Below are 72,089 nucleotides of genomic sequence, written 5' to 3'. Positions count from 1 at the left end.
TTTAAAATTTTATAGCTTACCGGCAAGAAGATCTCAATATGCTTTTATCGCAAACCCAGACGCCTTCTTTCTTGCTCATTGGCCACGGTTTCACACACCTCAGATAATGTTTGTACAAAAAAATCTACAAAGTATAAATGTGAACATTAGAAATGTAATTGAGACTAATGACTCAAATTGTCATGTTATTATTGAGTATGATGATATATTCCCCCAAAACGCCAAATCCCTCAAATTTTTAAATAACATATTATTAGATTACTTGGAGCATGCAAAAACTAAAAATATAATAGCCACAGATGCTTCCGTAAATAATCAAAAGGCAGGTGTAGGCATTGCCTCTGATTTGCTTGACTGGTTCTTTTCAGTGAGACTGCCTGATTTTACTCCAGTTTTTGAAGCGGAGCTTTTGGCGATTATTTTAGCTCTTCGAAAACTTCCATCAAATCAAAACAATGCAATAATAATGACGGATTCTCTTTCAGTTTGTGCAGCTCTGACAGCTTCAGAGAACTCTCGAATTCTAAGCACATTCAAAACATTAGTACCGCCGCAGTTGAGACTCCTGAGATTACTATGGGTTCCGGGTCACTGTGGATTAAGATTAAATGAATTGGCCGATTCCTTAGCACGAGCCGCACTTGATGGGCCAGTTTTGTCCATACTGCCAGATGTAGAATATATCACGGCTATAAGATATCGAAAATCAGCAATCTCCACTGATACGATAGAAAAAGTAATTACATGAACAGACTATAACCACCTCATGTTTCCATGGCAACCCCACTGGAGTCAGTCCGGAAAGCTCGAAGTCTTAATTACTAAATTTTGATGTCGTGTACCCCCCCTAAACCTGTATCTACACAGAGCTGGTCAGACAACATCACCCCTCTGCGCATTCTGCGGAGAAATGGAATCACTAGATCATTATTTTTTGTATTGTCGCCGCTACGAGATACTTAGAAAAAGGTTACTAATTATGCCATTTCGGAAAATAGGCCTTAGATTGACGGCGGAAACGGCACTAAGCTTTGGCGCCTCAGCTTTGGGACATTGCCACAGGGATGCTTTCAATGCCGTTTGCGATTATATTCAGGCAACCAAGCGTATACCTTTGTGATCTTCAATCAAAAAAAATATTTATTACTCTCAAGGGCAGAGTGAAGTTAACGCAGCTGAGTGGTAAACATAACACCTCAAATCTCAAAATTGCTCAACTTGATTTTTTTTCGTTTGCTCTTTTTATGTTGTTTTTATTTTTACATTAGTCTTATTATAATACCAATTCATTGCACATAGTTAAAATGATCACAGAAAAACTGCACTACACTTTCTTGGCCAATCCCCCTGAGTGGGTATGAGCCAACCTCCCAGGGAAACAAAACAAATAATGCTCGGAGTAATAGAAGAAATTTTTGCAGGCCTGGTGCGTAATCCACCGCGAACTGTGGCAGAGTTCCGGTCCGAGGCAACGCCCATGAAAAGGACACTTCAACAACGTGCGCTACTGTACAACAGAGACTTAGGCGTCTCTTCAGTCAGGGTGGAGTCAACAACCCTCGCCACCAACGCCGACGTCCTCAGGAAAATGGTGAGGGCTATCGTTAAGGAGGAGCGCCAGAAACTGCAACTCACCCAAAGTCCTCCAGCGAGGCCCCCACTCGCGGACGTTGTACGTCAAAAAGTGCGAAAAGCAAATATTCATTCAACCACACACTCAGGTGCCCGACCACACGCAACTGGAACCTCAGCCACAGCTGTCATACGCGCACGTCGTACGGCAAGACATCAGTCGCCCGAACTTTGGACAAGCTCCCGTTATGCCACCGACGTTTCCTTGCAGTACGTCACCACCGATGCCAGAAGCAAGACCCCGCAAAAGTGATATATGGCGCCGTGCAGACCGGCGGCCCCTGTACTACACCTGTAAGGATGCAGGTCATATTTGTTGAACATGCCACTACCGTCGGGTCGGGCTACGTAGCTTACCAGTGAATGCACCCTGCCCATGTAACGGTGAGCGCCCTTACGGAATCGAAGAATTTTTATCTTCTCGCTATGCCTCCACAAACACTCAGCGACATGAATCGCGGTCGATTGCACCAATACGCAATAAGTCGCCGAATCCACACCCATTATCTGCTTTCCCGCGGCGTCGTTCGCCAAGCCCGCGACGGGAAAACTAGCAGCAGCAACCTGTGGAGGCAGGGCCGCTGATTTTCGGAAAGCTGAAAACCCTACATCGGTAACCGAATCAGACGGCAACACTGACACAATGACGAACAATTGCAGTAATGGTGACGTGACATCCGCGCTACAAGTCAGAATCGACGACGCCGAGACCATAGCGTTAATAGACGCTGGTGCAGACTACTCAGTATTAAGTAGCGTGCTCTCAAAGAAACTGAAGAAAGTGCTCACTCATTAGACCGGACCACAGATACGCACCGCCGGAGGGCACTTAGTCAACCCCGTAGGATTGTGCACAGCGAGAGTGGCAATAAGAGGCCATGTGTACGTCTGGAGTTTTATTGTTCTCCCCGAATGTTTTCGTGAGGCAATTCTGGGCATGGACTTCCTGCAAGCAAACAGTGCCATCATCGACTTGCAGAAATCCCAAGTTTTTTTCTCTACAGAGAACGCTGCTGCCGTGTGTCATGCGGAGCAACCAATCGTTTCGTCTCTTCATATTGTGAATGAAGGTGTAAGAGTGCCGCCACATAGCAGCGTGACAGTTGCTGTGAAAAGCGACGTTTTTCGTGAATATGCCGGATTAGCTGATGGAAATAATGAACTGCCACTCACAAAGGGGTCCGCGTGGCGAGAGGTCTAGTGAACCTGTGGAACATATATACTGATGCGCTATTGACTAACTTTACCAACGACGTACAGCATGTGTTGAAGGGAGCAGCCATAGCATCACTTCATGACTACGTACAAGTCTCAGATATTTGCACCATAGAAAAAGTACCAACAGCGTCCTCAACAGTGGACAGTGTCCTCGAGAAAATCGATATTGACTGAGAGCTTTCATCTCTACAGAAAGACCAGATTGTGGAGTTGATCAACTAATTCGCAGAGTGTTTTTCCTGTCCATCGAAAGTCAGGCGTACACCTGTAGCGAAGCACTGCATTGTAATTGTAGTACATGTTAGACAAGTGTGTCAGCATCCATACCAAGTAGCTCCGAAAGAAAGGGAGCATCCATACCAAGTAGCTCCGAAAGCTGTTGTTTTCTCGGTGGCGTGTGCCTTCCTTCCAAAATCGCCTGTGTTGTTTATGCCATCGGTCCCATCTGCGTGCCGTCGAAATATCATGCTTCCGTTTGCCGTCGTCATTTTTCGCAACGGTCACGCTGCCATTTATGTGTGCAATCCCCCGGACAGCCCGTCATCCCTACTACGTGGAGAATGCCTGGGAAGCTACGAACCTTGCAAGTGCATTCTTCCGGCTACTATACCCTATTCAACGGTTTCGCTCCCAATTTGTGCTTTCACTCCTACCAACGCGCCTAATGATGCTCTGGACGTATTCTCGGATGCCATCGACTCTGAGCTCGCACCAACGCAGCGCCAAGAGGTTATAAATCTTCTTCTCCGCTTTCGTTCTTCATTCGATCGTGACCAGTCAGGCATAAGCCAAACTTCTGCGGTCGTTCACCGTATTGACACCGGTCAACAAGCCCCGCTAAGACAGCGTCCGTACCGTGTGTCATCTGCTGAACGCCGTGTCATCGACGAACAAGTGGACGACATGTTGAAACGCGGCATCATCGAGCCCTCCAACAGTCCCTGGGCTTCACCGGTTGTTCTCGTCAAGAAAAAAGACGGATCCATCCGGTTCTGCGTTGACTACCGCCGACTCAACAAGATAACGCGCAAAGACGTATACCCTCTGCCGCGCATCGATGATGCTTTGGACTGCCTACAAGGAGCAGAGTTCTTTTCTTTGTTAGATTTACGCTCCGGCTAATGGCAGGTGCCCATGGTAGAGGGTGACCATCGAAGACAGCCTTTGTAACACCGGATGGACTATATGAATTCACCGTTAGGCCCTTTGGCCTCTGCAATGCGCCTGCCACTTTCGAAAGGATGATGGATACCGTCTTGTGGGGTCTGAAATGGAAAACGTGCCTCTGTTATTTGGATGACATTGTGGTAATATCAAGCGACTTTGCGACCCACCTCAGCCGCCTCGAGCAAGTTCTTACGTGCCTTTCCACGGCGGCACTTCAACTTAACTTGAAGAAATGCCACTTCGGCGCTCGCAAGCTTGTAATTCTCGGCCATGTAGTTTCTAAGGACGGCATTCTCCCGGACCCTACGAAACTTAATGCAGTCACAGCGTTCCCAAAGCCAACCACCATCAAAGAGCTTCGAAGCTTCATCGGCCTATGTTCTTACTTCCGGCGCTACGTCCGCAATTTCGCCTCCATTATCGCCCCCTTGACCAATCTCCTTGCCGGAAGTTCCGATTTGTCAGCGTGGTCGCAGGCATGTGATTATGCATTTCAGGAACTCCAACGGCTCCTCACCACGCCTCCCATACTCCGACATTTCGATCTGTCTGCTCCAACGGAGCGTCATACGGACGCTAGTGGTGTAGGGCTAGGGGCCATACTGGCCCAACGCAAGGAGGGCTTTGACGAGTACGTCTTTGCTTATGCCAGCCGCACCCTCAGTAAAGCCGAGAAGAATTACAGTGCAACTGAAAAGGAGTGCCTCGCCATTATTTGGGCAATCGAAAAATTTCGGCCTTATTTATATGGACGTCCGTTTGATATTGTAACAGACCACCATGCGCTTTGCTGGTTATTTTCACTAAAAGATTCTAATGGTCGGCTCCCTCGTTGGGCATTGCGGTTACAGGAGTAGGATATCCGTGTTATCTACCGTTCTGGCCGAAAGCATTCTGACGCCGATGCCCTGTCACGTTCGCCATTGGCTTCAGAGCCTGTCGGCTCGCCTATTTCCACTAGTGCTGCCTTGGCCATCCGAATTTCGGACATGCCTTCCGAGCAACGCAAAGATGCTTGGATTTCTTCTCTTTTGGACTTTCTCTCAAACCGGACGCCCGCTCCAGTATCCAGGACGCTTCGCCATCAAGCAGGACACTTCGCTATTCGGTATAACCTGCTTTACCGCCGAAACTACAGCTCGATCGGCCGTAAGTGGTTGCTCGTCATCCCCCGACATCTGCGCTCTGACATCTGTGCCACGTTCCACGATGATCCGCAATGTGGCCACACTGGTGTGTTAAAAACATACACTCGCTTGCAGCTGCGGTACTACTGGCGCGGTATGTACCGTTTCGTTCGCCGTTACGTAAGGTCTTACCTTACGTGCCAGCGACGCAAAATGCCCACTCAACATGCCACAGGTCCCTCGCAGCCGTTGCCATGTCCAGCACAAGCTTTTGATCGTGTCAGAATCCACCTTTACGGTCCGCTTCCCTATACTTCGAGCAGCAACCGCTGGGTCATTGTCGCTATCGACCACCTAACGCGGTACGCTGAAATAGCTGCGTTACCTTCTGCTACCGCAAAAGACGTTGCGTGTTTTATACTACAAAACCTGGTTTTAAGGCACGGAGCACCTCGGGAGTTACTAAGCGACCACGGCCGCGTTTTTCTCTCCGATGCCATCGAAGCGTTGTTGAGCGAGTGTCGCATCATACACCACACTACCACAGCCTATCACCCGCAAACTAATGGGATGACAGAGCGTTTTAATTGTACACTTTGGGATATGCTGGCCAAGTACGCTTCATCCGACCAGTCAAATTGGGATAGCATACTCCCTTTTGCGACATATGCTTACAACACTGCAATGCAAAGCACCACTGCATTTTCGCCTTTCTTCCTTCTTTATGGACGCGAGCCATCATAAACAATGGATACCATTTTTCCTTATTGACCGGACTCTTCAGAGATGACTACCGTTTCTCGAGCAGCAGCACACGCTGAAGAATGTCGGAAGCTTGCTCGTGCGTTCACGTCACATGACCAGACGCGCCAAAAACATCGCCACGACGCGTCAACCACGCATATGAGCTTTGCTCCAAACTCACTGGTGTGGTTATGGATTCCTTCTACTCCTCCAGGACACTCCCACAAGCTTTCGTCCAGGTACCATGGCCCTTATCGAGTTGTACGCCAAACATCCCCTGTCAACTACCTTGTCGAGCCGCTGGATGCATCTCCGGACAAGCGCCGTCGGGGACAAGAAATCGTACACATCTCTCGGCTCAAGCCATACCATAACCCTTCTGTGTACACCTGTCCTTAGGTCGCCAAGATGGCTCGCTCATGGCCGGGGTTGATTGTAACGAGGGCAGTGGGCATGGAGCTCGAGTATAGAAAAGGAAGAATACTTGCTGTGATCGCAGGCTTGCGTTCAGTTAGCCCTTGCGCTAAATAAAGCTCTCGTTCGCCAAGTCAACCCCTGCTTGTTCAACAACCCGTTTCAATATATATATATATATATATATATATATATATATAGTCCAGTAGATCCTCCGTGAGCTGTCACAACGTGGTTTATGTCGACGTTTCGGCCTAGAGTCTGGTCTTCATCAGGCCAGACTCTAGGCCGAAACGTCGAAATAAACCACGTTGTGACCGCTCACGGAGGATCTACTGGACTATATACAACGCTACGGCCACTCAACCACCATGCCTGCCCATATATATATATATATATATATATATATATATATATATATATATATATATATATATATATATATATATAGAAGGGAAGGCACGACAGGTCCGGGTATTTTCTATATTGAAATAACTTGAAGATAGCAGATAAGAAAAGGATCGTATTTACTAACGTTTCGGCCGTGGCACGGCCTTCGTCAGAGTAAGTAGGTATGATACAATGAAGCCGCTTTTATAGGCTCACGTGATGAACTCTCGGTATTGCAGCTAGGACAATCAAAGTAAAAAATGGTAATCTGTCAGGACCTTGTGTTGACATGACTGACATGTGACGGGTGCATGAATATATTCATGCACCCGTCACATGTCAGTCATGTCAACACAAGGTCCTGACAGATTACCATTTTTTACTTTGATTGTCCTAGCTGTAATACCGAGAGTTCATCACGTGAGCCTATAAAAGCGGCTTCATTGTATCATACCTACTTACTCTGACGAAGGCCGTGCCACGGCCGAAACGTTAGTAAATACGATCCTTTTCTTATGTGCTATCTTCAAGTTATTTCAATATATATATATATATATATATATATATATATATATATATATATATATATATATATATATATATATATATATATATATATATATATATATATATATATATATATATATATATATATATAGATAAACTGCAACGACATCTTGCCTGCATTCAACGCACCCATCAACACGCGCACAGGGGGGCACATGCGTGCCATCTTGTGTTGCGCAGAGACAATGATGGCACGAGGAGCACCCAGCTGGACCCGGCTGATGTGCGCCATGCGCTCAGGACTTCTCTTGAAAAGGAAGAAGAAGGTGGACATCTTTGGTGTTCGACTGACCCGTTCTACGACCATAGTCACTTTGAGTTTTGGGCTTAGGTTCACCCTTTATTATATACATTTTATACACCCCTCCTGAGTCCTTCAACATCGCTACATTTCTGGTGGACGTGCTGAGTAATGAATCAAAGCCCTACGAACGCAAGACAGCGCAGCCCCGACCACTAGCGAGTTGATCCTGTGGAGCTGACACCTGTGCATCAGATGAACTTTCGCCGTCTTCGAGGTGATTCACCAGGATTCAGTCAGCTCCACTTCACTCTGAAGGGAACTCAGTCAATGCACGCCACCACCATGACAATCCAAGTAACACCGGCACACGTGGTTATCAATCAGCCTCACCAGCCACAGGTATTTCATGGCGACTCGTATGAAGACGTACATTGGCTGAACCTCTTTGAGAGAGTGCTGAATTCGAACGGTTGGGACGAGAGAAACAAACTCCACCGCGTATATTTTGCTTTGGAGGACTTTGCAAAAGCATCGTATGAGAACCATGAAACCTCGTATACAACCTGGGATTAATTTTGGCGACAAGCTCTGGCTACTTATGCCAAAACGGATCTCAAAAAAGGTGAGAGTTGTGCTTGAAACTACAAACCAACTCACCTATGAAAGTGTCGCAATGTACATAGAGGACATGATCCGCCTGTTCAAGTGCGCAGATTCACATATGACTGAAGATAAGAAGCTGCGCCACCTCGCGAGTGGGGTGAAGCAAGAGCTATTCGCTGTTGTCGTCCGCAACCCACCACTAACAGTTGCGGAGTTACATACGGAAGCGACAGCCATCGAGAAAACGCTAGAACAGCGGGCTCGAGGGTACGATCGGGACATAAACAACGCACCTGCCAACGTCTTCTCTGGAGGCCAGCGAAGTGACATGGACGCCCTGAGAGAACTCATCAGGTCGGTGATAAGAGTAGAGCTCAGCGAGTTGCAAGCACCTCACACTGCAGCAACACTGTCTGTTGTCGACGTAGTACGAGATGAACTGAGTCAGATAATACGCGAGCTGGAGCTCGAGCCAAAGGCAATCCAACGCATCCCAACGTATTCTGAACTACTCAGACAACCCGCGGCGCACAGCAATGCAGCAGTTGCGATGGCCGCTGCTTACCCACAGACGGTACGCAGCGCACCTCGTCTACTGGAACGGACGGCAATCTACTTGCCACGAGCCCGTAGTGTAGCTCGTTGCGTGGATCAAATGGCCCGGAAAAAGTGACATTTGGCGTGACCATAAGGGAAGGCCTTTGTGTTTCTATTGCGGGAAGCAGGTCGCCTGTATGGGTTCTGCCCTTACCGACAAGCAGGATTATGGGCTTTCCGTCGTACGCACCATGTCCTCGAAACGATGAACGGCCAGCGCAGATCGAAGAGTACCTGTCCACGCGTCAGAGCCCACTCACTTCACGCCAATATCAGCCAAGATCACCGTCCCCCAGGCGTTACCGATCACCCAGCCCACGCGCCTATTCTGCGTGGCCTGGGCACCGTCCTGCAAGCCCACACCCGGAAAACTGAAGCGAGCGACCTATGGAGGTGGGGCTGCTGATAGCTACAGTTGCGAAGATCCTCTATCATGGTTTGAAGGTGATGATGTTATGTTTACAGAGGATAAGCACACTAGTGTGAAGATTACTTCAGATTTGCGGTTAAATATAGACGGATACGAGCTGAATGCTTTAGTTGACACCGGAGCTGATTATTCGGTAATGAGTCACAAATTGGCAAAGAAACTGAAAAAGGTTGTGAAGAAATGAAGTGGGACACAGATACACACGGCAGGTGGCCGCACTATTACGCCGCTTGGCAGATGCACCGTAAGGCCCTAAATGAGGGGCTTTACTTACGTTGCTGACTTCATCTTACTGCCGGAGTGTTCAAGGGAGCTTATGCTAGAAATGAATTTTCAGCAAGCCAATGGAGCTGTAAGTATTCTCCGCAGATTCAGTGTAACGTTTTTGACCGAACAAGCAATGTCGGTGGAGGAATCGGAAAGGCGACGTCTATTGCCAAGCGCGTCGTATATGATGACGTAACAGAGCCGCCACGCTGTAGTGTATTAGTGCTTGTCGAAAATTAGGCATTTTGTGACCACGAAGGAATAGCGGATGGAAATGTAGGGCTCTTTTTGAACAAAGGAATTTGCGTGCCGAGGGGCCTTGTTCACTGAAGGAACGGCCGCTCAGTTGTCCTTCTTACGAATTTCGGGAATGAATGTCAGCACATCGTGCAAGGTATGGTTATCGCCTATTTCAACGAGTTCTGCGTGGCGACCGAACTATTCAGTTTAGCAACAGCGTCAACCACTCCACAAGAGACCTGCAACGTCGACGCATCAGTTAACATCAATCTTAAGCTCCCAGAATGTAAAAAAAAACAATTGTTTGCCACTATACAAAATTTTTGGACTGCTTTTGAACGTCCTCTAAGATGCGACACACGGTTATTGCAAAACACAGGATTATAACAGAAGAAGACACGAGAACGATTTGCCAGCACCCATATCGAGTATCGGAAAAGGAAAGAGTCGTCATCAAGAAACGAGTGGAGGAGATGCTTTCAGATTACGTGATCCAGCTTTCCAGCTGTTCATGATTCTTGTAGTGCTTGTTAAAAAGAAAGATAACAGCCTTCGATTGTGCGTTGACTATCGGAAACTGAATAGCGTAACGAAACGGGATATATACCCTCTGCCACGTATCGATGATACACTCGATCGACTACGGAGTGCAAAATACTTCTCGTCCCTAGATGTCAAGAGCGGATTTTGTTGAAGTGAGGTGGATGAGCGCGACCGTGAAAAGACGGAATTCATAACCTCAGGCGGCCTCTACAAATTTAAAACGCTTCCATTCGGCCCGTGCACAGCACCAGCGACGTTTCAGAGAATAATTGACGCTTTCCTCGCGGGACTGAAATGGCAGCCCTGCTTGGTGTACTTGGATGACATTGTCGTATTTTTCGCTACATTTGACCAACATCTAGAGCGACTCCACACAGCGTCAGAAGCCATTCATTCAGCATATTTGACCATCAAGCCAGAAAAATCTCACTGCGGTTTTGAAGCGCTTTAATTCCTCGGACACGTCGTCAGCTCCGAAAGCGTTCGTCCAGATTCCTGAAAGACAGCTGCTATCGTGAAGTTCCCGACACCCAAAGACAAGAATTGAGTACGTCGCTTCCTGGGTTTATGCGCGTACTATTGGCGATTTGTGGAAATTTTTCGAACATTCCTGAACCACTTACTAATCTAACAAAAAACGACGTACCCTTTATGTGGGAAAGTGAACATCAGGAAGAATTTGATGAGTTAAGAACACCTCTGCAAGCATCTGCGATCCTCGCCCACTTCGATGAAACTGCTGAAACTGAAGTTCACACCGATACGAGTAACCTCAGCCTCAGAGCCATTCTAGTCCAAAGGCAAAACGGCCATGAAAACGTTCTAGCGTATGCCAGCCGCAAGCTTTCGAAAGCTGAGACAAAATACTCTGCAACCGAAAGAGAGTGTCTCGCGGTCATGTGGGGCATAATTAAATTTTGACCATACCTCTGCGGTAGACCATTTCAAGCAGTCAGTGACCACCTTTGCCTGTGTTGGCTGGCGAATCTTAAGGATCCCTCGGGCCGATAAGCAAGAAGGAGCCTTAGGCTACAATAGTACGATATTACTGTGGCATGCAAATCTGGGAAAAAGCACAGCGATGCCGACTGTCTGTCACGCGCCCCAGTGGAGACAAATGAGTCAGAGGAACAAGACTTCCCGTTTCTAGGTGTCGTCCAGGCACACAGAAATTGCTCAACAGCAACAAAATGACCCCCATTACCTGCCGCTTATACAGCGTCCTCAAGGAGTCAATGTTAAAGTCCCGTGCACTTTATTGAGAGAACTCCCTTCGTTTTGTTTTCGAGAAAGGGTGCTTTACAAGAGGAACTTCGAGTCCCTTGGCATCAAGTTTTACTCGTTGTACCTGCACCTTTAGGAAACGAGATTCTACACGCATTTCATGATCAGGCAACACCTCGACATATGGGTGTGAGCCGTCCATTCGCCAGAATTGACCTAATATACTACTGGCCAAAACACTTACGATCAGTTCAGCACTATGTGAAAACTTGCCGAGAGTGTCAAAGACGCAAACTCCATCCGTGAAACCTGCAGGCCTCCTCCAGCCAATAGAATCGCCGGATGCCCCATTCCAACAAGTGGGCATGGATCTCCTAGGCCCGTTTCCGAAATCGACTGCACGGAAGAAGTGGATAGTCATAGCCACGGGCTATTTCACTCGTTACGCTGAGATTGACTCGCTGTACAGTGCAACAGCTCTTGAAGTTGTCAAGTTATTCATCAAAAACCTGGTCCTCAGACATGGTGCACCCAGTGTCGTATTTACAGATTGTGGCATAGTTTTACTGCACACCTAAAGAAATGTCTGATGCGAATGACCGATATAGACCAGAGAAGAACTACGGCACACCATCCTCAAATGACCTAACGGAGCGCCTTAACAGAACTCTGACTGATATGCTTTCAATGTATGTCGATGTCGAACAAAAACTGTGGGAGGAAACATTGCCCTACATCCTGTTCGCTTATAATACAGCCGTTCAAAAAACAATGCGAGTGACACCATTTGAACTTGAATTCGGCCGAACAGTCACCATTCCACTGGATGCCATGTTACCCCTGAATGATGAAAGCAGCTATCCACCCTACCTAGACGACTTCTTGCAAAGAGCCGAGGAAGCACTTCAGATGGCGAGATACAGAATACGCCGCCAACAGCGTATTGACTCCTACCGGTACAATCAGTGTCGTACCGAAGCGCATTATCAGCCGGGTGACAAAGTATGAATATGGACCCCAGCGCATCGCCATGGGCTCTTTGATAAACTTCTCAGCCGACACTTCGGGCCTTACGAAGTACTCCATTGTGTAAGCGATGTTATGTACCGAGTCAGATCCGCTATACGCTGGAGCTCAAAACGCCGCAACCCTACACAGGTTGTACATGTAGTCCAGATGAAGCCTTACTATGGAAGATCATCGGAAAACCAGTGACGCCTACCAGGAATTTATTCATTGCCTGACGCATCGTGACGATGCGTATGAGGAGGGGGAATATGCCGCGACATCTTGCCTGCATTCAAAACACGCCCAATACCACGCGCACAGGCACACATGCGCGTCACCTTGTGTTGCGCAGAGACGACGATGATGGCACGAGCACCCTGCTGGACCCGGCTTATGTGCGCCACACGCTCGGGACTTCTCTTGAAAATGAAGAAGGCGGACATGTTTGGTGTTCGACTGACACGTTCTACGACAATAGTCACTTTGAGTTGTGGGCACAGGTTGGCCCTTCAATAAATAATTTTGTTTCACCACCGAGTCCTTCAACATCGCAAATATACATACACACACACACACACACACATATATATATATATATATATATATATATATATATATATATACGTGTACTTCAGCTTTTCATCTGCAAATACCCGTCACATTCGCTTAGGCCTTAGGAGCGGGGCTCTTGCTTCGGTAAGAATCAAGAAGTCTGGCGGTGTCAACGTTCTATCACGAATGGTAGATTGTGCTGATCGGTCGCACAGTCCTGTGGCTATCCTCGTTCCTTCACGTCTTCTACTCCAATACACCCCTGGAGCTTTCTAGCGGTCACCGTTCAGCTTAAATGCACTAAGAAATGCCTCAAGGTGAGCCCTCTACTGCTAACGTTGGCCCATCTTCGACATCTGTCCTTACAGAAGCCCCTAGCTGTTTGGTCACCCCAAAGAAGATGTCCTCGCCCTGTCTCGCTGTGTGAACAGCTCGAGGACGAAGGCTGACTGGGTGTGCCTTTGGTCGAAGGCATGGGCGTGATTACATTAAATGATCTTGCGGTGCAGGTCGCCACTACACAATCCGGATTCATGTCTGTGTGTCAGCGTCTTGATGAGCTATGACGCTCTGTTTGAATCTTAACACATTCCATCTAGCGCAGCCGCAGACCGTGATCTGCGCGCGTTCATTTTTCATTATAGGAGAGGAACTACAAGTGAAAGCTGTGTCTTGCTCACTTGAGCTCCGGACGACGTCTCCTGCCAGTAGTCTCCACGATATAATCAGAGAACTTCCTGCATTAAGGTGTTCTCCTGGGCTTGTTCCAGACAATATTTTCACCTAACTTCAGCGTGTCGGCCACTTTGAACACCTTGCAAGGCTGCTCCTTGCTCTGATTGGGCTTCCTTGTAACAAACTCTGCCTCGCTGAGCGCGAGATGGTTGTCGATGTAAGTGGCCGATGATAGCGCTTGAAGTCGCTTATGTTACTTCGACGACTCTGGGAAGAACTTGCTGATAGTGAAGGACTTGTTCATTTTTTTGAACTGATAACACGCCAAATGCGCGAGATGTGATGGGCTATGTATGCCTTTACGAGAAGATGATACTGCAGTCGGCGTAACCAAGTGCCGTTGACGGAATGTTGGCTCGGTTTTTAGGAGTGACTATCTCGCGCGCTCACCCAATGGTTGTCGTATAGTCTGTAGTAAAGAAGTTCGGGAGCGAGGCCTGATACAGAATTCAAGATATAAGCCACAAATCCCACCTTATAGCCTGTTCTGTGCTTCCCACGTCGCGTTTCACCAAGACGTCATTAGGGGCGTTGCAAAACACAGATGTGCTATCGTAATAATTCGCTGTGGATGCCTTATCTAAGTGGCACTCTTCACGAGATGCGTCATCGCTAGGCGTCAATGGTGCTGATGTAGATTAGTCGGGTACCAACAAACAGTATGAAAGCTGAAGCGGGGAGCTGCAGTGCCCAAACGCTGCCTCTGGCTCGTAGTCTTTCCAACTTTGTCATCGGTGGCGGCAGATTGGTGTGTGTGGCGGCAGAGAAGTGGGAGGGAGTCTGACGAAATAAACTACGGACAATCTTCCGCAAAGGAACCCTGAAGCGATGCTTAGCAGCAGTGGTGCGCAAGGCATTGACCCGGTTAAAACGGACGTCCACGCGAGGGCTGCAAAAACGATTTGAAAAGAAAGTCGGTGTAGTGTTTACTCAAGTAAACGCTTTTTTAAAATTCAGAAACACCGCCGGTGGGACGCGTAGAAGACGCTTGCGCTTGCCTTCTTTGGCTCGCGTCCTGTCGGTGTTACCCACGCGCCGCCTATATTTCGAACTAGATTGGTATTATTGGCTCGCACCTTGACGGTGTCGCTGGTGTCCCACTGCCGACGCTTGCGTTCGGCTTCTCGTGCTCGTTCCTTCCCAGTGTTGACGTCACCATTCTGCGGGGGGAAGGGGGTTAATGATGCAAGTGGCATCATCAAACCCCTCCGCCCTCAACGTCGGCAACAGCCGAGAAAGGTGCGCAAACCCAAGCGGGAAGCATGCCGAGACGGCATCCCACCGTCGGCGCGATCACGCAAGAAGCAGAGCCACGCTGTCCACGTGGAGAGTTTTAGATCGGCGGGTTTACGAGTAAGCGGGCGAGCGGAGAGGGCAGCGGAGGGCAACCCGGTAAGAGATTATTGGGTCGCGCTCTACTGCCCTCTCCACTCGCCCGCTCGCCCGTAAACCCACCCAGCTAAAACTCATTCTCTTATCGGGTCACGCCCTCTATCCTCTCCACTCACCCGCTTGCTCGTAAACCGCTCAGCTAAAACTCTATTATCGGCGCCGATAGATTCTCGAGGCGCACGTAGTGCACGCACCTGCCGTCTTGTGGCTGTTTCTCGCTGACAGACGGAGAGAGGTGACCCTGTTGAGACGATGCCTACGGGAGGAGTGGGCTCGAGGGCTGCGAATGGTGGAGAGGGTGAAGAGCGGCAAAGCTGACTGGCGGTGAGCGTGAGGCAGGCGCGCGAAAGAGATGTCCCCGCACACTGCTACGAGGGCGTGAGCTACTTGGCACCGCACCAACATCTGCGGCAAAGAGAGTGGTGCGGATGGCGGGACTGCATTGCACAGGCTAGTAAAAGAGCTGCTTCGCATCTATAACAGCAATAAGCTTTCAGCTTCAGTCTCCCTGTGCTCCTGCCGGAGGTCTCATACTGATATCATGCCAGGGCACCATATCGAAGGCGTCTGTGGTGAGTGACTAATTCTTCCAGGCCGTCCGGGCCTCGTCAGCTTCATGAGCGTTCACGGTCGCCATCAAGTCGTCAGCGTCGACGTCGAAACCGCAGAACTCCCGGGAGTTCACAGACAACATGCAAAGATGGGGTGGCTGACAAACACGAAGTCAGATAAAGATTAGCCGGCCTAGAGTATGACCGTAGTCCCTTGTCTCGCTCATGAAAATGGGGCTACGAACGTCAACTGAACAATGAAGCGAAATCGTCTTGTCTCCGTGGGTCGTGAACGATTGGCATTTTTTCACCGACAGAATGCCGCTTATTCAGCTTCCTTCGGGATGGGGTCATCAACTCGACAACAATATTGTGTTTCCATTGTTTCCATCAAACCATCAATAGACGACGTTCATGCCTCCCTTGTAATTCTAGGGCATGACCATCGGCCACCATCGATTACCATGCAACCACTTCCCAGTAAGGCTCACCAGCTCCTGATCTTTAGGAAATTCGTTCACGCCTCACTTGGTCTTCATTCTGTTTTCAACACCCTGCCAACACATGCGTCGCCAAGAAACGCCATCCTAGCTTCCTTCCTCGCGGGTCTCCACTAAATGAGTGATGCTCTGAGGCTGTGATTCCTGGTTTTCAGGCTTCACACCCGACAGCGCCGAGGACCTGCAGGCTAGGAACACACAACTCTCCGGTGAGATTAGCGAACTGACAATGATGATAATGGAGCAAGTTCCTACCATATCCAGCATTGCACGCCATCAAGGCCAAGTCAGATCCAGCTGCCTCACACACCCTCGAGTCCAGCTCACTAGACAAACTGAAGCAGTTCTGGTATACCCTCATGCAACTTTCACACCAGCTCTATAGGTCCGTGTTGGCGATCTCTGCATTTTCACCTCTCGTTTTTGTCCCCATACTAAGTCGAGCTATGCCCACTGCAGGCCACATTCCTTTTCTTTGAGTACTCGCTCGCTGGATTTGGGGTGAACTGTGGGGCTCTTCAATTTTTGGATTCCTGGGTTCGTTCTGGAAGCCCGCGGGCTGCCCACGGGCTCGCCGAAAGCTACCGCTGCATCCGGTTCTGATAGGAAATGACGTAAGCTGGCTACGCGCACACCCGGCGACAGCCCGAAGGTCACGAAATTGAACGCAGGACAGCCAGCGTAAACGTAAACTCTACCGTCATGGCAGCAAACGAAACAATACGCCTCGTGTATGTTGTTTTTTCTGCATTGTCCGCTTGGAAATACGTAGCTAAGCTCGCCAAAAAGCTGAAATAATATCCTCGAGCGTACGCATTTGGGGTACAACTTCCTACGCTCCCACGATCACTCGCCGTGTCCGCGAATGAAACAGCCAGCTGGCGCACGCTGCCTTGATAACGATGCGAGGTGAGCTGCCGCGACGGTGACAGCTTGAGAAGCTCACGTCTCTTTTAGTACATGTATCAGTCACAGCACAACACCATGCGAAGTCACACGAAAGTGATCGTGTCCCCAACGAGTTTGAAGATATATACCTGCTCAGCTATCGCGTATCATACCTCGCAAACACACGTTGACCAACTTACATTTTTGTCTAAAGTTTATGATATGCGCGATATTGGTACCGCGAGTGCGCGTCGTATATAAATTAAACATTTGCATAACACGTTCTCGACCCATTTTGAGAACTTGCCTTGGCCTGTTTTTCAGTCTTAAGTGGCACCTAACGAATGTCATGTATAGCAGCTTTAATTTGACCTACTAGGTCATAGTTCGTACTGTGCGGCAAAATTACGAAGAAGTGAAAAAAGACAAAGCCAACGATGAAATGGGCCACGAAAGGATGTATACATTTCTGATTCCATTCTCCGTTTTTTTTCTCGTGCCGTATGGTATAATATCATACCACATATGCTTGCTCATAGATGGAAATGGGTTCGCACGCCGTTCGTGACCAGCGAGCATCACCTAACAGTCCCGATCTAGGGCCTTCTATCACCATCGAAAATCAATCGTGTAGTCAGGACAGAGGTTCTAAGAGGTTCATGTACGCAAACATACGATGGAGCGAGCTAGTTCGATCACAATCGTCTTCGCTAAGTGCACAGAAAGCAGGCACAGCTTCACAAATGACTACTACGAAAAAAAAACTCCGAAGTTGTCTCCATGCGTGCGTACAAATGTGTACTACCTACATAACATTTAGGGCATGTGCACGACGCAGTCAACAGTCAACAGTTCACCGCATTGTTCATAGGAGGAAGCTTCACGGGAAACATAACAAATGCGAAGAACAGTAGCTTCGAACACTCGCCGCCACTCGAAATTGCCTCATCTCGCAACGCGGAACAAGCTTAAGAAGATAACGCCACGCGTAATAACAAGCGAAGGCGCAGTCCTCAAGCGCCCACATTACAATCCATCGAGTCCTCACAAAGATGACACCGAGCTCGCATCGTACCTTATCGGCGTCTGCTAGTCCGAAACCTGCCCAAAACCTTCTAGAAAGCTTCCATGACTAAATTGTCCTGTAAGCTTCTGGTGACCTTCGGGCTCCCCGAGGGTCGCCAGAATGTCCAACACGAGAAAAACGAACACCAACCAGAAGTGCGCCGCGGGGAGACGGAGCAGCCCGAGAAAAACGAGCGCGCTCCGGCTGGCTCTGGCAGCCCGCGGGTAGCCAGAAGTCGAAAATTGAAGAGCCCCAGTTTTGCTTCCCCCGCGATCTCCGATGCCAGTTCACACTCATCAATCGGCGTGCGGTCCGCAATCTTCTGATGCCGTGTAGCCCTCGCCGATTGCAGCCCCGTCCTCGGACTTTTTCGACCGTGTCCCATATCTCTCTTATCTCTTTTTTTCTTTTTTCTTCACTCGTTTGCGACTAATTCTCCGTCTTTAATATCATTTTTTCTAATAATAAATGCAAAGAATTTCTTAACAAGTGTTGCGACTTTGAGCGTATCTATCTATCTATCTATCTATCTATCTATCTATCTATCTATTTATCTATCTATCTATCTATCTATCTATCTGTCTATCTATCTATCTATCTATCTATCTATCTATTTATCTATCCAGGCGCCAACGTCTTTTAGCTCTCCTGGCCGTTTAGATAATTGTATTATTACCAAACTTGGTATTGCATACCATTATTGTATGAAAAACATACTTGACTAGTCATGACAAGAAAATCATGACATGCATGCCATGAATGTCACGATTTTCTTATCACGAATGTCACAATTTTCATTTCATGGCCCCGCAGCTGTTGCGGTGGCTTTGTTCGCGTGGCATGTTGCAAAACTGATATGGTATAGCATGATTTTATGGCGAACAGAAGCAACAGACCCTAACATAAGAATCGTGACATGCGTGTCATGTAACAACACGACTACGTTCCACGCTCATGATGCGCTCGCGATCATTTTGCTAGCGTCACATATGCCAAATTTGGAATTACGGTACGTGAATGAAGAAGGAAGGTATGCGACTGGTGCAAACGTGATAGTCAAGACATGCGTGTCATGTAATAACATGTCTACATTTTACGCTCATGAAGCGCTGACGGCCATTTCGCTAGCTTCACTTATACCAAATTTGGTATTACGGGAAGTGAATGAATGACGAAGGTATGATACCGGTGTAAGCATGGTAAACATGAGATGCTGTCACGTAACAACATGACTACAAGCTACGCTCATGATGCGCTCGCGGCCGTTTCACTAGCTTCACATGTACCAAACTCTGTATTACGCGACCCTTAATGAATGACGAAGGTATGTGACTGGCGCAAGCATGATAATCATGAGATGAGTGTCATGTGAGAACATGACTACATGCCAGAGTCAAGACGCCAATACATTTCGACGTGACGCGGTGCACGTACTCACCGGCGTTCATTTCTTCGCGGCACGCCGGTGTGGCCACGCCAGGCGCCAGTCCTGCCATATACTCGCAGGCGCGCACTGCTCTGCGTTGCTTTGACGCATGCGCGTTTCAACGCGTCCGGCATCCCATCATCACGAAAATAGCGAGACGCAGGGTTGTCTAATTGATTGATTGATATGTGGGGTTTAACGTCCCAAAACCACTATATGATTATGAGAGACACCGTAGTGGAGGGCTCCGGAAATTTAGACCACCTGGGGTTCTTTAACGTGCACACAAATCTGAGCACACGGACCTACAACATTTCCGCCTCCATCGGAAATATCAGGGTTGTCTAAGTAACGCATCGGCGTGAAATGCAAAATGTCGCATTTTGCGCCAATTGGCTTCGGGCAGCGCTGAAAGACGCTGGTCACGCCTGGCGTCAGGCTATAAATGCTCGCGTTTTGCTAACGTAGCGTCGCTGTGCCCAGCGTGCGCGCACGTCAACGCTGCATTGGAGTATAGTGGGCCTTCACGATGCGCTCGCGGCCGTTTTGCCAGCTCTACATATAAGAAATTTGGTATCCCGTCACGTGAATAGATGACAAGGGTAAACGACACATCCAAACATGATAATCGTGAAAACAAGTCACGTACGGCATCATTTACCTCAACCTCGTAACGGTGTGCCTATTTTTAAGTGACATATCAAGATTTATCATTCGTGCTTCGCATATCACCCATTCTCACTGTACGTGGGATCTGATTTTTTTTCTTTTTATCTCCTTATTCCGTCTCTTACAAGGGACTGCAATGTGTCGCCCACGAGGCAGACAGAATGAGGTGCAATTTTTCCTTGGTTCAAGAATCACTCCCTCTCACTCCTCTCTTTCATCGCACCAATCATCTGGTCCTGTTCAATTTTGTGCCTTGGACTGATCTCTATATTTCCTTAACTGTGACGATTCACGAAGCTTCATTGCTGAAGCGACCCAGATGACGTCATTCTTCGGTGTGGGGGTCTATCACGCAACGTGACAGCGGCGCTCAGCCATGTGTCTATTGATGAACCAAAAATGGGTGTCTGTGGCGCAGCATCTGTCCTTTGAGACAGTGACAGGTCATCCACACAAAAAAACAGAAATCGGAAGCTGACTTCATGACGCTCACATGCCGGCGGTTGAAGCGAAAACTTCCAAGGAGGTCCTCCTCTAGAAAGTCGCAACCTGTGTTGGATTACGACAAACATTGCTTCACAACCTCATATATGCGTACCTTGTCAAAATACTCAACAGACAGTAAATAACTAAATATTGCAAGGGAGTTGCATCTGCGCAAGTGAATGAAATTCGCATCGAGGGGAGGAAGTACATAATTTCTGTAGACGTCATCTACAAGATTATTCTCGAGATAATAAAGGCCATCACGCGAGTGCGAAGCATCTCAGTGCGCTCATTTCTTGCCTACAGGAAAGGCATAGTGACGCCTCATAAATGACGTGGACATCGAAACCGCTGACGCTGATCTTTTTCGACTCCCAACATCGACCGTGAGAGTCGTGCATATCATCGCTTTGGCCTGTCTCCCTGCATCGACCTACTGTTTAAATCTGGCTTTCTGCTCAACCACGTCAAGGTGAGATGTGTCAGACATTATGTACGCCCTTGTATGCCATAGCCTTTGTGAAGTCACACATTCTGCAAGCCGCAACGCGTAAGCGCGGTGTGCAGAAGTAAGCTTACTTGCCAGTGGTGCGGCGAGCCTCTTAAAACAGTGAACTTCGATACTTCTGATTATTGAAATGCCCAACATACTCTGCTGCACATGAAGAGACATCAAAGAACTGCCCAAAGCTGAAAGAGGAAATACGTGTGCAGCGAAAGTTGGTAAGGGACAGCTCGACACACAGGCAAGCTGTTTTATCCATCCACCGTCATAGACGCTGATCCAAACGCACGCGGAAACGAAACCTCTGTATTCATATAGCAGGCAGATCTTCTACAGCACAAGATGGACACAAGCTCCCGTGACTAAAGGTGACAATGCCCAACTCGAGTACACCACGCCAAAGTGATGCACAGCATGAACCAGAAATAGGGGTGCAAGACATTGCGTGTGATGTTGAGTACGCTTCGCAACCGTCTGGAGTTCATAGCAAACACCACATCTTGGGCTTCAAGTGCAAAGTTGGCTCATTTAAATAAGCAAGACATCGAAAAGACCCAGGCTACTCTGAAGAACTTGCTGAAGTCTATTCGTGAAATTCCATGCTAACTACAGACGCCGGGTGCGATTTCACCACTACAGATCATCAACGTGGTGGAACCGCTCTTGTTAGAGCTTCCGTAGCAGAACATGCCTAACTTATTCGAATAGCTAACACGTTCATCTCCTACAATGCCGTGGAATTCAACAGACTTGTGAAACCGGCTGTTTGACTTTAACCAATGATTGTTTAAATACCAATTCCCTGTGGTTCTTATATGCGACCCAAGTAAGCAGTCTTCTTTTCGAATATCCGAATATGTGACACTGTAGTATCAAGACGACAAAAGTGTGAGTAAAGTGTCAATCTGTATACGTCGTGACATCTTACGTGAGACAAGTCGTTGCTCCTCACGCTTCAAATAAATATATATGTCTCACTGTGAAACAGGAGGGGCATTCCCTATCGGGAGTCAGTGGATATAAACCCCAAGCAGCCACGTGAACAGCTCTCACTTTTTATCTTATTTAGGCATAGCCTGGGCCGCACCTAATTGTTGGGGATTTTAGCGCACCCAATTCTATGTGGGGCCCTGCTTCAATGAACGGCCATGCCGGGAACATTGCTGATTGGCACTAAATCAGGGCCTGATGTCCGTAAATCTTGCCTCACAGACCTTCTTTCGCGGCACATCGTGCAGCAGCTGCCAGGGCGTTTGCTTGTGTCTAGGTCTCTTTAGTGGACTGCCTCTTAGCGTGTAGACATAGAAACACACAGAAGCGATCACGTTCAGACATACATACAACTGAAAGAATACTACGGTTTCCCTTCTTTTTTTGCGCTAAATCTGGACTGGCTAAAATTCCGAGTCTCACTGGACACTGCTATTTTGGCGACATCGAATTCATTTCTGGGATAGAGAAAGTCAATGCATTAGCTAAAGAACAAATACTAGCATGTCAATCTACCAAGACTGAGATCGCAGATTGGTGTATAATACGAACACATCCGTGCAATCTATGGCTGTGCAGAAAAAGAGTACTAGAGGAAGAGATCACTGTCACAATTGACTACACCTCACCGAGCCTGGCGGCATATACTGCAACACTTCGACGAAAAAACCAGGCAATGGTAGAGAACATTTTATAATTTTTGAGGCTTCAAAAAGCCGCTGTCGTGTATACGACAGGTGGTACGGAGCCATCAGACACCAACGCAAAATTAGTTTCTTCTCCGAGCTGCAGCACTAAAGCAACGTTGCTGGTATTGGTATGCGAAAAATTATTGCAAATCGCTCACCGGCATCACTTTCCAACTGGGCATCAACTGTTCACCGGCATCACTTCCAACACCGCACATAGCTCTCCTGCAGATTTAGAAACTGTCGCTGCAGTGAAATTGTGAGTGCGGAAATCAAAAAACTACATTACAAAGAACAGAAATAAACTAGAAAGTGCTACGTAACTGTCGCACTGCCTGCACCACACTTTTTGTGTGGTTATGCTTACGCTATACATTCGCGCCACAACAGTTTCTGAAGGCTTCCTGACAAAGCGCGAATTTTCAACCCACCCGAAAAGTATGGTAGTAACAAATTTAAACTCCGCACACCAAAGTAGGGGGTACTACAGCAGTAATGTAATCCACATGCCATTCAGAACAATTGGAGCTGAGTTTGGAGCTCGCACCATCCCCTAATCTCTTCAGAAGCGATACTTTTAGAAAGTTTCAAGCATTTAAAGCCCCCCTAAAACGTGGTATAACACCTTTACCTCGCGAAGCTCTCCACTGACCTACATTTTGCTGGGAGCTTGCTGACGGACGCACCAGTGCCTCCGAGATCTGGGTGAACGAGTAATACACAAGAAAAAGCAGGACAAACGTACTAAATTGGCCTTCTACATGAGGGTCTAAAACTACGAAAAATAAGAACAAGTATTGTCATCCATCTTTTTTAAGACACTAAGTATACAATGCATAGCTCGGCCGAGACCTAAGCCGAAATTCGCCAAACATTTGCCATGTTGCCCTTAATAACTTAAGGTCGCCACAGGCCTCACGAATTGGCCAGTTTAGTGAAAAGTAGCCACCAGTGGCAACCCTTATCACCCAATCGGATGTGCATTATCACTTTAGTCAGAAGGCGCGTAACACTCTTTTGTGTTACTACAACTCTACGTAGGACACAGCAATCGACAGTCCCAGTGCATCTACATAGTGGCAATACTGAAGCCCGGCAAGTGCTCTTACGAGCTTTCTTTAAGTAGGCTGGTTGCCTTAGCCAGTTGGCTGAGAAAAGTAACAAAAAGCATTCTGCTGACAATACCAGGAAGCTTATATAAAGACTAATTCCATCTTACCGAACCTTATCAATAGTTTCTGCAAAAATCGATCCTCAATAGACGGTGTCTTAGACCTAGTTTCATCTGTGGAAAAAAGACAACGTCGAATAATAGTGGGAACTGTCATCTTAGACCTCAAATGGACCTAGAATAACCTCTGTGGGCTACTGTGGGCGCAGGTTAGCCAGATGAGGACAGGGGACGTTCGAGGACAACGAGAGACTTTTATATACACGAAGACGGACAAAGGGATACACACAACATAAACTCACACATATATACACGCGTTCACGGTCCTACGCAAAAGGGAGTTAATGTTCTTGTTCGTCCACTCACATTATACTCTTGGGGCGTGAACGTTGCGCTTGACCTTGAGCTCTCTGGTAGTCAGGAGGCGGTGTGCCTTGTGCTTGCGGAGTTCGTACCGAGGCGGGGCCCGGTCTAGAAGATAACCGCCAGGGGCATCCCAGTACGGTGGTGAACGCCTGGGCTTGCCTGTACACCACCGAGAACAGCGTACCACTTGTCTGCCGCGAACACACCTGGGGCAGCATCTCGCTCCGAGACCAGAACAGCAGCTGGCCGTGACGAACGCCGCTTCAGACCAACGTGGGGGCGAGGTGGGGCGATGCCCAGTCCAGGACGCACCCGAGGACTTCAACGCCGGGACGAGGCCCGGACACGGAGGGTCAGAACGAGCAGCCGGGGCGTGGCCCGAACTTGTCCTTGCTCTCTGCTCTCTGTGGTTAGCCGAGCTGACCCCGTGGCTTGGGAGCTTTTCCATGTGGTACGCGCACGAGCACGCGCATAGGCACGCTCATAGTTTTACCGCTATCACCATGATGATGATTCCCGCGCACCTTGAAATACTAAATCGGCCCCGCTCACCAATTTTCTACGTCAAAGCATGACCCACTCTCTCCAGGGCAGCGTTTTTTTACCACAACCTCCTTCATGAAGCCATCCTTTATGTGATTGAAGACAGTGGCGTACGAGATCATCTTCTTACGTAAATAGTGAATTATCTTAGCGGACGTACCATATACCTCTCGGCGCATGACGCTGATACGGGCCGGGACAGCGTTTTTGAATAAGCTTCAGCCTAGTTATAGTGCTTTTGGACTGCGTAAGCCATGTAGTTCCGCGAAGTGTGGTCCTCCTCCCCGTACTCTTCAACATCACGCTCATTGGTTTTGCAGCTGAGCTCTTCAATGTTGTTAACATCAATGCCTACCCGGACGATATATACACATGAGCACCTGAAGCAACGCGCCTGGAACTGTTAGCAATACTATACAACTCGCGACATGAGTAACCTCAAAGTAGTAGCGTCGTGAAGCCCTGCAGCTTTCAATTGCCATGTGCGCTGCGTTTGGCGTTCCCAAAAGAATCAATCGTGCCGTACCGGATCATCGCTGACGGAACAGCGATTCCTGCTATCATGTACTACCGGCACCTTGGTGTTGTTAATGACCGCTGCCTATCTTGGACGAAGCGTGTTGCTGCTCTACGGACCATGCTCTTATTCTTTGGGTGACAGCAGGGGATTCTTCTGAGGATTGCCTCCAGCAGTTATACCAGGCATTTTTTCGTATTTATGGTACTGTACACCTGTGCGTTCGAGTAGGTGTCTAACGTGCATTTATACTTTTGAGGAACCTTCAAGCATATGCACAAGTGACGTGGCTAGGGCCAACGAGGTGTACATCATCCTCTGGCACAATAGAGTACATATACCTGAGAGATTTACCTATTTTCAGAGCCTCTTTGTGTGCATCTTCATCTGCTGAGCTGACACGCGAACCGTCCCTTGTCGTTGCTACGGACAGACCGAGCAGGCTACTGCTACTCAGGATGCCCAGACACACATACTATAGGCTTGTCATTCCTTCAGACTTTGCACTAGCCGTAATCCACAAAATGCCACCGTGGACGCTGAAGAGACCAGTAGTGTGCTGCAATGTTCCTGGGATTGACAAAAAGCCTCACGTTAGTTTCGCGCCCTGAAAAAACTAACTTTGGTACATTTGGCTTAACAATACGACAATTTCATTCCTTTACACACTAATGAATTTGCGACTTCAAGCGCTTTGGCTGCACTTTATGTGATCCGTCATTTGGCTACATCTCAAAAGCCCAAGTAGACTATAAGTCGTCCTCCACAGCTGCAGAACTTGTCGCAATATTGGAAGTTACGCCGTTTGCGTGCGGCCAAGTGCCACGTAAATGGCTGGTACTGTCTGACCCAAATACCCGTTGCAAGCCAATTACTCCTGCTCACAGAGCAGACAAAACTTCACATTAGCTTTAAAAATCATCATAGCATTCGGCCTAACGCAAAAGAATGGCAACACAATCCCATTACAAGGAATCTCTGGACTCTGTGAACTGGCAGGTAATGAGCTTTCTGATACTGCAGCAAGAGCCACTGTGTTTAACGTTCTTGTTCGCTTGAAAGTGCCATACTCTGGAAGTGATTTGAACTCTTTCTTGAGATCGATCATGTGACAGTGCACAACGATCTAATGGTCATACCTAGATCATCAATACAGGCGTCTGCGAGAAGCAGAACATGAGATGACTTTTCGCCTGCTAGCTAGCATGAAACGAGGCAACTCCAGTCTGCTACACCGTACTCGCCTATGTGTTGCATTCGCTCGCCCCTGCGTACAATTCTTCCGCCATGCGGAAAGCCCAAACTTGTGAACGTTGGCAACTGTGCGAAATGACGAAGAATATTGCCGCAACGCAGAAAGAACAGAACATGGGACTATAGGGTGACCAGGGAAAACAAGATCTGTATCCACAGAACAAAAGAGCAGGTGCTTCAACCTCGTCTTCCTCGCAGGAATTGTGGTTGCATTTCGTGCTCTTCACTTCGCCGTCCTCTGCCATCCTGCCCGCCTTTTATTCATGGCACTATTGCTTGTGACTGCCTCCTTGAAGTGTCGCTACAAACGGCGCTCGCGTTAACGCTGGCAGGAATAGCTGTGGCAATGCTCAGTGAAAGTGGCTTTTTAGCAGCAATGTTTGAACTGGCAGGATAAAAAACTGCTATAGAAGAGCGGTAGGTTCCTTAAAAAGAACAGCACTGGACATTAGAATGTAGTGAAGCCGCAGTGCTACGTCATTATTGTATATGTGCATAACTTTTTTATGTTCTCGTCGTCACTCTTCATAGCTTTTTTTCTTTCCTGTCTCCTTTCCTTTCCATTGCAGGTGAGAGTGAACTAGGTCAAATCACCGTCTCTGCCTTCTGACAAATGATCTCTCTGTCTTTATGAATCTCATCTACTTGCCTATTTTAGTGTTTCGTTTCCACGTGCTTGTCTTTTCTTGAAGTCCACTCAGTTACCTTCAATCACCAGCGGTTTTCTGCCTAAGCGCTGCGTTTTCTCCCAATATTATTTTTTTCTTGATTTAAATTATATGACACCCTTTGCCCCCGTTTGTTTCCTGGCCCACTCTGCTCCCTCATCATCTCCTAAGTTTAAGCTCTCACTTTTAACTCCGTCATTTGGGGTGTCCTCAATTTATGTTTGATCCTCTTGGAAGCCTCCAGGCTTCTGCTTCGCAAGTAAGTGGCGGTAAGATGCAGCGACAAAAAGCGTTCTCCTTGGGTGATAGGGCTAGACTACAATTATAATTTGACAATGCTTGCAACATGTGCTCCACCCATTCTTATCTCTTGTTATTTCAACATCTTGGTATGGCTCCGCAGTTACTGCCTCTTATAAGTAGACATATGTGGTGGGGCTGCACCACTAAATGTTGTATAATTCTGCACCGTGTCCTTGCAGAATCCCAATTACCTTTGACATACATTTTCTTAAAAAGAGTGTGCACTCCTCAACATCCAAAAAAATTTCTGGGTGTTACTTTTTTATGAACCTGTGCCCGACTGTGCCAGACTGTTTCCCTGTTGCTGCATAATATACATATTTTCGGTGGCACTGTCTTCCGACAAGTTTGTTATTGCATAAACAATTGCCCCACTTCATTCTGCTCAAGCACGTCGTGTATGAGGGTAGCGACTCTGCCTGCAGTCTCTACCATAGAATAATGAGTTGTCCTTGAGCGAAACACAAAAGTCCTATATATCCTATAAGTCTTTTAAACCAAAAGTTAGAGATAGCGAGGTGTTTCCACAAGACTACGTGGTTTGTCGCAAAGATAGACCGCGCATCGGAGGGGGAATTTTTCTCCTTGTTCATACGACACTGCAATCTAGAGCTCTAGATGTACGCCAAAAAGCTATCGAGACAGTCTGGTTCAAACTCATGTTGCCTAATAACTCTAGTTTGATTGTTGGCTTGGTTTACTGTACGCTGAACTCTGATCCGAGCGCAGTTAGTGCCTTGTCTGAGATTATCTCAGAAGTGTCTGCTAAAAGGATATTGTTCGGTGGTAATTTTAATCAGCCGGACTTGGGCTGGCAGGATGATTTTTGCGACGTTGTTGCTCGTTGTGTTGTGAACTTTGAAGTGAAAAAGGTTGGAGACACATATGGTCTAGTACAATACGTAAGAGAACCAACACGTGGAGGTTTTATCCTAGATTTGTTGTTTTCAAGGGCACCTAATGTATTAGGCTCTATAGCAGTCCGGCTAGGAATTAGCGACCATTCGGCTGTTGTTGCGACTGTCAAAACCAAAATTGAACAATTCAGTTTTTTGAAAATAGAAACATATTCTTTTATAATAAAGGGAATTATGAAGGTATCAACCAAAAACTGCTTCAATACCTATCAACGTTTGAATGCTTAGTGGACGACTGTAGCATTCATGAACTGTGGAATACGTTTGAAGTGAAATTGGTTGAGCTTGTGAAGGAACATATACCACACGTATATTTTCCGAAGCTTAAAAAACAAAAAAAAACTTGGTTAACATCATCGACTATACAAATTATACAAAAAAGAAAACGGATGAATTTTACAAAAAAGAAAACGGAAGAAAACGGCACAAATAACGCTTGATTACAAGATCACTACTAAGATCGCAAAAGAAATTTGTTTCAAGGGACTAAATGAAAGGTTGATAACCAATCCTCAGGATTTTTGGAAGTATTCAAAGGGGTGCGCATCAAGTGATTTGGGCAGTCCAGAAATCATTTGCAATAACCAAATCGTAACGAACGACGAAGCAAAGGCAACATATTTAGGTGACTTCTTTCATTCAGTATTTTTTCCAGCGAAACCCGACACTCTAACGACAGCTGCTAGCAATGTGTCGCCTATGACACAGGTGGAACTTGGCGTGTCTGGTATCAAAAAGTTATTGGAGCGATTGGACGAAACCGAGGCAGTTGGCCATGACAGTATTTCACCTCGCGTGTTAAAGCACTGGGCTGCAACCGCGTTCCTTTATCTTTTCATTATCTTTACGCAGTCGCTTCATGCTAGTGAATTGCCTTACGACTGGAAGATAGCCCTCGTTGTGCCAATTCATAAAGGGGGCTCAAAAAAAGATGTGCAGAATTATAGGCCCGTCTCTCTGACATGTATTGTATGCAAATTAATGGAGCACATAATTTACTCAGCCATCATGAGTCACCTCACCGAGAACAATATCCTAATTAAAGTACAGCATGGTTTTCGCAAGGGCTTGTCCTGCACTACACAACATGTAGAATTATATCATCATTTAGGAAGTGAAATTGATGCTGAGGGCCAGATATATTGTTTGTTTTTAGATGTTCGAAAAGCTTTCGACACGTTACGTATTCGCTTCTTATTCGCAAACTACAGCAAATAGGTATACATAGAGATGTTGTCAAATGAATTGAAAATTTCTTATCGCAGCGCAGGCAGTGTGTTGTTATTATTGGCAAAAAATCGAGTTATGCAAACGTCACCCCAGGAGTCCCTCAAGGCTCTGTATTGGGACCTATAATATTTTTGATATACATAAATGATATAAATTTAGGTATTACGTTCTCCTTGCGTCTGCTCGCAGATGACTGCGTTGTGTACCGAAGTATATCTTACGACGAAGATGTGGCAGCATTACAGGGAGACTTGAAGAGAATATATGATTGGTGTAAACTGTAGAACATGTGTTTGAAGGCGAAAAAGTGCGTCCATATGTGTTTTACTAGAAATAAAAAAACAAATAATAAATAACTATTCTCTGAATAAACAAGCGCTTACTACAGATAATGTCTCTAAGTAGCTAGGCGGAGAGTTTTCGGCTGTCTGCTCATGGAAGGAGCCCATCAGTGAGACAGCTGGTAAGGCTGGGCGGACGCTAAACTTTGTTCAACGAAACCTAAGATGTCGCAAAGTTGAATCAAAACGGAGCGCATTTACTACACGTTTCACACCTATATTAGAGTACGCCTGCCAACTATGGGATTCATGGGAAGCCAGTCTCATTTCTGAAATAGAAGGTATCCGAAACAGAGTGGCCAAGTACGTACTGGGCAGGTACCGTAGAAAGGACAGTGTCACAGGTATGAAAAAATAATTGAATTGGGAATTGTCTTCACGAAGACGGAAGTTAAGGGTAAAACAGATTTTTTTTTTCAAATATAAAAGAACATTGTAGGCATAAACAAAGATAACTATTTAAATACAACTTTTATGTTTCTCTGCGTAATGATCACAAACATGAAATCCGTGAATACCGGCCCAGAACATGCATGCTTGCGAATTATTTTTTTCCGAAGTAAGTAGCCGAATGGAACAAGCTCTCTGGAGAACAAGTCTGTTGTGTAAATGAAGATTTGTTTGTATCTCTGTTGTAAACCCCCCCTGCTGTAACGCCCAAGGGCGACGCGGGGTAATTTTTGAATAAAGAATAAAGAAAGAAATATTGTCGGGCCGACGGGCCCTCATCTGTAGCACCCACGGTGGAAACAAGGCGATAAGAGCACATGCTCAGTGCACATGCATGGGACTAGCGTAAGCATCCAACATAAACTACAGGGGGCGGAAAAGTGGCTAGCACACAAAAATTGGCTCCGTATCTGCATGTAATCAGCAAATGTCGTCGAAAGACGATAGTATTGCGTGTGGAGAGTGTGAAAAATATATTTGATGTTCTGCGCAAGAAAATCTGTGAATGGTATTTTGGAGGTGCTGGGTTAGAGTGCCTCGAGCGTGCAGCGGAGGCGAGCGACTGCCTCAAGTCACGTCACACGTGAGACATGAGCGCCTTCTGACAGTGTTCTTGGAAAACGAAGCGCGTGGATGTGAGACGGATGTGCGCGCCCGTCTCAGAAGTGATAAGGTGTAGAACGCAAGGCGACGGGCAGGTGCCACCACCATGTCGTCTTAGCAAAGCGTTGAAAACACTTGCTGTTTCATGCAAACGTTTCATGGTTAGAACAGCATTATAAAGTCTATGATCCTTGAAATTACTCATGTATGCCTTTTCTAGAAAAAAATGCACATAAATAATATTGACTTGCTGTTACGGTGCCTCAGATATGCGCAATAATTGCTTTTGAATAGAAAATTGCACAAGTATGAACGCTGAACCTTGAGCAATATTGTTGGGCACTGCGGATGGGGTTAGCTGTTGGGAGTATCGTTTGGTTACTGTGGTGCCGTTTGAGGTCACATTAAGGGTGGACAAACAGACAAATGTACAGACAGACAGACAGACAGAACGACAGACTGACAAAAATTTTTTCGTCGAAGGTCCCCAAGAAAGACTATCGTCTTTAAAAAGGGTTCGGCACGAGCCCGAGGACTTTCGGGGGGCAGGTCAGCGATGGGATGCAGTGTCAGTCCTGCTAGGCGCGAAGAGTCTTTTCTCCGTGCATGCTACAGCGGGGAAACCACCCTTGTTTGGGCGCGTCAGCTAGCGCGTGTCGATAGCTCGTATTCTATGACGAGTCGCGTGTTAGTTCGACTTTCTGCTGTTATGCTTCGCGCCGGATTTCCTGCCGTTATGTTCCACGCCGTATGTTCCATTGACCGCCTGTCTGTGGGGTTTATTCGTTCTGGGTTTTTGGTCCTCCTTTGTGCGCTTGTGCTGTGTTGTACGGTCCGGAAGGTCGGTTTTGATTCTTTTATGCCACAAATTAAAGGCGGTTTTTATTCTGGCTCGGCTCATGTCCTGCGAATTTCGGCTCACTGACCACACTGAGTGAAAGCGTGGCCTTCAATATAAATACTGTGCTTTATAAAAAGCAGTTACCTTATGAAAAACAGCTTACATTTAAGGCAGCTTGACAATGGCCCCACAGCTGCCTTCACTGCTCAGCTATTTCCCTAGCACACAACCTCTATATTTATTCAACTGTCGTTGATATATGATTGATTTATATGTGGGGTTTAACGTCCCAAAACAACCACAAGAATATGAGAGATACCGTAGTAGAGGGCTCCAGAAATTTAGACCACCTGGTGTTCTTTAACGTGCACCCAAATCTGAGCACACGGGCCTACAACGTTTCCGCCTTCATCGAAAATGCAGCCGCCGCAGTGGGGATTAGATCCCGCTACCTGCGAATCAGCAGCCAAGTACCTTAGCCACTACACCACCACGGCGGGGCTCAATCAACTGCCAATGTGATATTGATATCAAAGATAGAAACGTTAATTTTTTCAAACTGCTCTTTTCTCAGATTTCTCATTCAAGCACAACACAAATCAAACCCGGCAGCACGCTTTTATAACTCTGTCGGTCTGTCTGTCTGTCTCTCTGTCTGTCTGTCTGTCTGTCCGTCCGTCCGTCCGTCCGTCCGTCCGTCCATCTGTCTGTCTTGCAACCTACGTCTGGAGGCTCGCGTAACTCGGTAATTTGGAGTTAACCATGAATTGTATGGGAGGCTAAGATGGCAGAATAATTATCACTCGCTGCTCATGACATCGAGAATGTGACAATACCGTCGTTTACGTCACAAACCCTTTCTAACAGACAAGAACGGCTTAATTGTATGAAATAAGAGCATTATACGTAGACGCGCACAATATAGGCAGGAACAAGCGCTTGTCTCGGTCTATCCAGGCCACGTCTACGTATTGCGCTCTTCTCTCAAACAACCATAAATCACCTACTCACCCAATCAACCGATTTGACATGTTGCACAGTGCAGTATGCAACGGGCTGGTATGTGATGAAATACGTGAGTGTGTGGCAGAGTTGATTGACACTTTTACACACGAGCGTTAGGAAACAGCTGACATCGGCAGCATCGACACCACAAATTCAAAATAAAAAATTTAGGGTACCTGCAGAAATGAAACCCCCGTAATCTGTATTCTTCGGTTCAATCGATTATTTTATTACAGAATCATTTCATGTCTTCAAACTGCATTTTGATGTGGAACCTAATGTTCGGTAAACGTCAATTGTGGTTGCAGCGCTTGCTATCCAACTCTGAATATTATGTATATACTGCTACGACACAACCGTCACGTCTGCTTGCTCTCCAATGTAGTGAAAAGCCATTCGTCAAAGTTACCGTATGGAGGAGAGTCCACTGCTATCACCCTCATGGGCATAGGCGCTTAATATCACTTTTACGCTTCTGATGTTTCTAATACCCATCGTGCTTATGACATTGTTACGCAATTGTAAACAACTGGCCATAGAAACATGCGACTGTTGAACATGTATGTGTGCACTTTTTACGAATAGCCACCAGTATGTATAAGATTTATAAAAGCGTCTCTGGCCTAAAGAAGAAAAACTCGTGTGCTTTTTGTGCGTTTCAATGCCAGCAGCGAATGACGCGCTCTTCGAGAGCTGGCTACACCATGTATAAATAAAAGACCCCTGTACCTATGAAGTCTCATAGGAACCTCGTGGAGATGCTAAGTAGACTTCACGGATTTGTCAGATCTCTCCAGGAAGTCGCCAATTAAGTCCTGTCTCTGCCGCCGGATCACGAGATTACCTCCCGAATTCCACAACGACGATCCCGCCACTTCAACGCGTATGACGAGCGTTTGGGTTCAAACAGCTTCAGCTGGCAGAAAAACTGCGATGCCGAGTCAGTATTTAATAGAGTGTCCACGGGTTCCGATGACGTCCCACGGCATGGAGCGCGAAGACGTCGATGATTGAATGGTCGATTACAAGTTCGTAGCCGAATTTAACCAGTGGGGCGGCATGACAAGGCTATGGCGTGTTTACTTCTACTTGGACCATGGGGCGTATACCTGGCATCAGAATCGTGAGGATCACCTGACGTCATGGTGCGACTTTTGTCGTAGGCTTCTGGAGGCTTCACCAATACACCGGTGAGTGATCTAAAACGAGCCCCATAGGCAATTAAGGCTTGTGTGTATTCCAAGAGAACGAACGGCGCCTGTAAGTACATCGTGTTTCTGAGGACAGCATAACGGTTCCTCCTCGAGTAACCGTCATAGCCGGAGTCACATGCTGCAGCTTGGTCGATGACGAAGCGGTAGCCGAAACTAACTTGGAGCAACCACCTAAAATAAGGCATTTCTGTAGCTAGAAGTCTGGTAAATCTTTGCTGTGGCCAATTGCCATTGCCTGTTACCAACTGTAGCAACGAGCATCGACACCTGTTTCGTGGCATATCCACCGCTTTTGCGAAGGAAGGAGAAAATCTTAGCAACTAATTTACGTTGCAAGAAGTGGACACTACACTCAGCCATATCAACATCGATGCTGCGCTAGCTCTTGTTCAAATTCAGGTTCTGTTGCGCTACGACCTCAAGGGTGCGCCAGCGATCCGTCACTTGGCGCAGTCTAATTACGCGTGACTACGCACGCCAGATCAACCAGCACTCTTACTGCGTGTAGACAAAAGAAAGCAAACCAATACGTACAGAAGTCCAACACATGCTTGACTATTGTCATCGAACCATCCAAGAGTTCGTGGTCCTATCCGGGTGATCTCTTAGAAAGACCAAACACTATGCTTCTACGTCGACTATCGGAAGCTTAACAACGTGACTAAAGAAGACATGTATCCGTTGCCACGTATGATCGCATAAATAGACAAGCTTCACCGTACCCACTTATTTCTCTTCGCTTGATCTGATAGCAGGTACTGGTAAATTGAGGTAGATGAGCGAGACCGCGAGAAAGCAGCTTTTCCGACTCCAGATCACCTCTACCAATTTAGAGTGCTCCTTCTGAACTTTATGTTCAGCGCCGGTACCTTTACAGCAACTGTCCTCACGGGACTGGAGTTTGAACCTTGACTTGTGTACCTCTGTGATGTGGTGTTCTCTTATGCAGCATTCGAGGAACATCTTCGCCGCTTCTGGAGTGTGCTAATGTTACAAGCTGCCACTCTATCATCGCCAGCGCGAAGTCGGCGAAGGGAATGACAGCAGGTTGGTTCGTTCCGTACGCAAGCAGGGACAGTGAAGAGATCAGAGACGTGAGAAAACAAAACAAACTTTACTCTAGTGATATTGCAGCACACGAGATCTATACAACACTTCAATACAACTAACAAAATACATCGACACTTGATACAACTAAAGAAATATATAACAGAAACAATAAACCAGCTTACGAGAGAGAACTATTACAAACTACACAAACTAACACAACAGAACTACAGAGGAGGAAGTTCGAAGATATAAACAGGTGAAGGCATACGTGTGATGACCGGCAGCGTTGCGTCCCCGACTATCGGATGCGAGAAGTCGAAGAGAGTTCTGGCACGACTGCGATGTCGGCGGTGTTGCAACGCTGGTGGCTCCGGGAGGCTAGTGCTTGCAGGTGACTTCGAGCAGGTTGAGCTAACTCGAGGCGAAGTCCCGATGTCTACGTTGCAGACGTTAATATCGCGTCACAACTAGACGAACGGCTAAGTTGAGGTGGCCAGCCGATACAGAGCCACACTAAAAACTTCTAGAAGAGATGCTTGTTGATCTGTTTCTACACCATCTTGGTCAGCGACTAGTCTGCCTAGCAGGGCAAAATCCTGCGCTTAAATCCCCCTCGTGTCTCCTCGCTCTTTTCCTTGGGGACAAGAGACCTCTACCTAGGTCCAATCATGCGCGTTTAATTGAGGGGAAACTCCGCCCCAAAAATATTTTGACCCCACCCCTTTTTAATAGGGAGAGGGCCCGCAACTAGCGAGAGTGACAACCTGTCGGGTTGTTGTCATACGGCTTGGCCACCAGAGCGTTTCCCACGCTTTTCTCCGTGGGAACGGTCAACCACTTAGCTCTCAGTCGGCGCGTCTTGTAGTCTAATCCTTGTTCGGGGTATACCGCGGCCTTCTGCGACCTTGCAGACGTCGCCACAGTTACAAAAGGATTAACTGTCGGCGGCGACGTTCTAAGGAGAGCACCCCATTTTGCACTTATTGGTTCCCTTTCATGTGCCGCCGTTTCTCACGGTCAGTCGGGGAGTATGGCGCCCGTTAATTGCCGTGTCGCGGTGTCGCCGAAAATAGCCGTCCGTGACATTGCCCCCCACTTTCAGAATGTTATTCATAACATTTTTTTGCACGGAGGGGAATTTTTTCGACAACAAGGAACAATACACCACCAACAAGGGAGGCATGAGGACTGTCCCTCTCATACACAACATAAATAGGCAGAGTGCATCAAAGTAACAACAAAAGGAAAAACAAACAATGCTTAGAGTACCAGCTTCATTTACACGCAACAATATCAATGCGCCATACAAACAAGAAGAGGAAATAGCCGTGTACGGCAGCCATCAATACAGAATACAGTGCACGAATGTATACTACGAAACAAAACGGAACCGGTGCGCTCCCCTACTGTAGTGCAATCCTTCAATGTGCACTACAACAAGTAAAAACAACCAATGCACCAAGCAAAAAGAAAATAACTCAAAATACACTTCTTATACAATGAAATACGCACATACAAACAGAAAACAACCAACGAAAGGAAAAAAAATAACATGCTCATAGACCTCAATTCTCAATGCGCGCAACGATAACTGTACCGGGTCACGCCAATCTTAATCACTTTACGAAATCATTCGGTTTATGCTAACATCTTCCTCACATGCTCATTCATGCCACATCCCCATGGCAGTGAAGGCATACGATATTACACTAAGCGTTTGAAAAAAAACTAGAAAAATAACATATTTTCTCCGTTTTTACCTTATGCAAATTTTCGCACTCATGATTAAACTAACTTCAATTCTCAGCCTTTGGTTCGGCGGTTTTCCTTTTGAAAAATTTACACCGCATCACGTAACTTACAAAATTTAAAAGACTTGAATACGCATCTTGACGTACCCTGAGTAACAGTATTTAACACGCTTGTGCAAAAGTTACTCGAACTGACCGCTCCCCCTTTCTCAACTAGATTCTTTTGAATCGCACCCAATGTGGTCGTGGTGCAGGCAGTTTTCGAGCACGCAAGAAGCTACAAAATGCACAAACTCTAAGCAGTGCACTGCCGTCATACCTCATTTTACACTTGGGCCTGTTCCCCTCGGGAATTTGAAAGAGACGCCAGAAACAGGGAGAAAACTGGGGCCACTGTCCCTTTGTGTTCGCCCCGACGCGGTTTTTAGCTTTTGTGATCTTTCGACGTTGACCGTTCAGACAAGGTCGCCTTCCTGAAGTTGTCGAACTAAAACGCGCCTTTCGTTTGGGTGATGCACCTCCCTTTCCTCCTCCAAAGCTGGCTCGCCGCTTGTGCCAGGCTGAACGTCACCATTGACGTTTCCTAAAACTGATTGAATGCCTACCCCTTCGTCTTTCTGGCGACGGGGTGGGACCTGCCCTAGGCTTACACAGTGCGGTGCGCTTCCGCTTCTTTCGTTTTCGGTGATGTTTGCTTGCCCCCTTTCTCTCGATGTCATCATCATGTCGCTTCGTGACCTCAGAAGTTGGGAAGCTCGTTGGAGCTAGTGCTAGGTCTTCCCTCCCGCTAACGCTTTTGGAACTCTTCGTCACGACGGACTGTTGGGCCAAATTATCTTTGTCAACGCTGATGAAACCATTGACTGGGCCCTCTCGGATGGCGTCGCTGCATTCCTGAAGCGTCGCGTCCTCGCTCTGTTTCGCCACTGTGCTAATCATGCCTACATTTGACGATGTCGAAACGTACTCTTGAGGCACGAAGGAGGTTTCCAGCATCTTACTGGGCCCATTAGGGCTGCTGGCACTCTCCTCATCCACGCAAGGAGCGTCTTTCGACATCGTCTCTACCTCCAGACCGGCCAAGGCCTCGTTCTCAGCATACTCTACCTTGATGCCTTCTAGAATACGCGGGCCCTTTTCTGGCGCGATCTCTGGTTCTATCGCTTCCTTCCGCACTTTAACGTCGATCGCTTTCCGACGCCCCTCACTTTCAGACCGATGTCTTTCTGTTTCGCGCTTTCTTTCAGACTCTTGTCTGAGCTGCTCTTCTTTTGTCCAGACAGAAGTTCCGAATGTCCGGAACATCTCTGCCTTAACTACCTCGTAGTTGTTCGCGTTCTGCTGACTGAGTCGCGCAACAGCTTCATTTGCCTCGCAAGGCAGAACCGTGAGTAGCCCTTGACACCATGTGTCTCGCTCAAATGATAGTTCCTCGCCGGCATCGCCGTGCTCACTGCTGGATCGGCTCACCCTGCTACTCTCACTGAGGCGAATCTTTAATTGCAGTAACTGCACTTCCCGTTCTCCGGCTTCCCTTGCCGCTTTCCTTTCTTTTTCCTTTTCCTCCCCGGCCCATGCCCGCTCTTCTCTGGCTAACGCCTGCGCCTGTTCCTGCTGCTCCTTAACCCATTGTCTCAGTGCGGCGCCCTCAAGGCCTAACTGTTTACCTTGCGGGATCCACTTATCAAAATCCATACACTGCATACTGCAACTGTCACTATAACGCCACTATAAAAACAGCACAATCATATGCAGGATGCAACCGCTTCAACTGTGCGGCTCTATCACCACGCTCTCCGCACGGTTCTCGTTCACCCCTCACTGTCTTACTCTTGAACGGAACGTCCTGTCGCGGACGCCAGTTTTGTTACAAGCTGCCACTCTATCGTCGCCAGCGCGAAGTCGGCGACGGGAATGACAGCAGGTTGGTTCGTTCCGTACGCAAGCAGGGACAGTGAAGAGATCAGAGACGTGAGAAAACAAAACAAACTTTACTCTAGTGATATTGCAGCACACGGGATCTATACAACACTTCAATACAACTAACAAAATACATCGACACTTGATACAACTAAAGAAATATATAACAGAAACAATAAATCAGCTTACGAGAGAGAACTATTACAAACTACACAAACTAACACAACAGAACTACACAGGAGGAAGTTCGAAGATATAAACAGGTGAAGGCATACGTGTGATGACCGGCAGCGTTGCGTCCCCGACGATCGGATGCGAGAAGCCGAAGAGAGTTCTGGCACGACTGCGATGTCGGCGGTGCTGCAACGCTGGTGGCTCCGGGAGGCTGGTGCTTGCAGGTGACTTCGAGCAGGTTGAGCTAACTCGAGGCGAAGTCCCGATGTCTACGTTGCAGACGTTAATATCGCGTCACAACTAGACGAACGGCTAAGTTTAGGTGGCCAGCCGATACAGAGCCACACTAAAAACTTCTAGAAGAGATGCTTGTTGATCTGTTTCTACACCATCTTGGTCAGCGACTAGTCTGCTTAGCAGGGCAAAATCCTGCGCTTAAATCCCCCTCGTGTCTCCTCGCTCTCTTCCTTGGGGACAAGAGACCTCTACCTAGGTCCAATCATGCGCGTTTAATTGAGGGGAAACTCGGCCCCAAAAATATTTTGACCCCACCCCTTTTTAATAGGGAGAGGGCCCGCAACTTGCGAGAGTGACAACCTGTCGGGTTGTTGTCATACGGCTTGGCCACCAGAGCGTTTCCCACGCTTTTCTCCGTGGGAACGGTCAACCACTTAGCTCTCATTCGGCGCGTCTTGTAGTCTAATCCTTGTTCGGGGTATACCGCGGCCTTCTACGACCTTGCAGACGTCGCCACAGTTACAAAAGGATTAACTGTCGGCGGCGACGTTCTAAGGAGAGCACTCCATTTTGCACTTATCGGTTCCCTTTCATGTGCCGCCGTTTCTCATGGTCAGTCGGGGAGTACGGCGCCCGTTAATTGCCGTGACGCGGTGTCGCCGAAAATAGCCGTCCGTGACAGCTACATTGAATCCAATCGGTATACCTCACACTCAAACCAGCGAAGTGCTGCTCCAGTAATGAGGAACTTAAGTTCCTTAGGCGTGATTAGACAGCCAATCTGCAGGTTGCACAATGTTCTGGAGTACCTAATGTGTCAAAAGTTTCCCTGTCTTCGTTATTTAGCAGCACTTAAATAGTTCTAATTTGATTGCATTTATTCGGACGACCTCTGACCATGTTTATTGTTGTTTGTCACAAATGCAGGTAAACTATATGGTTTGGACCAAACGTAGCGAAAAAAATGCTTATCATCTGATTCATAAGACCACCACACCGGAGCAGAAAATAAGTTTGGACAAAGCAAAAGCTACAGCTGCTTTGTACTCACAAAAGAAAAGAAACAAGAAAGCGAATTACTAAATAAAAAACTCCAAACTAAGTGGAATAATTAAATAGTACTATCGCGCTCACTGTAGTGAGCACTGAAACACAAGAACATTAGCACTAAAGCAGCATTATCATGAGACGAGATGCTGAGGCACCGACACTTGCGAATGAGCGTTTTTCGGTTTATAAGCTGTAAGACGTGCCCCCGCAGTTAACATAAACACTGTAAATCGTCATACTGGGCTATGAACACTGAAAGTTACTTAAGTAATTCTGCACAACAGCTTTACTTTGATGACAGAGTATGCGCCCCCATGTACCCGATAGCATGGTTTGTAATATTTTGTTACACTTTTATAAAGATACAATCCCGGCGCGTAAGACCGTGCAACGCTTGTAAACCACCCAGGTACGTATTTAGTTTAAGCTTGTGTCGTTTCTATTTCTACATACTTCTTGTGCGCTAGTTTCGGTGCACACATATCGAAACACATCATTCATAGTTCCTATCTTTTTGATTTCGAGTTGATGTAATAATAATGAGATTTTCTAAGGCGCTCAACTTTTGAAAAATGGAAGGCACAAATGATTGATGTCTGTACGGGAACACGAACTCTATGAAACAGGTGGATAGTGATTGGCGTCACTGAAAATTTGCTTGGATGGAAAGCTTATGTCAACATTGGCGGGTTCGGGCAGTGATTGGTGGAGGCAGAGCTTCTCTTTGTTCTTAAAATCCAACTTACTACAGTGAATAGTGACATCTCTTTGTCAGTGTAAGAGTGAACTGAGAACACGTACAATCACTTAGTGACTGGACTTTGAAAATGGCGCAGGAACGGTCAAGTGCCATGAAGAGTAATGTTTCAGTTCTTGCGAAGGTGTCTGCAAAAGAAACAAAGGAGACGAATAACATTTGCAGCTTTTCTAAGCGATCAGTAGAGTGCACGAATGGCATAGGAAAGTTCATCACTGAAACATCAATGCTTAATCCTTTTTTATAATCGAAAAATTTGAAGGTTTTAGGTTTCTTGCAACTGTACAAGCTGAGTCTTCACAAAAGCGAACTATGAAACACTGAAGTTGCAGGCCGATTTAGGTTATCGACGCTCGAGTGTTCATCCATTGATGTCTTGCTGACAAGCTCTCTGCTCAAAGCATTGGTCACTGATTAATACGTTTTATTTCAGTGAAAGAGTCGACACCCTGAACGCATAGCTGCTGCTATTGCACCCACTATATAAACATTTTTTGAAGGAACGACTCATTGACTACGATTTACACACCTGACAATACACTTCGAGCAGAGTGACGTGTCTGAGTTTAAAACACTGCGAAAGATTCAATGGATCTATGAGGGAATGTTTGTGTACCACGTGCCGACGCGTGAAGTAGGCATGGTCGTTTTGTCAATAAACACTGCACAGGAATAGAGATCATGCAATCAGAAATTCGTAACCGAAAATTGCATTATTAACCTGACGTTTCCAAGGCGAACCGGCTTCTTCCTCGGAGTTGAGAAAGTCAGAGCAGTGCGACGCTTATATTCGCTTGCTCGCCTAGCGTGAGAAGTTCACCGTGACCCGTCGATAAAACGTGGTAGTATAGAGGGAGGGTAATGCCGCAGTGGAGCGCTTGATATTCCCAATGGAGCGCTTGATGTCCTCCGCTGTCTCCTGAATGTACCAAGAGTTGAGAAGGAGTCGCAGGCGTGTGCACCATTCTTTTTTCAGAATTACTGCGTCATCCGGATGGATGTGGTAGTCAAAGCGCTCGCAATGTCTTGTTACGAAAAAAAAAAGAACACATGACGGTGACACCTCCTCAAATCCTGCCACATCAAGCAGGCACAGGGGAACACGAACCACTCAACTGAGACATTAGCATCCCTTTATGGCCGTGGTTTGCGATGGGTCGCAGCGAACATTTCACGCAAGGCGAGCAAGCGCATATAAGCGCCGCACATCTCTGGCTTTCTCAACCCTGAGGAAGAAGGTAGTCTGGCATCGAAACGCCGGGTTTTTGTATACAAATTAGGTTGAAGTTTTCTAATTACCTCAGTCCTATGCCGACCAGGCAGACTTCTGCGAAATGCTCACCTTTGATAGGAATGGAGATGTACGTCCAACACGTGATTGCTTTTCACTGACCAACACGTGCTCTCAGATAATGTTCGCTAGCTATCGGTAACAGAGGATAAAGTGTGTTACCTGTCATCTCGTGTATACTAAATATACCTATCGCAGATATGTACTCACTCGTAATTGTTTACTCTTTCCATTGTGTTATAGTTATCGACTAATGCCTGATACTTACACCAGTGGGGTCTCATATTGGCTGGTACAGGCTTGAACTTCCACGTGTTGACATCGCATCAGCTAGATTTGCCAAATTGTTAGTGTTCGTTCGTCCATCGTTCCGTAATAATATTTGGCGTTCAGTCTTGCCCACTAGTAGAAGCGATAATTGTGTATTTCTTGTAGGCAACTACGTATCTTCGTGATAGAGATTACACATTTATATATGACTGTTTCACTTCTCTACTAGGACAGTGGTGTACTCCACAGGACTTCGCAGAAGGACACTGCTCACGACACTAATGACAGGGCCCCAAAGTGCGCTATATCACTGAATAGAACAAACCCCTGCGTTTGAACCTGTGTTCCCTAGTTTTGTCGAAATATAGCCTCAAATATTAGCGAAAAAGTCAATGGGACGTTTTGTTGGTACGCAACAGGTTCCTTTACCTCGTAACGCTTGACTCAGAACCATTTAGTGTAGAATACGAAGTCCCGCTCACTGAGTTACAAGCTGCGTGTGTTATCGATGGTGCCAACACTGCTAATTGGCACCTACATCAAAAGTTGGTGAAAAACTATGTGAGTTGGTGATGATTTCCCAACAAATTTACCGTTTTCAGTGTCATTGTTCAGACTTCGTATCACTTTCACTGTAGCCAGCTTGTTGCAACTCACATTAAGCGCGGCTGTACGTATTCATTCCCGCCGTATGCCACAAACATAGAATTCCATAGTTGGCGGCTAACTGCGGGAAAATATTGAGTGTTATATTTCGAACACTTTGAAGCAAACTTCTCTAACATCACGAAGCTCGCAGCTAATATTATATGTTACCATGCACGACTTCGAACACGCATTATAAACGTGTAATATTAATAGGGGCGTGTTTTGCTATCGCATTAGTCATTTCTCTGCCTCTTTTGTATATCAGTTTACTTGAGCACCTGTCAATAACTCAAGTGTTTTGCTGCCGAGATTGCCTAAATACGTTCTAAGCTAAAACGGTCTGCTGGCACATTTTTGTTCCGAATTTGTTGGTTTGAAATGAGGCTCCTAGTGAGCACGTCAGTGTGGAGTTTCTAGCCTGTGCGAAGACTGCTCTAGTGGTGACCAGTAGTACTATGCGCTTATTAAAAAAAATATATGTTAGCGCGTGTGATGTATTGCAGAAAAACCTATTATTTTATTGGAAAAGAACAATGTTTTTGTGAAAAAAAAACGTAGTTCAAGTCAGTGGGTGGGCACTAAAATGTACATATATTGCACCACACTGAGCGGACGGAAAATTCCTTGGATCAGTCTTCGCTGACTTCAGTCAAGCCTTTGATTCTATCAATCACGCTATTCTTTTAAACAAGCTCTCTTCAGAGCGTCAATAATTGGTGTCTTAACAACAAGCTTCTTATTAATCCCCATAAGACAAAATTTGTTATTTTCAGTTGTAGGTAAAAAAGCGAGATAACGCACTCCCGGTGTATGTTAATAACCATGAAATATTTAATTCTGAAAAATGCACATTTCTCGGTGTAGAACTTGATTGTTTTTTGAACTTGAGCCATCATATTGAGTTAATAAAAGTAAAAACCGCCTATGGTATTGGTGTTCTGCTCAGGGCCCGACAATTTTTTGCACTTCCTACCCTACCTGCTCTCTATTTTGCCTTCCTTCATAGTCATTTCCAGTACTGTATTGAATCTTGGGGACTCACATATAAAACTTGTGTAAGCCCATTAGCTCATATTCAAAAACAGGCTCTTCGCATAAAAACGCACAGTGATTATTGTGCCCATTCAGCTCCACTATTTTCTTCACTAAATATTCTTCCTATTGCAAATATGATGGCCTTTAACTTAGCTGTAATTGTCTACCGCCTGGTACATAATCCGGATCTTTTATGTATTGTAGGCAATAAAGTTACCACTTCCTCAACTACTTACGTTTCTCCTCTCAAAACAATATCTTATTGCCCAAGGCGCGCACTAATTACGGACTAAAAACAGTGAGCTTCTTCGCCATCAAGATATGGAACACTCTGCCTTTAGAGACTAAAACCTCTCCCTCGTTAAATGCATTTAAACATTCAGTTCGCCTTTATCTGAATCTTTCTTTATACCTCTGACTTATGTGTAGTTCCTGTCGTTGCCTTTTTTTGTCAAGCATTTTCATGTTTTTTATCCATTTCCATTAATTTCTTCGGAAATATTTTTTTAGTGTTATTCCTAGCGATGGCTTTGTTTGCACTGTATTAGCTTCACTTTTTACATTTCCTTTTCTGTGTACTTCAATGTCAAATATTCTCTATGTTAATGCATACCATAATGCCTCTTTTATTAATTTGTACGCTTATTCATGCTTTTTCTACGCCATCCTGCTCATTGTTTTTACTTTTTTGTGTGTATTTTATAACAATAAATTTCGTTGCAGTGTTTACACTAAGGGACTTCTTTCTGTATACCTCTCCCCATATGTAAATCCCCCCCCCCAATTACGCTCATTAAACTGAAACTGAAACTTCTCAAATTGAAGCCATCTCTGGACAGGCTAGTTTTTTTTTCTGTCAACTGGGCGCTACTACACGTTCGCCGCATGTGTTTTCATCTAATGTTTCACGGGACTTTTAACAACGAGCAAAACTATTTTATCATTCTCTGTTACGCTTAAAAAACACTGGCTTGTATTCACGTGAGCAGTCAGCTTTTATATCAAAATATATTACGCTAATTATGCACAAAAGCACGTTTATTTTCATAGTAGACTTTACGCAATCAGGATTTCAAACATTTGTTGTATCCCTTGCGTGTTCTCGGCACAATATTTGGGGTCAGTTCAGCAGCAGTATTCAGTCATCTTTATGTACTTTCATTTTTTTTGTTGCGACCATTTGAGCGCCGTTTTTAGCTTGCCGAAAAGCTCCAGCTCGGCATATAAAATATAATTTACTGAGAAATGCTTCTCTTTTGTTAGCTTACATGTCAAATACGATTATGCTCATTTGGCTGGAGAATCTATGTTGTGGTCATTTGTTGTCGACATCTGCGTATAGGGAGGAAAATCAGGGGCTGTTCATTTCGAATTAACTATCTGCTGATAATATTGGGAGTTCAAATAAACTGCCTTTCTATGAACTAGCTTTCGTTATAACAGTCTTCAGCAAAGTTAGGCTTACGGGTTTTCGGAAAAGCATAATCACCGGTTGGTTACCTTACGATACATCTACGGGAAAAGGCAGCTCTCAAATAAAGTCTTTATGCGCAGTAACAATGAATGTAAATCGATGGCTTTTTTAAATTTATTACTGTATGAGACTGTCAAAGTGTCTGCAATTTCAAAGTTTTGCTGATTTCGAGTGGCCGCACTCCTATTTTGACGTTTACTCTCAATCCACGAGTTGCACGCTCCTGTTTTGTGAACTAACTAGCTACTTTTATGCGTTTCTTACGTTGAGTATATACGTCACTGCTGGTTCGAGAGCACAAAAAGTCAAGTGAAAAGATTTCAACTGCTAAATATTAGACTGACGCCTGATTGAAACTATGGGTAATAGTTAGAGGTCCTCAGTAGGGAGTCAGATATATGTTCTAGTAGTTACTTACAGGACTAGCCAAATAGCGTTGAATAGTGGATAAAATGGTAAGGAGCGAATTATTTCTTATAATAAAAAGTGGCAAAAGGCATTAAAATTTGTTCAAACACAATAACATGTTTGCATCACTCACCGTTAAGCGTCAGCTTGAATTGAGAAATCTCCGCACACAAGAACATGTCCACGTGACACACTCAACTTCGAGCGAGACAGGAAGAAGTTAGGAGAGAATAAAGGCGTGAGAAGTAGAGTCGTCCAGAGCACTAAGCCGCCCTAAGCTTGCCGGATCAAACGTTTGAAACCACGCTGGTTTAATTTTTTTCTGTTGCTTAACCAAAAATGAACGTTTACCTTATTGCAAAAACCAGCGCCACTGGGTACCAGCGTCCAGTGCCATGCCTGATAATGGGCCCAGTATGGCGCTGGTACCAGTGCCTCCCAGCGCATGTACTGGGCGTCGCAGTACTCTGCGCAAAATGGCTTCACAGGGTTGAAACGTGGATGTCCAATTGCCCTTAATAAATAAATAAATATATAAATGAAACAACGCGCATTCAAAAATTCACAACAAAAATTTAAAAAATAATAAAAATTGAAAAATAAAACACCCCTTGACGGGATTTAAACTGGGTACTTTCTGATCTCCAACTGAGTACGCTACCACTACGCCACGCCAGAACGTGCTTTTGGGGTTGTAAAACGACTATTTATCCGAAGAACCCGCCGTTCAATTTCATGTTTACAAGTCGCACAGTCAACACTGACACGATATTCCTTTCCAAATAACAATTGCGTCTTGATTCAACAGTGACGACCGCCTTCCGGGCACCGAATGACGTGCAGATATAAGTTTTCTGAAGCATCTACATCTTATCTCTCAAAAATCTCAAATTGACTAGAGGAGCAGCCACAGATTGTCAGCTGTTGCTGCCGATAGTTTTTTTTTTCTTTTGATAGTAAATTCTAGCACTTGCTACTGGTCAACAAGTACAGATGATTTAAACATCTTGCTTGGTAGATATCCACGCACACGAGTGAATATTGAGTATTTTTGTTCGCGCGACGACCATGTAGCAGTACACATACGGCGTGCCGGATTACATATTTGCAGTTATATCGATACCTGCTACTAACGAACCGCCAAAGAAATCGACTAATGCAATCTGCTAAAAAAGTATGCCAGTATGTTAGCTCACTAACGCGTACAAAATTATGAAATCAAAATTGCGTGCTCTTAAGTACAAGTCAGAGAAGTACCGGCTCCTGCGCTCAGAAGGAAGCTTTCGGTGAAAGCCTACGTTGTTGAAAGCACGACACATCGATCATTGCCGCTCCTTGTGCGGGCACCGCACACGCGGATAAATGATTGATTTAGGCTCAGGAATGTCTGAACTGTTCTTCACAGTCATTCTTACACTTTATATTTGTGCCTACTTAATGTAAAAATCGCACGCAGTAGGTACACCAACGCGGGCGGCACGATAGGCCTCGCTGGGACGGGGCACTAGGTAAGGCTGCTTTCGAAGCAGCTGAGTTGCGATGCTTGAAGTTTTTGCATTTGAGCTTCGCAATATTTCTAACTGTTACCTAAACTGTACCTGAAGTAAGTAAAAGGTCAATCGATGCGAGAAATGCATTTACGGAGTGGAGATGGCGAGCGACAGCCGTTTTTCTGGCCTCCGCTTGCAGTATACAGGGGGCGTGCCAGTGTACAGATATATGCAGTTATATCAATACCAGCAATTGAAAAAACACCCATAGAAATACTAATCCAATCCGCTGAAAACGTATGCCAGGGAGTCAGTTCACGAAGGCGTACCAAATTACCAACTGAAAATTGCGTGTTGTTAGATATCAGTCGGTGAAGTACCGGTTAAGTGCGGCCGGCAGTTTTCGGTGACGGCCTGCGTAGCTGAAAGCGCGATGTTCGATCGTCAGCGCTCCTCGTGCGAACATCGACACAAGACAAAATGGTTGATTTAGGTTCATGGATGTCTAAACTATACTTTACAGTTATTCCCACACTTTAAAGTTGTGTGTACAGGAAGCAACAAGCGCCGGTCTATATATACTAACGCGGCTGGCCCGACAGGTTTAATGCTCGCTGGGCCGGGCACTAAGTAAGACCACTCTCGACGCGTTGAGTTGGTATGGTTGAAGATTCTGCATTTGAGCTTTGGAACATTTCCAAATTTTACCTGAAGTAAGTAGAAGGATAAGCATGGCTTGACATACATTTATGCGGTGTGGCGGAATCGAACGACAGATTTCTTTTTCTCGGGTCCGCTGGGAAACCTTGCGAAGCAATAGAGAGAGCTCATTTACGTTTCGTCAACTTTGCGGCAAAAACAATTTCCTATTTCTGTTAGGAGTGGCGTGCAGCTCCAGGCTTACAAACACTGCAACTTGGCATTCTTACAGCAATCCACGGATGATACGAATATGGCCAGTTTACGCGGGGTCAGATGCGAAAATGGTGCATTATATTTGCTGCGATATCTACGTGCACCGCAAAATTTACGTATGTTTGGTATCTGCTAGGGTAGCATCTCTCCCTGCCGTCGAATCAAGCGTTTTATATTCAACGACACCGAAACAAACTATGGCACACTATATGCACGCTGCAGCTTCGCTGGTAGAAACAGTGCGTGCTCCAGTATTCACCAGCGCTTGCCAGTGAAAATTCCAGCGCTTCCAGCACTTCGCAGTGCGCACCAGCATCACAGCTGTTGAGCCAGCGCCCCTACCAGTGAGACACAGCTTTTTCCCAGTGCACCCCGCGAAGTGCCAGTGATTACAAGCGTGTACCAATGCCGAAAAACGTACTGGCACCACGCTGTTTTTGCATTAGGGTAGGTAGTTAAGAAAAAGCTATGCGAGCCATGATTCATGCAAAGTTGAGACCTCCTAGGCTGCAAGGTGGTATTCTACAGTGCTAAGAAACTGCAACAGAACGATCTACTTGGAGATTGTGTAGTAGCCTAGCATACAAAGATGACGTTCGGTTCGAATGCAGATGCCCGATTATTGTCAATTGCATATTAACTTAAAAGGCGTGATGGAGGAATCGTTAAAAAAAGAACTCAGGGGTGTGGCCTCAATAGTGACCAACTGCCGGTAATGCCCTTTCTCACCAGAGCAGGTTTGGTCACCCTGGCGCAGTCCTTGGCCAATACATCAAATGACCACAACAATTACCTCTTGCTCGCAGTCCCCAGTGGCTGCTAAGCGACTGTCGAAGGAGGCTGTCTGACCGGCGACACAGTGGAGGGTGCGAAGAGTTTCTGGATCTGGACAGGCCGCCAATGGAATTTGAATTTGACTACATTGAACGCTAGAACGCTATCTAGTGAGGCTGATCTTGCTGTGCTATTTGAGGAACATAGGGTGTCAATTGGGATGTACTACGCTCCTTGAAGTATATGTGAGGCATATAGACTGCTGAATAACAGACACGTCCTATGCTACCATGGATTAGGTGGCAGAAAATAACTAGGGGTGGATGTTCTATCCACCAAACTATCGGTGGCATTATAGGGGAATACTGTAGCAGTGAAAGTGTGGCAAGTATCATATTTCCACAGGCATGGAACGAGGTTGAGCCATGGCAACGCGAGTATGTGCCATTTTGTGCAAAAGAAGAGGACTGTGGGTTGTGCTCGTGGTCTGACGTCCAGTGCTGCCGCTTCTGTAAACAGACGTTTCGGTCGTTCTGTAATCACGTGATATTTTCTGGTGCAGGTGTCGGGTAGTGTTGTATGCACTGCAATCAGCAGCAAGATCCCGACAGTAGTCGCGACTTGGAAGAACCAGCTGACCTACAGCGTAGCAGGCAACAACTAGGCCTACCAACTGAATTTGGACCGCTTCCACAACTCGGCAATCCTATGGCTAGTGCCCAAGAGACAACCCAAGAGACAACGATGCGTCCTCCTCCATGGTTCTTCAACGCCCCGCGAACCCCGTAGCCGTTCCACGGTGACCCTTACGAGGAAGTCGACTACTGGCTTGACGACTACAACTGTTGCGCCAGCGTCAACGAATGGAGCGAGCAGCGAAAGCTTTTGCATGTCTAATTTTACCTCGAGGACTCTGGGCGCACTTGGTTCAAAAACCATGACGCCGCTACGACAAGCTGACCAAAGTTTTGCAACCAGTTGCGGAATACCGTCCGAAGCTCTGACCGAAAGGAGCAAGCGGAACAGCTCCTTAATTCCCGAAATCTGCGTCCGAACGAGAGTGTTGCCATGTTCGTTGAGGGCATGTGGCGGCTGTTGAAGCGAGTTGACTCCTCAATGACAGAAGAAAAGAAGCTGCGCCTCCTGATGCGGGGAGTGAAAGAGCAGTTGTTCACTTGACTAGTGCGCAACTTTCCCAGCACTGTAGAGAATGTACTCTGTGTAGCCACGACGATGTGCAGAATGCTAAGGCAGCGTTCGTATCAGTATGAGGGTCCTGGCAGTCTTTCGTTAGTGTCATCGGCCCTGCCAACACCTGACGTCATGGCTATAAGAGATTTGACGGAGCTCGTGCGCAGTATTGTGCAGGAGGAGCTGCAAAAGCTGCACGCGGTGTCTTCTCAGCCCCATGTTGCTGCTCTAACGGATGTCATCCGCGAAGTGGTCTGGCAGCTGGTCTGGCCGCATTTGAGCAACATTTACAACGACTTCAGTTCGTCTTCGTCTCTATTCGATCCGCAGGCCTATCGCTAAAACCGGAGAAGTGTCACTTCGGCTACGAAAATCCTCGGCCACCTTGTCAGACACAATGGCATTCAACCAGACCAAGAAAAGATTATGGCTGTTGCTGCATTTCCTCCACCTACGAACAAATGGGATTTGCGCCGATGTTTTGGTCTCGGTGCCTACCACAGGCACTTTATGCAGAGCTTCGCTAACATCTCTGAATCTCTTATGTGCTTAACGAAGTAGGATACTCCTTTTGTATGGGGTCCAGAGCAGAGAGCCACTTTTTCCAAGCTTCAACAGCGGGCTTCAGAGTGAACACTTACTAGGGCACTTCGATGAAGACGCCGCCACCGAACTTCACACCGACGCAAGGAACATAAGTCTTGGTGCAGTGCTCGTCCAGTGGCAAGAGGGCGCCAACCGTTCCATTGCATATGTGAGGCGCATTCAGTCATATGCGGAAACTAACTACTCGACCCCAGAGAAGGTGCAAAAGAAAACTACCGATTGGCGAAGAATCCCAACCGAACGCCGTTTCCTGTTTCCAACTTCTTCTTCTTCTTCTCTTGCAGTACTAGCCTGCACACGTTTATTTCTTTTTTTTTCTACATACGCAAGCCTCCCAGTAGCGTCGCTCAATTCTAGCCTGTACAATTTCTGTACTGGTTTTCTGAAAAACTTCCCGTCTTGGGCTTTCACTCGACAAGCTCGTTATACCATCTTGTCCAGGGTAAACGTCTCTGATTCGCCAAGGGGCCAAATTCCTCAAGAAATGCCAGGCTCTTTGATTTTCATCACGTCATTTACTCGAAGGCAGCTGCTGGGCTGAGCTGGGTATAGGTGAATTGACCGTAGTTCTAATAAATACTCTTTTTTCCTTCGCATCCACATATGATCCATCATCTTCTGCCGGTATCTCAACTTTTTGCTGATGTCTCTTCTATTAGCTTCAGCCCTGATGGCATCATAGTTATTCTTGCTCTGATCCGGAGGCGCTAACAATGAACGTCCAAGAACAAAATGCGCTGGACATATCGGAGAGGGCCCTTTGACGTCTGTATACGTGTAGCTCAGCGGTCTTGAATTAACAACCACTTCTACCTCAAGTAGCATTGTCTCATCTTGTTCGCTGCTGAGCTCTCTCTTTCCCATCACCTTGCGCAACGATGACTTGACACATCCGGACAAGCCTCTCTCACCATGCGCCCCACCACGGTGCACCGCGCACAATAAACTACCACTCTATGCGGTAGGTGACCAGAAAAGATGCGTATGGAGAGCTGCGAATGGAGAAAGATGCGAATGGAGTAAAAGTTGTGAATGGAGTTCCCGAGGTGCCGTGACGCTCTCTTAAAGGTGAGAGCGTTATCCGAGTACATTGTTGCGGGTACGCCTCTGCGAGCAAGAAACCTTCGCAATGCTAGCAAGAAGGCGCAAGTCGAGATCGCACTCGTCAGTTAAAGGTGTACTGCTCTCGTCGTCGCACAGGTGAACAGCAAGATATAAGCTTTTGATTTTTCACCATGTAGCTCATTGTGTTTTTTATATAGTTAACCTGCAAAATCCAATCCTACTACATAGAATGCTCGTAAAAATAAAACACGGTCTTCAGGCATCGGCGCATATTGCACGTTCTCAGGTTCCACATTGTATCTTCGGCAAAGAAAGCATTTGAAGATTATTCGCTTGACTTCTTGTCGAGCGTGGATGATTCAATACCGCTGTCGTATTTGCATTATAGTGCTTGCCACACCAGTATGCAAAGCTCTGCAGTGAGCCTTCATCACTACCAGAGACGTGAAAGGATGTCTCTGTGGCAGTATGACCGGATGTTTTTCGTCATATGTGGCATCCATTCTCTCAAGTCATGCGCCAAGCCGAAGCTGTCTGTTTTGGTCCAAGAAAGGGTGAAGATCGATCAGCATAGATAGTTTGGGGAGAGTGTGTCCAAGCTGCAGTCGTTTGACGTCCTTCGCGAATACTTCCAGCTGAACACATTGGACCCAAAACGTTTCATACTTGCTTAGCTCCCGTGCCGAAATTGGTTCGCTGAGTGAAGTTTGAAGTCCACGGCATCTATCGACCAAGCGAAAGACCCAGGTGGGGACGCTTAGGAGCCTCTGGAGGTCGCTATGCTTCCTTATAATGATCGCAGGGTGTAAGTTCCTGGATGACACTTGTAAAAATACATGTTGCATCTCACTCTCTGCCTCTTCGTTTATCGGTTTGTACTGGTTAGGTTCTGAAGGCCAGCTTGATTTTGGCTAGGACAACCAGTCAGGTCCATACCACCATTAGCGACATGCACGTAGAGTCCTTATCGGCATGCCTCTAGTCAGTACATTCGCCCGGTTGTCTTCACCCGGGCAGAAGCACCATAACGCTGTTTCTGTAACTTGCGTTATTTAGGTCACTCTGTGCTTTACAAATTGACTCCACTTGCTATAGTTTCCGCGGATCCAGCTCAGTGTGATCATGGAGTCAGTTCACATCAAGCAATGAAAATGCTTGAAACCCCACGAGGAGCAAATGTATTTTAGCAATGTGGCTCCCACTACCACGGCCATAAGCTCGAGGTTTGGAAGCGTTATTGTCTTAATAGGTGCCACTCTTGACTTTGCTACTATCAGAGAGGTAGCTTAGTTCCCACCTTCATCAAATGCTCACAAAAAGGCACATGCTCCATAAGCCTCCAGGCTGGCACCGACGAAATTATGCGGATCAGCCTCTTCATGTGCTCCATGCAGTCTGTCTCACGCAACGCGGAGTCTTTATGTGGCCGAGCTGTATTACATCTGCACACCAGGCTGCCCACAGCGTCTTGATCTCTGCGGGCAATTCTTTATTCCAGGAATGACCTAAAACCCAAAGTCGTTGAAACAAAAGCTTCGAATTGATGGTGAATGGCGATAGAATGCCAAGCGGGTCATAAATTCGAGAAGCAACTGCAGTAGGGTACGTCTCGTGTCGAGCTGGTCAGCCACTGAATACTGGGCTACTGACTTAGAAGCAAATTTGAAGTAATCATTTCCTATATCCCATTGCATTCCCAAGACCGCAGCTGCTTCTGCGGATGTTCCTTCTACTTGCTCCTCCTGGTTGTCAAAATGTTCTTCAGCTGATGGTCATTGGTCTTCCCCTTTCTGAGCTTCATGCCAGCATCTTTGATAAATGCTTTCGACTGCTCATAGATGCGCCTACCTTCATGGAATGTGTTCGGACCCATCAATCAATCATCTACATAAAATGCCTTCTTTAATGTAGAAGCGAGCTCTTTCTCTTCACATCCGTTATCTAAGTGGTAGTGAATAGTTGCCATCAGAAAGAAAGAGCTTGACGTTGATCCACATGGTACCAGTGCCATGCGGCATTCGACGAGCTTACGGTGTTGGCTTACGGAAATAGAGTCAAACCATAAAAACCGCAAAGCATTTCGGTCGGTCTCCTGTATCTCAATTCGTAAGAATGCCTTTTCGATGTCGGAATTGATGGCGACAGGGTACCACCGAAAACGAAGAAAGACTTGCAGCAATTCTGGATTGAGGTTCACTCCTTCATCGAAGCAGTTTTTAAAAGATGGTACACCTTGGGTGTGTAACGATGCGTCGGACACTACACGCAGTTCGGTAGTTAACGATTCCTCTATTATTACTTCCCTATGTGGCATATAATATTTGGTGTAATCTCAATCCTGAGGAGTATCCTTAGGCACCACTTCCGCGTGACCCAACTCCAGATATTGCCGGATTACTGTGTCAAATCGCCGCAACATTTCTTCCATTGTTAATAGCCTTCATGTTAATCTTAGTAGACGCGATAGTGCGATTTCCCGATTGTTCCCTAGATGCGGTTTCTTATCTTCCTTCCAAGGCAACGCCACAGTGTATCTGTCACTTTTCTTGCTAATGGTTTCATGGAATAGCGCAACGGACTCGTGGGAGGAAGGTTCCGTTGAATCTGCGATACCCATTGCTTCTAGTTGCCAAAACGATTGCAAGATCTGCGAGGTTGATTCGTCATCACCAAATGCTTGCACTTTCAGAATGCAGACCATTAGGCTAGAGCTTTTTGGAGACTGGGTCTTTGTATCGTCCATCCAAAAGCCGTATCGATTGCTACCAGTCCTAGAACTTCTGCACTTTTGATGATACGTCCCGACATGATTTGCCAGAGGTGGTCAGCACCGATCAACAAGCTGAGGCTATTTTCCGTTTCCGCATCAAACCTCTTTTCGTCCGCAATGACTTTGCCTTCAAAACGCAGGTTCTGAAGGAAATGGCTGTCAACTTTCGGGGAAGCGATATCGTGACAGATAATTGGAACAATGATTGCGCGCAACGTGCAGGTATCAGAACCATGTTGGCTACGCAGAGTGATTCTACCACTTGCCGTTTTTCCACAGTACTTGGTGATAAACAGCCAAACGTATTCAGCGCAATTCGTGTTTCTCCCAGCACCTCTACGTGTAATGTCTTGGCGAGATCTTCCGTAACGAAGGATCACTGGCTCCCTCCGTCGAAAATCCCTCGGACATACCTCGTGTTGCCGCTTTCATGACAAAGGCGCGAAACGTTTGTATATATACTTCACTGTGAGTTGTTGTGCCCCCACTCAGTGAATCCTTGTCACACAGCAAAACTGATTGGGGCGACACTATTCCAACTGTGCTGCCGGAAGCATCAACTGGACGAGAACGGGTCGTTGGTTACTTCGATGTGTAGTGCGGGTCGCACATACTTGATGCGTGCCTCCCGTGAAAACTCGAGCAGGCGAACTTGACGCGGCAAGAACGTGCCTGAAGTCCTCAGGACGTGCATCGATACCAGTGGTTGTATTTCGCAAACATTCTTTTCTTCGAAATAAGGGCAAGGTTTGCGTCACAAGTGCGGGTGCCGTGTTTCTTCGACTTGCAGAAAAAACACTCACCCCACCTGCTCGATGTGTTTTGTAGCACGGCTTCCGTGCTGGTGCTGCCGCTTCGAGTCCTCGGTGCACTGTCATTCAGCAGTTGGTCATTAAAGGGCTTGCACTGCTCCCGAATTTCTAGCTCTATACGTGTATAGGTGTGCAGCTCCTTTGACTCCGCATCAGATGTAGCAGCTGCCACTCTTGGCTCAAAGACATTGGCAGCAGACCCGATTTGTCTTAGTGCCTGACTGTGCTTTGCATGTGTGTAGGCCAAACTGATGTCGTACGGTAGATCTTTCTGTAAAATGTCCGTCAGCATAGTGGAAAAGCTAAGCGTAGGAACAGTTAGCGAAGTTAGACAACGGATATTCAGCTGCACAGCATCGAAAAGTCGCCTAAGGCCACGGACGTCACTTCCCGACTTGATGTGAGGTAGATAGCGAAGCGCTGATAGGTGGCGTTGCTTGATCTGTTTTCGATCTTCGAAGCGTTCTTTCAATCACTCGATGGTGTCTGCATAACAGACTTCGTAAGTCAGAAAACCACATATCGCTGCTGCCGCTTCACCTGCAAGATAATGACGTAGATAGAAGAACTTCGTCGCTGTTGATAAAGCGTTGTCCAGGTGGACAGTTTGCTCAAACTGCTCCCAGATAGCCGACCATTCATGTATATCACCTCTAAATGTTGGCATGCCAAGGCTCGGCAGCCTTCGGCAAATTGCGGTCGGCACGTCAGAAGGTGATGGGTTTGCATTCTGAGAAGCAGGCGCTACTGTACTGTCTACATGCTGCAAACCGTCTATCTTGCATCGAATCTCGGCGATCATGCTTGTAGCTTTGTCGTTAGACTCTGCTGCCGCGACATACTCCGCTTTGAGGTCCTCGTCTGGTACGTGCTCCTCGAGCGCATCATTGATCTTCGAGAGCTCATTGTTGCTCGCTGACACACAGTCACAAATACCTATGAGCTGGGCTTGTTCGCGGTAGGGTCACTTAGCAGTGACCTTGCTTCTTGCAGAAGCTTGGTGTTCTGGGCTCGTCGAGTGGAGCGCTTGGTCTTGAGGTGATCCATCGGATCCGTTTTTGAAGTCTAGTCCGCTCTACGCCGATCAGGAACGACTCGTGTCCGTCCTCGCCGCCCGCCAAACGACGCGGTCAAGTAGACGGTCCCCTCAAGTCGTGCGATCAAGGAGACGTGTTCGCACGAGGGGTTTCGGCACCACGATGTAAAGGAAAACTACCGATGGGCGAAGAATCCAGACCGAACGCCGTTTCATTTCCAAATTCGTCTTCTTCTTTTGCAGTACTAGCCTGCACACGTTTATTTGTTTTCTTTCCAACAGAAGGAATGCCGTGCTGTTATTTGGGCGATATCAAAGTTCCCATCGTATCCGTATGGCCATCCATTCAGAGTAGATACGGACCCTTATGCCCTCTATTGGCTGGCCAATCTCAAGCACCCTTCAGGGCACCTCGTGAGGTGGAGCTTGTGCCTTCAAGAATTTGAGGTTGCAGTCGTCTACAAGTCGGGCCGCCGGCACACTGATGCTGATTGGCCTTGGCGCGCTCCCCTCGCAACGGCATCGAGCGATGATGATACCGATGGCCATTTTCTTTATGCAGTCAGTGAATCTGACCTGGCCCAACAACAGTAGAATGATTTAAAGATACTACAACTTATCAAATACCTTCAAGGTCACAGCTCGAGTCCACCATCGGCAATCGCTCGTTCAGGGTCATTTTGTGTTCACAACGACATCGTCTACAAAAATAACTTCGAATCTTATGCGGCTGAATACATCCTTGTTGCTACACCAGGGCTACGTGTTGACATTATTATATCTGCTTGCCATGACGAGCCTTACTCCGGCCACCTAGGAATCGCACTAACCTTGCCCGGATTTGGACTCGCTACTACTGGCCAAAGGTCACCCAGGATGCGAAGCATTACGTTAAAACGTGTAATCATAGCCAGCGCCGTAAAGCCCCACCTAAGCGCCCTGCTGGTTCATTGCAGCCTGTTGCACCCGCGTCAAAACCGTTTGAACGAATCGGCAAGAACTTGCTTGGGCCCTTCCCGAAGTCACAAGGCGGCAACCGCGGCATCGTAGTCAGTACTGATTATTTAACAAGGTACTGCGAAACGAAAGCCCCACAACTAGGCACTGTCAATGAGGTTGCGTATGTTTTCATCAACAGCATCGTCCTCGACCATGGAGCGCCAACAGTTCTTATCACTGACCGTGGAATAGCCTTTACAGCCCACGCCGGAGAAACTAAGAACAGCGACCTCTGGAGTGAGGCTGCCGTTGGTCGCCCGTTGCAACATCCTCCCCCGAACTGCCTGCCGACATCAAATGACATCCTTTCCCTGATGTGTGCCATCAACGACAAACGGGTCTGCGCTCGCATCTCCGTCGTTTTCGACAACCACCCGCTAACCGCTCTGGTACATACGGATGCCAATTTTTCTGTGATAAGCGCTGACCTCGCTGCACAGCAAAGAAAGGTAACGACACCGTGGGGACATGGACCCGACCTCCGGACTGCGGGATGTCACCTATTGAAACCACTGGGAAAATGCATTGCCCGGCTCCGAATTCGTGAGTCGCCATACATTGCTTCCTTCGTCGTATTGCGCGAATGCTCCCAAAACCTAAATCTCCGAATGGATTTCCTCCGTGAGCATGAAGCCGTTATTAACCTTCCTGACCTGCTCATAATGTTCTCTAACGACCATATAGCCAGACAGAAGGATGCAGTTGCGCAGACCACAACAGTTCGAATTGCTGACGACACCAGCGCACTTTCACCGCGAGCCAGTATGTTGGTAACTGCGGAGAGCGACTGTGACAACAAGAGTAGTGGCATCGCGAAAACTAACCTCTCGGTGCTCTTGGCTCAGCAGATTTATGTCGCGCGCGCTATCGTCCAACTGAAACATCGGAGGACTCAGTTTCTGATCACGAATTTCGGCGGCCAGTACCAACACTTGGCAAAGCGAACAGCGATCACGAACTTTGAAGCCATTGATAACGAAGAATGTTCCACTATCGCTCCGACTGTCACTGCTGCTGAAGGTGACACTGCAATAGCCAGTACAGTTGATGTGAATTGCCAGATATTCCTTGCGCAGGAGCAGCCGATACGCATGAGTTTACGTATGTATAGTGACTGCTTTGCGTCCACCTCCAAAATGAAGCAGACCCTAACCGTGAAGCACCGCATTATAATCCTCCCTACCGAACGGCCTGTACGAGAGCGCGCCTACCGCCTGTCGCAAAAAGAGCAAGAAGAAATGCGTTTTCAGGTGAAGCAGGTGCTCGACGATGACTTCATCCAACCCTCCATGGGCGTCACCCGTCGTATTTGTTGAAAAGAAAGCCAGCACTCTTCGATTTTGCGTCGATTACCGGAAACTCAACAATGTGAAGAAGAGAGACGTCTACTCTCTCCTCCAGCGCATGAATGACTCACTGGATTGGCTCCGACACGCCCTATATTTATCCTCAATAGATTTACGCAGTGGCTACTGGCAGATCGAGGTCGATGAACGTGACAAGGAAAAAACAGCATTCATAACTACCGGTGGCCTCTACAAATTCCAAGTGTTACCGTTTGCACTATCCTCTGCACAGGCAACGTTCCAGAGGATGATGGACACCATCCTGTCCGGTCTGAAGTGAAAACGCTGCCTAGTCTATTTAGACGACGTCATTGTTTTTTCCTAAGCATCTGAGCTGCACTGGACGTCGAGCCGAACCAAACATTAGACCACGAGCACAGCCAACAGTCCTCTTTTTTTCACAAAATGGCACATACTCGCATTTGCATGGCTCAACCTCGTTCCATGCCTGTGGCAATACTTAGGTTAAGAAATATACTAGCTGAATGCGGTACAGGCTTATGCGTAAGCATCGAGCCGTGATGAAACGTTTGTTGAACGCTTATATTAATACCTAGTGTCAGCCAGTATATTGTAAAGTGACTGCATACTATTCTAATGAGTGACTTTAATGGAAACGTACGCAATAAACAGTCCGTATACTATGCTGTGGGGGAATATGGCATCTGTTCTCAAAATACCAGAGGGTAGTTATAAGTAGAGTTGACAGAACGCAATAACATAGTGATCTTAAATACCTCCTTCAAAAAATGGACTAACCCTAAGTGGTCGAGTAGAAGTCCTAATGGCGAAACTAAAAATCAAATTGTCTTCATTATGTGGACACATGCAGGCATTGTACAGGGTGTAGAATAGTCGGCAAGATCTGATGCAGCGACCATAATATGGTAACGTAGTCAAATAGATTTGAAAAAGCAAAGGCACAAACTGATACACAAGAAGCCAATTAATGAGCTAGCAGTGAAAAAGAAATCACACAATATTTAGAGTTGCGCTTCAAAATATATTCGAAGCTCTAAACAAGCTAACCGACGTTAGCGTTGACAATATGAAGGTCAGTATTACTGGTATCTTTAATGAGTGTGCAATGTAAGTTTGAGCTACAGTCACTAGACAGGGCACTGGCCAAATACGTTAGCATACGAAATATCTCAATAAAAGAAGACGAACCATAATAGCCTCGAATGCCTTTATATGGAGCATTTAACGTCTCAAAACCACCACACGAATACGAGAGACGCCACAGAGGATGGCTCCGGAAATTTCGACCACCTTGGGTTCTTTAACGTGAACCTGAATCTGAGCACACGGGCCTACAGCATTTCCGCCTCCAGCGAAAATCCAGCCTCCGCAGCCGGGATTCAATCCCGCGACCTGCGGGTCGGCAGCCGAGTATATTAGTCACTAGACCACCACGGGGTGGCAAAGTCTCAAATGCAACCTTCAGTATAGAGCTAATGAAGCTCTCGAGGTTAATCAATAGGCGTAAAGTATCTGACCTCAAAACTTACCACCTAGAGAAAGTTGAACAGGCTGTAAAAAGCAGCAAACGCCTAAAATCTGCGAAGGGAAACAGCTGCACAGCAAAAATCAGATGTGTCCTTTAAGGGACATAAAAGGGAAACAAAGTCATAACCAATAAGGACAGAATGGTTGAGACGGCGGAGTAGTTCTACAGAACCGAAACAACCAGGATGATATCGTAGGAAGCAATAACAGCCCAGAGGAGCTCGCATCCTTCAAATAATGACAGCGAAAAAAAAAGAAAAGCCCTAGAAGAAATCCAAAGAGCCAAAGCCTCTGGCGAGGATAAGTTACGATGGAACTGCTGAAAGGTGGGGGAGAAAATTTGGTTAAAAAGGCCACCTTATATAAGGAGTGTCTCTTGACGGGAAGGGCAGAAGAATCTTGAAAGAACTCCAAGATCACTTTATTCCAGAAGAAAGGAGACGTCAAGGACTTGCAAAATTAGAAGCGTAATTGCTTACTGACCATTCTCTACAAACTATTAACAAATTATTAGTTTCAAGAATTAAGGCGAAACTATAGGTAAATCAATCAGAGCAATAAGCAGGATTTTTTACAGGCTGCTGCAAAATAGACCAGAATTCTACTATCAATCAGGTAATAAATAAATGCGTACAATACAACCGAACCCTATAAATAAGATTCATAGATAACGATAAAGCGTTTGACTTTGTCGATATATCATCAGTAATGCAGCCAATACAAAATCAGGGCATGGATGAAGCATACATTAACATACTAAAATAAACCTATAGTCGATCCACATCTACTATAGTTCTTCATGAAGAAAGCGACAGAATTCCAATAAAGAATGGTGTAAGGCAAGGAGGCACAATCTCTCCAACGCTGGTGACCGCGCATTTACCGGAGGTTTTCGGAAGCCTTGATTGGGAATAGTTAGGGTTAAGAGTTAATGCAGAGTATCTTAGTAACCTGCGTCAGGGGACCAATTGCCACTTATGATTACTGAACTGGACACGGCAGGAGAAGAATAGGTCTGAAAATAATTATGCAGAAAAATAAAGTAATATGCAGCAGTCTCAGCAGAACACAGCAATTTGCGAGAGGCGGAGAGACGCTGGAAGTTGTAAACGAATAAACGAATAGATCCACGGTACAAGTAGTAACCGTGGATCTGAACCAGTAGAGTGAAATAACTAGAAGAATAAAAATGGGGTTGCTGACATTTGGCCAGCATTTTCAAATCTTGATTGGTAATCTGCCCCTAACCCACAAAAGAAAGGTACATAACAGCGGCATCTTGCCTGTACTGAACAAGACCCCTGGAGGCTCACAAAGAGGGTTCTGTTTAAATTGACGACGATGCAGTGAGCGATGGAAAGGAAAATGACATGTGTAGCCTTAAGAGACAAAAAGAGATTAGAATGTGTAGGGAAACAAACCGGGGTTTACGATATCATAGTTGAAATCAAGAAGAAGAAATGAACATGGGCCGGGCACCTAGTGCCAGGGCATGATAACAGCAGGTCATTAAGTTTAACTGACTCGAATTCCAGAGAAGGCAAATGCTCAAAGGGGAGACAAAGTTAGTTTGGCCGATGCGTGTGAAAAGCTCATAGGCCTAACGCGGCAGCAGAAAGCACAAAACCGCATTAATAGATGGACGATGGGAGAGACATTTGCACTGTAGCGGGCGTAGTCAGGCTGATTATGATTATGATTATGATAAGACTGCTGTTTTTGGTCGCAAATGCAAGCTTGTTGGACGTTCGGAGGTCAGTAAAAGATCAAACACATTGAACTGCACGTTCTCAGCGTTTTATAAGCCACGTCACAAGTACAAAAATACCTTAGTTCTAGGGTATGTAAAGTTGTATATTGCCTTGAGAATATGTAAATCGAGAAGTTGCTCAAATCATTGTAAACTACAATTTCTGAATATATAATGACGGTATCAGTTGCCGATGCTAAAATGCGAATTTTCTTACGTAAATTCAGGTCCTAGTGTTTATAAACAAACTATCAGTAACATAGTGCTGGCGCAATACAGACTCATTCATTTGAACGGGGGCATACTTTATCCTCACCTCTGTAGAATACCGTCATCCGCTGTTTCTGCTCTGTATCAAGCACTCCAAGTATTCGCACTTCGCATCTGCGAATAAGAAACACACCACTTGAGCAGAAAGTAGGAAGCGGGAACACAGATACTCACCTACGTCGCTCGAGCACCACACATCTAGTTAATGAAAGAAACAATGGTGAAGCATCCTCAACTTGATCTACTTCGCATCGAATATATCCTCTGCGAGTACACTGGTACCTCCATATTGGCTGCCTCTGGTTGAGGAACTGAAAGAATAAAAAAAATCAATACTCAAATATTGTTTTAAATACCTAGTTTTCTTTAACTTGAGGCCATGCGAGGCTGGTAGGATCTCTTCTCACGTACGCGTTGACAGCCCTGATATTCTAAAGAAAACAAAAGTGCTACTACAACACCTAGTAGTTTTGTGGTTTAATGTCCCACAGCCACCATATGATCATAAGAGACGCCGTATTGGAAGGCTCTGAAAATTTTGACGATGTGGTGTTCTTTAACGTGCACCTAAATCTAGGCACACGGGCCTAAAGCATATACGCCTCAATCGAAAATGCAGCCACAGCGTCTGGGATTCGATTCCGTGGAGTGTGGGTCAGCAGCCTAGTGCCTTAGCCCCAAATCCACCGCGGCGGGTTCCAAAACACTGCTACAACTGTCATTTTCAATATTACAAAAGTCCTTGCACGTGTGGCATTTTATCGATGAGCCTATATTGATGTATCACTACCAATCTAGCTTATAAATACTGCACACGCAATGCCGCAGTCGCTTATGAACTTAAACTGAAAATAACTGGTAATAAAGAGCCAATACTACATATGATTTTAATGCACTTTGATAATACTTAGTTTCCCTTGGCGCACAATTAATGCGTACTGTGATTAGTTCAACCAGACTACACAGATCTATGATGACAGACGAACACTCTCAACATTGCTTCCCCGTAGAATACAAGTTCAACTCACCAATCTGAACTAAAAACAGTCTCGTGTTGCTACTCGTATATTTTTAAGGCATTTTTAATATGGCTCTACGTTTGTAAAAGCTGAAATGCGTTGCATGGACACTCAGTGATTCCCGTTTGCCGATTTCCCACTGCTTCTTTTACAAAACCGTCAATGTCGTCAATGTTCGAGGTAAGCATGTAGGGTTTCCGCCACATAATTTGATTCTGATAGTGAGATAGGAAGGGCTGGTGTGCTACTCACTTGCTACTTTTTTACTTTGTTTATGAAACGGCATCCTTGATATGGCATTTGGTACACGCGTCATCTGCTAAGAGATTTTCATGCTTTTTTCCTCTGTGAAAATTTATTCATCAATTTCGCCAAGGAGCTTAAATGAAGTGAAGTAAACACGACATTATTTCTACTATTTATTTGTGGCTTTGTATTAACTGCATGGATGAATAAGGGTGAATTAAAATGAAAACTTTACTTTTCATACGTAGGAATCAAACCTACAACCTTGAGTTGTCATGCAAGGGCTTGATTCATCGGATCCCAGTTTGTAAAAAATTTCATGCGCTATGTGATGCCATCTATCAACACTTAGCTTTCCACACTCTTTGTCGAGGCTGCAAGCATCGCAGATGAACTATCGCACAATCGCAGGAACACAAATACCCAAAAAACTGAATAGACAAGTGGTCACTGCTGCGAAACACATATGTAATAGCATCGGCAATGATTACTTAGTGCCACAGCTTCGCTCGATACTTGAGACAATTACACTTTTCATCTACTTTACCTCGTTTTTCTTTATTTCCTCATTATTACACTATGGTTGCCGATTACATATTGCACCTATATTTAAACAACTTAACTATTTGCAGAGTTTGTTTTGTTTTTTTTTTGTCTGTATAATTCAAGGTCTTTCTGATCACTCTATTTTTGAGTCTCGTAGAGTCTGTAAGAAATAATAATAATAATAATAATAATAATAATAATAATTTTATAATGAAGGAATGATGACAACAAAAGGAAACAACAAGCATCATCGCAAAGTAGGCACCACGAGATCGGCGTTCGAGCTCCTCCATCTTCCTCGTCCTGTCGCTATGTCGAATCTTCCACCTGCCCGTTTGGTTCGCCCAATAAACCTCTTTACATTTGGTTGAGGTGCTGGGTAACCACATCGCTTACAACCTGTAACTCCGATCCCGCACCCTGCCGTCCACCATGCAAGTTGACGCTGCCCAACAAACAATACCTCTCGCGGCCGCTAGTTGCCCCGGCCCGGTTCTTCAGCGAGACCCCCCGTTCTTTGCGGGCACCAAAGACCAGGACGTCGAGGACTGGCTGTCGTCATACGAGAAAGTCAGTGGACCCAACAGATGGGATGACGCTGCTAAGTTGGGCACTGTCAATTTTTACCTCACCGACGTGGCCAAGCTGTGGTATACGAACCACGAAACCAAGTTCGCGAATTGGTCCGCCTTCAAGGAGGCGATATGTGCCCTTTTTGGTCGTCCTGCCTTACGGAAGCTACGCGCCGAACAATGTCTGCGCACACGGGCACAGGAGCCAGGTGAAACTTTCACATCATATATAGAAAATGTGACCAATTTCTGCCGGCGCGTCGATGCTTCCATGAGCGAGAGTGTGAAGATACAGCACATTATGAAGGGCGTCGACTATGACGTTTTCCATATGCTTCTCGTGAAGTCTCCTAGCACTGTGGCAGAAGTAGTCACTTTGTGGCAAAGCTATGATGAAGTGCGGAAACAACGAGCTCAGACGTGACGCTCATTCCAGACGATCCAACCAGTGACCGCACTGGACGTTATTATTGACCAGACAAACCTTCTCGCACAAATGAAAGACTTCGTGCGAGAGGAAGTGGCTCGGCAGCTTTCTCTGCTGCCTTTTGCTCAACGCCAGGAGCTCTCGCAGCAACAGCCACTGCGACACCAACCATCATTGGCTCCCATGCTCCGACATGTGGTCCAGGAGAAGATTTCCGAGGCTATGCCGGTTCCCTTGCAGCAGCCCCCCGTCACCGCGCCTCTTACTTACGCTGAGGCACTAAAGCGGCGGCAGCCACACCACACCCCGTTGTTCCAGACTCTGCCGTATACCTCAGCCCCAACTCAGCCGTCCACTGCCTGGATTCCTCTCATTGCCACCACAGTCTCAACTCACCCGTCTGCCGCATGGGCTGCTCCCCTCGTCGCCAATACTTGGAGAACGCGCGATAACCGGCCCATCTGTTTTGCATGCGATGGTCCTTGCCATATCGCCCGTTACTGCCGTCGTCGCGTGCCGGGATACACAGACACTCGGACACAGAACAGCTTCATGGACCTTCCTTCATCTCGTCTAGAAAATTCTGGCCCTCAGTCAAGCTCGTCTTCACGGGAATGTCCGCGTACTATGTCTGGTTGCTCACCTTAACCCCGTCGTCGCTCCCTGTCACCCATGCGTCGTCGGCCAGCTCCTGAACACGAGGGAAACTAACCGCTGCAGTTCAGGAGGCAAGAACTGCGCTGTCGAAATGCTCAAGTCCTCGCACATTGCCGTCGAATATTGTCGAAGTTTTTGTAGAAGGTACTCATGCATATGCTCTAGTGGATACCGGTGCTGCCGTTTCCGTGATAGACGCTAAACTTTGCCGCAACCTCCGAAAAGTGACGACGCCTCTTAATATGATGTCCTTGCAAACAGCGAATGGGGACCCAGTTCAGCCTGTAGCCGCCTGTACTGTCCGACTGATGATCGCGAAGGACCACTACACTGTTGAGTTTATTGTCCTTTCGTCATGCTCACACGACATCATTCTCGGATGGGATTTTTGTCGCGTAACCATGCCGTTATTGATTGTGCAAGATCGGAGCTTGAACTTTCCCCGTTTTGCCACCAACCAACCAGCCGCATTCAGCCCGCTGTACACAAACTCGTCGTCAAACAAGGCACTGAAATTCCTCCGACAGCAGCTGTGTTGCTCCCCGTGTTCTGTGACGGCATTAGGAACGAAGCTGTATTCTTTGAGCCATCAAGCCTCTTCCTTAGTCGAAGATCACTTCTTGTGCCTTATTCAACCCTCTCTATTTCTGAAGGAAACAGTGCTCTTTGCCTCATCAATCCCGTTCCGTATCCTTTCGAACTGCTTCAAGTTGGATCTCTCGGACACGTGCATGCCATAAATAAAGAACAAATGTTAACCATGCCGCCATTTTTTTTCGGTGACTACGACGCCATCAGTGCCCTCAACCCTTCCAATATACCACCTTGCGAGCTTTTCGATTCATTGATTGCCGACGGACTATTGCCATCTGAATGCTCTGAGCTCCTTCAGCTGCTCTACCAGTTTTGTGAATGTTTTGACGTTACTCAACCTACCCTTGGCCGAACTCCCAGTTTTTTTCACTGCATCGACACAGTTTCCAACGCACCAGTACGACAGCGACCATACCGTGTTTCCGCCACGGAACGTCAGGTTATCACCGAACAGGTTGACGAAATGCTCAAGCACGACGTTATCCGACCTTCCCAAACTCCTTTTGCGTTGATTACAGGCGCTTAAATAAGATCACTTACAAAGACGTGTACCCTTTGCCCAGGATTGATGACGCCCTTGATTGCTTACAAGGTGCCGAGTTTCTTTCGTCGTTAGATTTGCGTTCGGGGTATTGGCAGGTGCCCTTAGCAGATGGTGATCGTCCAAAAACACCCTTCGTGACACCGGACGGGCTATATGAGTTCAGTGTCATGCCCTTCGGCCTCTGCAATGCGCCGGCCACATTCGAGCGCATGATGGACTCGGTTCTGCGGGGTTTGAAACGGAACATATGCCTCTGCTACCTCGATGATATCGTCGTCTTTGCACCCGATTTCGCATCACATCTTGTACGCCTGAAACATGTCCTCACGTGTCTGAAGAATGCGCAGCTCCCACTGAATCTCAAGAAATGTCACTTCGCTGCTCGGATGCTCACCATTCTCGGTCACGTCGTATCAAAGGATGGCGTTCTTCCCAACCCGGCTAAACTACGCGCTGTCGCTTAATTCCCCAAACCGACGACTGTAAAACAGTTACGCAGCTTTGTAGGATTGTGCTCCTACTTTCGTCGGTTTGTGCGCAACTTTGCCTCCATAATTGCCCCTTTGACTAAACTTTTAAGCATTGCCAACGACATCTCATCATGGTCTTCCGAATGTGATCACGCATTTACCACTCTTCGCCGTCTCCTAACATCACCGCCTATATTGCACCACTATGATCCCACGGCTGCAACTGAAATGCATACAGACGTCAGCGGTGTCGGTCTCGGTGCAGTTCTCGCTCAACGCAAGCCTGGATCCCCTGAGTATGTCGTCGCCTACGCCAGCAGAACGCTCAACAAGGCTGAGGTAAACTACAGTGTTACCGAAAAAGAGTGCTTAGCCATACTTTGGGCGATTGGGAAATTTCGCCCATACTTATATGGCCGCACCTTTGCTGTAGTTACAGACCATCATGCCTTATGTTGGTTGTCGTCGCTGAAGGATCCATCAGGTCGTCTTGCTCGTTGGGCTCTGCGACTTCAACAGTATGACATCCGCGTTGTGTACCGTTCGGCCGCCAACATGCCGATCCTGATGCGCTCTCACGATCACCACTGTCCGCTGAGGTTGCCTCTATATCTTCTATAGAACACGCGCTGTCCGCTCTTGAGATCGACACAATGACCTCTGCACAGCGCGACGATTCGTGGATAATTTCACTTCTGGACGTCTTATCATGGGTACCGACACTTCCCACCACTCTAGCAATGCGACGCCAGGCTTCGCACTTGATGATTCGATGTGGCCTCTTGTACCGGCGCAATTGCTCACAAGACGGCAGGAAGTGGCTGCTCGTTATTCCCCGAAAGCTGCGCTTTACAATCTGTGCATCATTTCACTCCGACCCGCAATGCGCTAACGCCGGTGTCTTCAAGACCTACGAACGTTTAAGGAAACGGTACTACTGGCGTGGGATGTTTATTTTTGTTCGACAGTTTATTCGCGGCTGCCAAGAGTGTCAGCGACGAAAACAGCCACCGAATGCAGGAGCTTGCGTGCCCTGACCGCCCATTCGATCGCGTCAGAATCGACCTTTATGGACCACTGCCATTGACCATAGCAGGTAACCGGTGGGCTATCGTTGCTGTAGATCACCTGACACAGTACGCTGAAACCGCTGCCCTTCCTACGGCGACCGCACAGGACGTCGCATCTTTCATCCTCCATTGGTTTGTGTTGCGTCACGGCCCTCCTCGCGAGCTCCTAAGTGACCGGGGCCGTGTATTTCTATCCGACGTAATCCAAGCACTTCTCCGTCAGTGCCATATTGTACACCGGATGAGTACTGCTTACCATCCTCAGACGAATGACCTGACTGAGCGGTTTAGTCGGACCCTGGGTGACATGCTCGCTACGCATGTGGCATCTGGCCAAACGAACTGGGACCTGGTTCTTCCGTTTGCGACCTACGCGTACAACACCACTACCCAAGTCTCCACCGGCTTTTCCCCATTCTACCTTCTACACGGACGTCAACCATCGCACAGAATCGACACTTTGCTGCCATACGCACCAGATGTATCTGAGTGCACGACTGTGTCTGAAGCTGCCCGTCACGCCGATGAATGCCGCCAACTAGCGAAGCAGTTTACTACGGCTGACCAGCAACGCCAGAAAAAGGCCCGCGATGACGACCACCCTCCTGCCGCAGAGTTCTCTCCTGGAACCCTTGTATGGCTGTATGTACCACCCTGTGCACCTGGTTTGTTTACCAAGCTACTTTCAAATTACCATGGTCCATACCGCGTGGTAGAGCGGACAGCGCCCGTCAATTACGCCATTGAACTGCTTACGCCTCTCGGTGACCATCGTCGGCATAAACACGATATTGTTCATGTGAACCGCATGGAGCCGTACTTCGACCTGCTCGTTCCCACCTGTTAGATCGCCAGGATGGCTTCATCTTTGTCGATGGGGGCAATTATATTGAAGTAATGATGACAACAAAAGGGAATAACAAGCATCATCGCAAAGTAAGGCACCACGAGATCAGCGCTCGAGCTTCTCCATCTTCCTCGTCCTGTCGCTATCTCGAATCTTCCACCTGCCCGTTTGGTTCACCTAATGAACCTCTTTACAATAATAATAATAATAATAATAATAATAATAATAATAATAATAATAATAATAATAATAATAATAATAATAATAATAATAATAATAATAATATTATTATTATTATTATTATTATTATTATTATTATTATTATTATTATTATTATTATTCAAGTGGGCAGCCCTTCATCCTATTGAATGCGGACGATGTACCAGTCCAGTACGCCATTGCTGACTTTTTCTCCATGGATTTTCATCCGTTTATAAGGCCTCAAGTTCTAGCACTCAGATAGGACAACATCACAAGGCAGTCAGCGCATCTAGTGGTCTGTCACTGGATGAATAGCTAATCTGCTCATGGCATCCCCTTTTGACATACTAACGGTTAGGGAAGGATAATCACCCCAGTGTTGACTGCAATATTTATTTGTCTGAACTCTTCCACCTTTTCCAGCATGAGATAGCGCGTGTATTTCCAGCATGTTGGTATGTCTCCAAAAGTGACGTTTCTAATTATCGCCCAGTTTTTCTAGTGTGTCACAGAAAAAACCTTTCAACTGGCTCTTCACAACATATGGTTTGTAAGCATGAAAAATTCTTTGATCACTAAACAACGCGGTCTTCTCGATGGTCGCTCAACTACCCCAGACCTTGCTAGTTGCATGCGTATCTCATAGCCATATCCTTGTGCTAAGACGTTAAAATCGAACTTTATTATCATTATTATTATTATTATTATTATTACTACTGGTAGTCCCATGACGCCAATCTCCCCACATGTTTTCAAAGATGAAATGTTGAGATATTATACTGTGACCTCAGCGAAACTTTTGATGTGGTCTGCCACTCACTGTTTCCCTTTAAACTCACTAACTCTGATGTTGAATTGTGGTTGTGAATCTGCTGCAGAGCTATCTGCTTACTAGATCAAGTTTTGTTGCCTTGAGTGCTCAACTGTCTTCTTTGGTCAAGGTGACCAGTGGGTTTTTGAAGTGTCGGTATTATGCCCACTGTTATTTTTCATTTACGTTAACGATGGTATTTCTTGCACTTCGCTTTTCTTTTTCCCTTTCGCCTGCTAATGACAGTGGTATTTAGGAAAATCTATTCAGTGAAGGACTGTCGGATGCTGCAGTCACATTTGCGTTATTTCTCCAAATTGAGTGACAACAATAACTCTCCCACAATACCTCGAAGACCAAAACGATGAGGACTTCATGCAAAACAACCCTTGTGTCACTTTTATTTTCTGTAAGTACGGTATCGTTATGTAAGGCTTATGAGTTCAGTCATCCAAATTTTTTATAGAATGCTGGTATTTTCTACTACAATAAACATGCTGCCATGCGAGGTCTTCGTTCTCTTGGCTGTATTTGCAGAATCTCTCGTGAATTGAGTTCTCTAACAGCCGTCCAGAAATTGTACACCGTAATATGTCGTCACCAACCTGAGCATGCATCTGGGACAGGAAATGACATTCGTCACCCGGCGATAATGCTAGTGAACAAGTCCAGAAAAATGCATAAGCGTTTATAACCACTGTTTCGCTAGAAGTGATCCTTAATTTTGTTCTAACTCTGTAAGAATATTGTCACAGACATCACTTAGAGCCCACAATGTTACGCTGGCCTGTTATTTTTTTTACAACCTAGTTCACAATATGATATCCTGTCCTTTACTCAGTTGCAGAAATGTTCGGATGCTGCGTAAGCTAACCAGAGAAAATCGACCACTTCATTCCCTCCCTACTCCTTCCAACACTCTACCGCTCACAGAATACAAAGCTTTATTATAGCTATCTTTGGTGAGTCAGAAGTCCTTTTTATATTTTACTGTGATTGACATCTTTTTACCAGAACTTTGCATTATGGTGACATTGTTTTTCACAATTGATATTTTTTTTCTCTTTTTCGTGTTTGAGAAAGCATTCCAAGTAGTTGTGTATATGCCCCATTATTTCTCACGCCATTTTATGTTTCTCGACTTATCTTCTTTTCTATTTTGCACAGAATTGTTTTCAAACTAAAGTATTTCATGCCGGG

The 72,089-nt window shown here is 46.5% G+C and overlaps 1 long non-coding RNA gene across 1 annotated transcript; it reads right to left on the bottom strand.

Annotated features, from left to right (window-relative positions):
• Positions 1 to 41,269: 41,269 nt before the first annotated feature.
• On the bottom strand, positions 41,270 to 63,193 carry LOC142771399 (uncharacterized). The gene is made up of 3 exons (XR_012885896.1): positions 63,060 to 63,193; positions 62,932 to 62,999; positions 41,270 to 41,354 (listed from the first exon to the last, which is right to left on the bottom strand). It is a non-coding gene; the product is annotated as an uncharacterized LOC142771399 (long non-coding RNA).
• Positions 63,194 to 72,089: the final 8,896 nt, after the last annotated feature.

This window comes from Rhipicephalus microplus, chromosome 9, assembly GCF_043290135.1.
Source record: "Rhipicephalus microplus isolate Deutch F79 chromosome 9, USDA_Rmic, whole genome shotgun sequence".
In the NCBI taxonomy this organism is placed as follows: Eukaryota; Metazoa; Arthropoda; class Arachnida; order Ixodida; family Ixodidae; genus Rhipicephalus; species Rhipicephalus microplus.
The sequence above is the reverse complement of the archived record's forward strand: the minus strand, read 5'-3'. Positions and strand labels throughout refer to the sequence as shown.